The following is a 72,089-nucleotide window of genomic DNA, read 5'->3' as shown; positions in this document are numbered from 1 at the left end:
GGGGTACTGCTGAGGGGGTTAGGGGTACTGCTGGGGGGTAGGGGTGCTGGGGGGTAGGGGGGTACTGCTGGGATGGTAGGGGTACTGCTGGGATGGTAGGGATACTGCTGGGGGGTAGGGGTACTGCTGGGGTGGTAGGGGTACTGCTGGGGTGGTAGGGGTACTGCTGGGGGATAGGGGTGGTGCTGGGGAGATAGAGGTGGTGCTGAGGGGTAAGGGTACTTCTGGGGCGGCGGGGTGGTGCTGTGGGGGCTGAGGGTACTACTGGGGGGTGCTGTGGGGGCTAGGGGTGGTGCTGGGGAGATAGGGGTGGTGCTGGGGGGGTAAGGGTACTTCTGGGGGGTGGGGTGGTGCTGTGGGGGGTAAGGGTACTTCTGGGGTGGTGCTGTGGGGGCTAGGGGTGGTGCTTGGGGTGTAAGGGTACTTCTGGGGGGGTAGGGGTGCTGTGTGTCAGTATCCCCCCCTCACTCCTTCTTACCTTTAATGAAGTGGGGGGGGGGACAGCCATCCCTGGTGGTCCGGTGGCGGTACCGTCATCCCTGGTGGTCCGGTGGTGGCAGGCAGTGCTTCCGGTTCGGGAGGCAGGGGAGGGATCTGTGATGCTGATCCCCTGTCCTCCCGCGCGATGCTGTGTGGAGCGTTGCTATGGTAACGCTCGGCAACGCTCCACGCAGCATCGCGCGGGAGGACAGGGGATCAGCATCACAGATCCCTCCCCCTGCCTCCCGAACCGGAAGCAGAGTAGGCGCCTGCCGTTTCGGGCAGGCAGGTGCCTACTCTGCAGTGATGGCGGACCTGTGGACGCGTGCCCACAGAGAGGGCCCGGCGTGCCACCTGTGGCACGCGTGCCATAGGTTCGCCATCACTGCTCTAGCATAATCCCTGCTCTAAAACTATGCTATAAACTATCCTAAACTATAAAGTTTTTGTGGTGGAATCTCGGTAAAAATAAATTTAGTAGGCCGAGATTACCACGTGGCATGTGTACGTGCATATGCTGATGTATCGGTCGGTTGGTTGCACGTGGCAAGATACGATCAGTAGTGTACGGAGCATGTGCAAGAATACAGGATGTAGTATTCCCCTCCTCCATTGTGCTGGACAAGCCATGCGGTCAAGCAGGAAGTTAGTTCTTGTTCGTATTGATTGGTCAAGAGAATGTGCGGGTGGAGCTTAATATGGGAGGAGTTATGTACCTATATAAGGAGCCTGCACTATTGTCCGGGGCTCAGAACTTGTTGTATTTTGGTGACATTAGTCGCTCTGAGTCCCGATCGGTGAACCGAATAAAGAATCTCTTCCTTCCTGAAGAAACCTGTGTCCATCTCTCTGTGCTTGGCTTCCGTCAGTTTCTCCGGTATCATTTGGTGCATTGGCCGGGAAGCTCATCGTTCAACGGTAGCTGAGAAGCAGAGGCGTGAGACGGTCTATCTTTGCCCACATTCTCTACGGCTGCACCCCTGAACTTCTGCGTGGACCTCCCTTCGTCTCGGCGCCACTGGTCTGTTGTCCAGGAGATCATCGGCCTCTACGTAGTAAGTGCTGGGGTGTCCCCGTCGATGAGTGTGAACTCAGGTTCAGGAACGAGGAGGTAAGACGACCGCTGTTTTAGACGGCTGACCCACTAGGGGTATACCGATTGTGCGGTAGGCCCATAAGGGGTTAATCTGTGTATGGAATCTGCCCCCTCTGTCGGAGGGAAGGAGCAAAGGCGCACCGCTCAATCGAACGCTCTTTAGTAAGACCGTTTGATTTGGTTTGGAGTTAGGCGGGGTTCTGTGTAAATAGCCCTAGCCGGACACCGGTGTCTTGTCTAGACTAGCGTTCTAGGGTGTACAATTTGTTCGCTAGGTCGGAGGGACCGGGAGACTAAGCGGTGTCTGTGTAAATTCGGTCCGCTAGCTTTCAACCTATCTTGGCTAAGTGGGAAGGCGTGTAAATTTGGAACCCACTAGACTATTGATAGAGTAGAAAGACTAAAAGGGTTCTGTTGTAAATTCCGCCCTCTAGTTCACTGTATGTGGTGATTGGGCAGTGTGGCTAACCAAAACGGATGTAGATAGTTTTAGGTAGTCCATCAAGGTACTGGCCAATAGATTAGTTGGGAATTGTATATGTGATAAAGATTGTTTAGTAACGTGTATATCTTGTTAGATAGCGTGAGCTCTGCCGTCTAGCGAGAGTGTTAATAGTGTGTTGCTGTATTATAGTGCACGGTACCATAACCCTGTATATTTACTGACACTGTATATAAGTACTAATAATTGTCGTCTATTGCATGTTTAACACCATAACCACTAATAATTGTTTTGTGACCTTAAATTGTACTTTGACCTATGCTAACCGTACTGTAACTGCTGTTTGTAAAGACGATGTTACTGGGGTGTGTTATAGACGGGTAATTCATATATAGAGAATTATAGCGTGGGTGACGGTATAGTTTCGCCAAAGGGCATAATTTCGATTACTTAGTGACTGGTGTAACAGCTGTGTGTGTACGGGAATTCCCTGAGTGTTTTTATTGTGTTATTGTGTACGTTTCACTTGGTAACTGTACCACGTGGTGCTGTTGCTGAAGGGAACGGGTGTGACTGTTGAATAGAGTGTGTGTATAGCATTTGTTGTCAACGACGCTCCATTGATAAGTATGGGCGCGTCGGAGTCGACGATTTTGGATCCCTTAGGATGCATGGTAAAGAATTTTAAAAAGGGATTTACAGTATGTGATTTTGGGGTTAAAATGTCTCCTGCACGTTTGATCACTTTGTGCACTAGGGAATGGCCTACTTTGATTGCGGCATGGCCGCCACGTGGCAGTTTGCATCCAAATCTGGTACAGCGTGTACACGTGGCTGTATCAGGTAGGCCTGAACTTTAGGACAGTTTCCATACATTGATTGTTGGAGGCAGGCCGTAAACGACTTGCCAAGATGGGTCAGAATATGCCACGAGGAGCAATGTCGCCTCATGGTGGCCAGGACTTGTTTGTCCACTAGGACCACGGTTAAGCCCATTTTGGACACGCCCCTTGAGTCCGAGATCCCTATGCCGCCCCCTTATTTCTCTGCAAGGGGAAGTGATACAAGTACAGGAAGTTCTACACCCCCTTCCCCGTTGTCCCCATCTACTTCCTCCTCCAGTTCAGAATCCACCCCACGCCATACTAAACCTCCCCTTCCGGTATCAGCCCCCGTTAAGCCCACCTATCCCGATTTGGCGCCATTTCAAGCTTCCGGTCAGGCTTCATCTAGCCCGGCTCGGAATATTTTATTCACCGGCCTTCCCTATGATAAGGCTTCTACATCCACATGTCTTATTACCCCCCGACCGGAACCCCTAACCGACGCCCCTCCACGAAGCCCTATACTAACCCGACAACTAACCGGTACCCAAAAACCTAAACATTACCAGATGCCTCTTCGTTTGAATCCCGGGTCAGCTTACCTTAATGATGTAGGTCAAATGGTGTATGCTGACCCAGTCTTCGTATATGTCCCATTCACGACTACCGATCTCTTGAATTGGAAGACCCACAATTCCTCGTATACTGAAAAGCCACAAGCCATGACCGACCTGTTCACCTCGATAGTCCAGACGCATAATCCAACTTGGGCTGATTGCCAGCAATTATTAATGACATTATTTAACAATGAGGAGAGGACTAGGATAAACCAAGCGGCTATTAAAGCGCTGGAGGAAGAAGCCCGTACTTTAAACCAAGCAAATCCAGCAGCATGGGCCGCAACTCATTATCCTAATGCTGATCCCGACTGGGATGTTAATGGCGCAGATATGGTTCATCTAAAAGCCTATAGAGACGCTATAATTGCTGGCATGAAAGCCGGAGGGAGGAAAGCCATAAATATGTCGAAGACGGTTGAGGTGATTCAGAAAAGTGATGAAGCGCCTAGTGTCTTTTATGACCGATTATTGGAGGCATACCGTCTGTATACCCCCTTTAATCCGGAAGACACTGAGAATTCCCGAATGGTAAACTCTGCCTTTGTCAGCCAAGCTTACGGAGATATTAAGCGCAAGCTACAGAAGTTAGAAGGGTTCGCAGGAATGTCCATCACCCAACTAATGGAGGTAGCAAATAAGGTTTATATGAATAGGGAATCAGAAAGTAAGAAAGAGGAAGAGCGCAAGATGCGTAAAAAGGCGGATATGCTAGCGGTAGCGATCGCAGGCGTAGATAGACGGGGCCCAGATAGAGGCGATAGTAGGTAGAATAGGGAACCCCTGAGTAGGAATCAGTGCGCGTATTGTAGAGAAGAAGGGCATTGGAGAAGCGAGTGTCCAAAAAGAGAGCAATACGAGAGAGACCAACCCAGGGCAGTATATGGAAACTTTAGAGGCAGAGCAAGAGGTAGAGGAGGTCCCGGAGGGAGTAATAGTAATAACAGAGGAAGTGTAAGAGAAGACAGATACTATCCCGCAGCACAAAGGTCCCGCGATAGAGAAGATAGGGACTTTGTAGGATTGGCTGACACGGTCATGGAGAACTATTGATACCGACCGTGCTCCATCCCCCTTGGTCGAGCGGAGCCTATGGTCGATGTGTCAATAGGGGGAAAAAGGAGTGCATTCATGATCGACACTGGTGCTGAACATTCGGTGGTGACTGACCTAGTTGCTCCTCCATCCGGAAGAACTATTACCGTAATCGGAGCAACTGGAAGGAGTGCTGCAAAACCGGTTCTTAAAAGTCGACTCTGTACATTGGGAATTCCTTTACATGCCTGAATGTCCAGTCCAATTGCTGGGACATGATTTGCTATCCAAATTACAAGCGCAGATTACGTTCCTACCAAACGGAACAACATCCTTAAAGTTTAATGGACCTTCAGGTATTATGACATTATCCGTACCAAAGGAAGAAGAGTGGCGACTTTATACAGCGTTGACTAGCCAAAACTCTAAGAGTGATGAATCCTTATTCAACATACCAGGAGTTTGGGCAGAGAACAACCCACCAGGACTGGCCCGCAATATTCCACCCATTTGAATCGAACTAAAGCTTGGGGTTTATCCAGTGAGCCTACGGCAATATCACATCCCGCAGAAGGCTAAGAAAAATATTCAATCTTATCTGGATAAGTTCATACGGTATGGTATCCTAAAATTCTGTACTTCCCCCTGGAACACCCCATTGCTGACTGTTCAAAAGCCCGGTACAGATGAGTATCATCCTGTGCAGGACTTGAGAGCAGTCAATGATGCGGTTGTCAGTAAACATCCAGTTGTGCCCAATCCGTATAACCTGCTTGCTTTAATTCCGGGCGGGGTTACCTATTTTACAGTCTTAGACCTCAAAGATGCCTTCTTTTGCCTCCGAATTGCCGCAGAAAGCCAATGTATCTTCGCTTTCCAATGGGAAAATGCAGTAACGGGCTCGAAACGCCAGATGACTTGGACAAGACTGCCCCAAGGGTTTAAAAACTCACCGACCCTATTTGGTTCAGCTCTGAGTCAAGATCTACTGGATTTCAAGTCCATCCCAGGGGAGTGTGTATTATTACAGTATGTAGACGACTTGTTGATAGCAGCAGTTACAAGAGAAATATGTCAGCAAGCAACACACAATCTACTACACATTCTCTGGAAGGCAGGATACAAGGTGTCTAGGAAGAAGGCTCAGTTGTGTCTGCCAACTGTCAAACATCTGGGATTCCATATCTCTGAAGGTCAAAGAATAATGGGGCCAGAGAGAAAAGAAGCTGTGTGCCAAATACCAACACCCAAGAATAGAAGACAAGTGCGAGAATTCTTGGGGGCAGCAGGCTTCTGTAGGATATGGATTCCCAGTTACGCGATATTGGCGAAACCTCTGTATGCAGCTATCAAGGGTACAGAACACGACCCCTTCCTATGGACTCAAGAACAGCAAATGGCATTTGAAGATGTGAAGAGGGCTTTGATGAGTGCCCCACCATTAGGTCTACCTGATCACACACGACCATTCTACCTGTATGTACATGAGCAAAGAAGAATGGCTGTGGGAGTATTGACACAGTACTTGGGATCATGGCAAAGACCTGTTGCCTATATGTCTAAGCAACTGGACGCAGTGGCCAGTGGTCTTCCACCTTGTCTAAGAGCCGTAGCTGCAGCCGCCCTGCTGGTAGCTGAAGCCGATAAACTCACTCTGGGTCAAGAACTTTATGTACGAGTTCCACATGCAGTACAGACATTGTTGGATTACAAAGGAAATCATTGGTTTAGTAACAGCCGTATGACCAAGTAGCAAGCAATGTTGTGTGAAAACCCAAGAGTGCATTTAGAGACTGTAAATACCTTAAATCCAGCTACCCTTTTGCCGCAACCTACTGAAAGTCAACACAATTGTTTGGAGGTGATGGATGAAGTATTTTCAAGTAGACCAGATCTTCGTGATTTTCCCATCCAGAACCCTGATGTTCAGTATTATACAGACGGTAGTAGTTATGTGAAAGAAGGGATTCGCTATGCAGGATATGCAATCACGATGATAGATAAGGTGATAGAAGCTCAGCCACTGTCAAAAGGAACATCAGCACAAAATGCAGAATTGATAGCACTGACACGAGCGTTACAATTGGCTGAAGGTTTAAGAGTGAACATCTACACGGACTCCAAGTATGCGTTTTTAACCACTCATGCCCACGGAGCTTTGTATAAAGAAAGAGGACTATTGAATTCAGAGGGCAAAGAAATCAAGTACGCAGCTGAAATACTACAACTATTGGAAGCAGTATGGGAACCGAAAGAAGTCGGTATTATACATTGTCGAGCGCATCTGAGAGGAGATGGTGATGTAACCAAAGGAAATCGGCTGGCAGTGCAGCTAAGAGTGCCGCTGAATCAGGAAGACCGGAATATGTGGAACATATAGCTGATCTTATTCCAACTCCACTGTCTCAATGGACTCCAGTTTATACAGCTCAAGAAGAGGAGTGGTTAAAGACTGAACCTGGAAAGTATTTGGAGAACAAATGGTATCAGTTAGAAGATGGGAGAATAGTTATTCCAGTATCACTAGCGGTAGAAATCGTCCAAAACTATCATAATGGGACGCATTCTGGAAGAGAGAGTACAGAAGAATCTCTCAGAAAACATTTCTACATACCAAGATTGTCCAACTTAACTCAAGCCATTGTACGAAGATGTGTAACGTGTGCTAAAAATAATGCAAGGCAAGGACCAGTAAAGCCACCAGGAGTTCAGTATATGGGGGGACTCCCTATGTCCGATCTACAAATTGACTATACAGTAATGCCTAAATCTGGTGGACATCGCTACCTACTAGTAGTTGTGTGCACCTATTCAGGCTGGGTAGAAGCATGTCCTACTCGTACAGAGAAAGCAGGAGAAGTTGTGAGATTCCTGCTACGAGAAATAATACCCCGATATGGAATACCCTGCTCTATAGGATCGGACAATGGTCCAGCTTTTGTTCATCAGTGCCTACAACAACTGACTCATATGCTTGGTATAAAGTGGAGACTTCATACGGCATATAGACCTCAGAGTTCTGGTAAAGTAGAGAGAATGAATAGAACTATTAAGAACCAGTTGGCAAAGATGTGTCAGGAAACCCAACTTAAGTGGAACGTTCTTTTGCCCATAGCTCTGTTGCGAATTCGCAGTACACCTACCAGAAGGATGGGTCTCTCTCCTTTTGAGATCATGTATGGGCGTGCACCTCCCGTGCTTGGTAACTTAAGGGGGGATTTGAGTCAGTTGGGAGAAGGAATTACCCGGCAGCAGGTTGTAAGGTTGGGTAAGACTATGGAGGAGGTACAGAAATGGGTACAAGATAGATTACCTGTGAATATTTATCCCCCTGTTCATAGTTACCACCCAGGAGACCAAGTGTGGATTAAAGAGTGGAATAATGTACCGTTAGGGCCCAAGGGGAGAGGTCCTTATGTTGTTCTTTTGTCTACCCCTACAGCGATAAAAGTGGCTGAAGTGACTCCGTGGATTCATCACTCCAGGGTTAAACCAGCAGCGGTAGATTCTTGGCAAGCTACATCAGATCCAGAGAATCCCTGCAAGATCCGGTTAAAGCGCACGACTCAGTCGGAGTGACGAGGAACCTTGTGGATTACAAATTTTATTGTTTCAGAGATTGGTAAGTGAGTGTTTAGACGGCCATAAAAAAAGCCTGTCCGCTCACCAACATGTAATTAAAAAGCCAGGAAAGTCTCGAAGGGACCCCTGTGAAGACGAGCAGAACTCCATTCCCTGCAGCCCTTACACCCTGGAAGCTGAGGTGCCATCGCACGGACGAAGACTGAGGATGCAGCCGACGAAAGATGTATTTGTGATAATGTTTATTTATATGTATTTTTATATTCAGGAAGGTAGAGGTACCGACACTCCTAGCTGTAAGGTATGCATTAAGACTACAAGAACAGGTAACCATATTTCCCAGACCCTAATTTGGCATTCGCAATATGAATGTAAAGGTGATGTGTCTAGGTGTAGATACTTAAATGTAGAGTATAGTGTATGCCATTTAGGAGTAGGAGAACCTAAGTGCTTCAATTCAGAGTATCAACCCCGTACAATTTGGTTGACTCTCAGGAATGGAGATCCTCAGGGGACCCTAATAAACAAAACGGTGTTAGAATCCGTACAATCTTCGGGTGTTCTGCTATTTGATGCATGCAAAGCAATCTCAAGTGGTAGAAAGCCGTGGAATGTATGTGGGGATCTTAGATGGGAGGGAACGTATGGGTCTAATGATAAATATATATGTCCCAGTAGTAAAAATAAGTATGTGAGTCCTAGATGCCCAAATAGAGAATATAATTTCTGCTCATATTGGTCTTGTGTGGGGTAGGCAACTTGGGGACAGACAGCAGACAAGGACATGATTGTGACTAAGTTGCCTACCAATCCATACTGTAAGTCTATGGAATGCAATCCAGTCCATATTCTTATAAATAATCCTGACCAATTTTTAGATAGATATGGTAATTTATTTGGGTTTCAAATATACGGGACGGGTTTAGACCCTGGGACAGTATTGTTTATAGGGATAGAGACCAATACGGTAACCTCCCAAACTCATCAGGTATTCCATTTGTTTTATGAAGAGATGAGTATAGATAATAAGATCCCCCATAACGCTAAAAACCTGTTCATAGATTTAGCTGAAAGTATTGCCGGTAGTCTTAATGTAACCAACTGCTATGTGTGTGGAGGTACTAACATGGGAGACCAATGGCCTTGGGAAGCAAAGGAGGTAATGTCTGGTTCTGAGGCAGTTGAACAATTAATATCCTCACAAGCCGATTATCAGATGAGTGTTAGAGGTAAATCTGAGTGGAGATTAAAGACCTCCATCATAGGTTATGTTTGCATAGCAAGGAAAGGAATAATGTTTAATACTTCTGTAGGAGAGTTAACTTGTCTAGGGCAAAAAGCTTATGATGATGATACAAAGAATACAACTTGGTGGTCGGCTTCAAATGTCTCAGAACCATCTAACCCGTTTGCAAGATATGACAATTTAAAGGACGTATGGTTTGATTTATCTATCACATCTAGTTGTAAAGCCCCAGCAAATTTGTACTGGATCTGTGGTAAGAAGGCCTATTCGGAGTTGCCACAGGACTGGGAAGGGGCATGTGTGTTGGGTATGCTCAAACCATCCTTCTTCTTGTTACCTATTGAAACAGGTGAGACTTTGGGAGTTAAAGTGTATGATGTGAATCATAGGAAGAAAAGGGGACCCATAGAGATAGGCGCCTGGGAAGATGATGAATGGCCTCCCCAGCGTATTATAGATTATTACGGGCCAGCCACATGGGCAGAGGATGGTACCTTCGAATATAGAACCCCAATTTATATGCTCAACCGCATTATAAGGTTACAGGCGGTGGTTGAGATAATCACTAATGAGACCTCACAAGCGCTCAATCTTCTAGCGAAGCATAATACCAGGATGAGGGCAGCAGTGTACCAAAATAGATTAGCCTTGGATTACCTATTGGCAGTAGAGGGAGGTGTATGTGGGAAGTTTAACCTGAGCAATTGCTGTTTTCAAATAGATGACGAAGGGCAAGCAATAGCTGAGCTTACTAGCCATATGGTTAAACTAGCGCATGTGCCTACTCAGGTATGGAAAGGGTACAATCCAAGTAGTTGGTTTGGTAACTGGTATGAGCAGTTTGGAGGGCTTAAGGCATTGGTAGGCGGAGTCATACTGATTTTAACGTTGTGTCTGCTCCTGCCTTGTCTTATTCCCTTAGTGGTTAGGTCTGTGCAAAGCCTGATAGAAAATATAGCAGAAAGGAAGGCTGCAGCACAGATAATGGCTATATATAAATATAAGGCTCTAGATCAGGGAGAACCAATGCAGGAAGAGGAGTGTTGAGGGATTCACATCATAGGAAAAGTCTGGTATGGTTCATGGTAACCTGAGGTGTATGCAAACCAAGGTTAGGTGATGCCTCAAGTAATTGTGAAATATCAAGAGGCATCAAAGGGGGGAATGTAGTAGAATCTCGGTAAAAATAAATTTAGTAGGCCGAGATTACCACGTGGCATGTGTACGTGCATATGCTGACGTATCGGTCGGTTGGTTGCACGTGGCAAGATACGATCAGTAGTGTACGGAGCATGTGCAAGAATACAGGATGTAGTATTCCCTTCCTCCATTGTGCTGGACAAGCCATGCGGTCAAGCAGGAAGTTAGTTCTTGTTCGTATTGATTGGTCAAGAGAATGTGCTGGTGGAGCTTAATATGGGAGGAGTTATGTACCTATATAAGGAGCCTGCACTATTGTCCGGGGCTCAGAACTTGTTGTATTTTGGTGACATTAGTCGCTCTGAGTCCCGATCGGTGAACCGAATAAAGAATCTCTTCCTTCCTGAAGAAACCTGTGTCCATCTCTCTGTGCTTGGCTTCCGTCAGTTTCTCCGGTATCATTTTGGAAAATATATTATAGCATATTTGATATATACATATAGTATATATGGCATTCCTGTTTTATTTATCAAAGATTGCAGAGGGATATAACAGTTAAATATTGTCAAATGTTGTTAAGAATCCTGTTGGCTATCCATAAAAATCAGTGTTTAAAGGAATACTACACGGTCAGAAACACACACTATCTAGATCCACTGGCCCCCCCTTACACCTAAATATAGGAACATCTTACCTTTATTCCAGACTGCTGGTGCTGGCTCTGGCCCTGATCTGCCTCCTTGGCTGACATCATCAGACGTGATGATCTCAACCAATCACAATGTTTTTCTATAGGATTTCAGGCAAGCAGGTGAGCCAAATGCCACCCTAGCCATTCAGTATCTCCTCATAGAGATACATTGAATAAATGTATCTCTATAAGGAAAGTTCAGTGTCTCCATGCAGAGGGTGGAGACACTTTGCAGCGCTGCAGCGGGAAGCACCTCTAGTGACCATAGGTTATAATGTTAACACAGCTTTTTTCTCTGAAAATACAGTGTTTACCACCAAACACTTCCTTTTTTTTTAGAAAAAGAGAGTGTTTACAGGAAAAGGCCTGCAGGTACATGCTATACTCACCATAACAACTACATTAGGCTGTAGTTGTTCTGGTGACTATAGTGTCCCTTTAATACATAGTCCTTCACTATACTGAAAACAAGAGTGTCTAAGTTTGAAAAGAAAAAAAATAAGCTGTTATTTGGAAATCCTGCCAAATGTTTTGGACCTCCCTTGGATGTATCAATAAACAAGTTAACAAATTAAAATGGGACATGCTTACTCATTTTGGCACGTTACTACTAGCTGTACAATACAGCTACAAGTACTGCTAGGCATTAATTGGGTTTAATTATTTAAACAAGTTAAAGTAAAAATACATACTGGGTTTGAAATAGACTTGGCTTTAAAGTTGTTTTGGTTCGTACTCAATAAAGCCCACATTAATACATTAGAGTGTAGCGTACAGCTGAAGAAAGAAAACATTACCTAGTAAACAAGCCAAATAAAGGTAACAGCTGTATCACCTTGTCATGTTTTGTTTGTTTTTAGAAAAAATGGCAACAGGTGCAATTAAATTCAAAGAAATTCATTATCGGTGAGAAGTTAAGTTAATGCATCTTTTACTCTTTGAACATAGAAAAGCAAAGAATAATATTAACTTCACTTTCAATTCTAAATTCTATGCATCATTTTTAACAATAATCCTCCTTTATTATACTCCACCTGGCATAAAAGAATAAGGAAAGCAACAGAGTGATGTAAATCTGTGCATCTACAGTCCTAATGTATTGCAACATTAGCTACTTTAGCCTTAAAGTTGAAATTCACGTTGAATTATCACTTTGGTGAATAACCATGCTACTGTAATAGCGTAATACAATTACTGGCAGTATACCACTCATAAAAGTCACATAAGAAGAGCCATGAATGAGTTAAAGTTGTCACTGGAACCTTTTGTAGTATACCTTCACTATTTTCTTTTGCGGCTGAATTACAGACCGATCTCATTACCAATATTCTATATGGTATATAGATGAGAAATTGAACAGCAAACTCTAATATATGACACTCAGTTTTTTGAAAAAGAATAAAAGGCTCATCACAAATGATACCGATCACTACCAGCAACCTGAGTCAACTTTTCTCCAATGTGTTTCGTCACTTGGAGGAAGCGACTGCCTCAAGGGTCAATTACATGGTTTAAAATCAGAAAAAATCATGGCCTCACTTCTGATCTGGTTGAGAGCGTCTCCATAAAGTCCTGCTTTATATGTTCATAGTGTAACGGATCCCCTGTACTCTTACTGAGTATATCCGTTGTGATTCTCCCATTTCCCAAGCAGAGCAGTGATTAGAGATCTTGGTTACAACAGGATCTGTTTATTGAAGGCCAGATACATGGTATTTATGCACAGACCCCCACAGAGGGTCTCCATCCACAGTAATGTAAAACATAAGCCCGCCCCGACGTCGCTGTGTCTGGGAGATAATAGTATCTCCCAGACACAGGAAGCTGACACAAAACCCCCCTACAAAATACACAGAACACAGTAATGCATCCCCAAAGGCCCTCCATCCATGGATAGCTCTTGGTCCAACCTATGTTCTCTGCAAATTTCGGAGTGATCTGATGTACAGAGCCCAAGAAATCGTTATGTAAAGTCTGGGCTTGAGACTCTGTACACTATCGAAAACAGGTCCACAAGATCACTTGATTTAGGCCAGTGAAAGAGGCGGCCAATCTGGAGAAAGGGCACGAAAAAGCAGTGGTCAATCAGCGTTCAGGGAGGAAGGGTGTTTTGCTGACCAATCGGGAGAAAGGGCGCAAAACCAATTTGAATGGTAGCGCTTCTCCCATTGGTCTGCACGGTCTCTGCAGTTGTGAAGTTGCCTGCTAGTTGCATAGTGTTGGCTAGGGCTAGCTCCTCTCCCTGGTGGATGTCTCCACGTGGGTAGCACCAGGGAAAGGGCTCTTTGGGGGATACTGTTATATTAGCAAAGTTTGTTACATATGGCACACAGTTTTTTGAAAAATAATAAAAGGCTCATCACAAATGATACCGATCACTACCTGAGCAACCTGAGTCAACTCTTCTCCAATGTGTTGTGTCACTTGTTGGAAATGACTGCCTCAAGTGTCAATTACAGGGTTTAAAATCAGAAAAAATATGGCCTCAATTCTGATCTGCATGAGAGTTTCTCTATAAAGTCCTGAGTTATATGTTTATAACCCCTTCCCTCGAATTGGTCAGACTTCTAATCATAACCCAATGCCACTCAAAGTTCTTCTCATTAATATGTCTATCACTACTTGTGAAGCATTTTCATATTGGTCTAAAATTGCTTGGATCAGTTCAGCTTACTTTGGGATGTAGAAAAATTCCTAGTATTAGACTAAATAGACAAAATTCTAAGGCTTAAGGTTGTCATTGGCATCACATGACAAACAGTTATTGAGACAGGGACTAAGGCACTATGGGCTGGGATTGATGTGATTTTGTCTAGAGACACAAGGGGATATGGGTGCATAGTTAATGTGAATGTCAATGATGAAGAAATTATTTGGTGATGGTTTTATGTAGATGAGGTGTGATGTTATTGGACTGATTGTATTAAGGGAATTGGTATGGGTAGGGCTGAGGTTGTTTAAGTGCACTGAGGCATGTGATTATTACCATATTAACTGTAGACAAGATGCGCAAAATCCTATGCGTCAAATAGTTTACTCTTAATTTATTTACCTTTATGTCATGATAACTAGCTTTTGGACCTTCAAAGTGTTAAGTATGTATATATATATATAGAGCTTGGTTGCTTCATCTAAGTGTTGCTTCTAAGTGTGTGTGTGGTTGGAGATATTCTGGAGAGTTTTACAGAAGCTTCAACTGTCTAAGAGTTGTGCTAAGAGTTCTTTTTTACTGTTACAGGTAAGATTCATCTGTAGGAAAAGGTTACTGACTGCACAAGGTTTGATTTCCTGTTGGTAATTATAAGGCATTTGATTGGATTAGGTAGCTACTTGCTATTGATTGCTATTTAAATTAGCTATTGTTTGCTAATAAGCAGAGGCCTACCCAGGTGTTAAACATTCCTAGTGGGAGGTGATTTTAGGAGTATATAAGGGTAGTTGTCATTAGCTTGGCTAATAGAGCTTGGTTGCTTCATCTAAGTGTTGCTTCTAAGTGTGTGTGTGGTTGGAGATATTCTGGAGAGTGTTGCTTCTAAGTGTGTGTGTGGTTGGAGATATTCTGGAGAGTGTTGCTTCTAAGTGTGTGTGTGGTTGGAGATATTCTGGAGATAAACTGGAGGTAATCTGAGGTATCCAGGAGGATAAATAAAAAAAAAAAAGGTAAAATTTGTTTGATTTAAATTATTCGCCTCATTGGAATGGCAGACTTAGTTCAGTGTAATAGTTGCTTTGCATTTGTTTCACGTTCCACTTTTTGGAGGTTTGGTTGTTGTCTAATCTGTAGACAGTTCTCTATCTTGCGGCAGGAGATTGTATTTTTGAAGTCTGAGATTTGTAAATTATCTGGTAAACAAATTCAGGCTGGAACTGCTGCAAAGCCATTGCCGCAGAGACATACTAGGAATGGCAGATGGATTACTGTAGGATCTGGTAGACTTGGAGTTGTGGATAAAAGGCATATTGCACAGTCTGTTGTTCTACATAATTCATTTTCTGCACTTTCAGAGTGTAGTGGTGTTGTGCAGAGAGGCATGAAAAATATTATTATGTACTTTAAATGTATTTAATGTGTTGATATAAATATTATAAGTTTTATTCGGATTGCTTCAAGAACACTGAAATTGAGAAGCCATACCTTGGCCTATAGAGTATTACAGACTTTCATTGTATAAGGAATGGAGACCACATCTGGTTCACTTTAAGAGTGATGTTGAAGGGCTTGTTTATAGTAACCTTTGACCTAGCCTTGAAAGCCTGAATTCCTTTGAAGACTCACATTTCTACAGGCAATTATTCATTACATCATGTATATAGAAGTTCTTTGTCTCACATATCTTGCCGCCAAATATAACGTATGACTTTAATCATAGATTTCAAATGATGCTAAGTAACTCCCCTTTTTCTAAGATAGCCACTTATTTTAAAGTAAGGCAATCTTATGTATACTCCCCTCTGTAACTGAATTTTAAACCCATAAAACTGATTGTAGTTTAGAATTCGTGGCCAATACCTTTAACATCAAAAATGGATAACAACTGGAAAATTGCTCTCTGTATTGGACAAAGAATGTTAAAGACATTTGTTATTACCAGATGGATTGTTATGTTTGAATAAACATAAGTTAACTGCAAGATATTTGATTCGATTGTTATGAAAACTGATATGTGACAAACAAAGATTTCACGGAATGCCAATTTCCTACATTTAATGGTGGAGAATGCGGGCACCAACAACAGCAAACTTTTGAATTAAGCCTGAATTATGACTGCTACAAGCTACAAGAAGATTACTAGAAGAAGATAAGAAAATCACTGAAGAAAAGTTGAAATTGTTCCCTGAAGAAAAAAGCTTTAGTACCCGGCTTGAAACAGGAGAAACACAATTGACTGATACAGCAGGATGGCATCCCAAAAATCCTTTATTTAAACATTCAGTTTTACTATGCGAAAATAGAGTTGCGCAGGGGAAAAATCGTTCGAACGTGGAAATGCTCAGTACTGACGGAAGAATATGACGATAATATATTGATAATATATTATAATTTTGACGATAATAATTGAGATGACAATCTGGATCCTTTTATCCATACTTTATTTATGAAGAAATAAATGTTATGACGAATTGCAGATCGAAGATGGCATTTCGGAGGATTCTCAAGAAATAACTACATATTCCAAAAAGTATTCTTCCATCAGATGATGCGCACACCTGTGGAAATCAAATACTTCAAGGGTATGTGTCTTTAACATGTCTGTAGAAGTTGCTCATATGTATATTGAAACAAATTGTATTAACTGTTTAGTTAATTATGGATTGGCAGCAAAAGACTGCTGTCAAATGTAACAGGATCTGTCTGTAAAAGAGTTAATCCTGAAAACGCTATTGTGTATTGAAATGGTTAGACAGATTAACTGGTAATGAGCAAAGCAATGTGGTTAAAAGGGAAAGAAAAAGTTGCATTACTGGCAAAAGGCTTTCTGGAAACTAATGATTCTATAAAGGAATGGTGTCAACTTAAAAAGACCAGTAATTGTTATGTTTGTAATACATCGAAACAAAAAAAGAAATGTGTTGTTAAAAACAATTGAAAAATATATGTGTTGTTGCAAGGTCTAGTAATTTACCTAGCCCCTAGTTAAACTGTAAATCTCTTTAAAAGTGTTAAACGAAGGAAATCGCCCCCCATGGCTCTCTTTTGAGAGTGCATTGGATGCAACATTAGTTGAAACAAAAACTCAGACTCTCGGCAGTTGTTGAAAGGATTAAGTAATGTCAAGGAAATTAAGATTTTAATATAATGAAAGAAATGCTTAAGAATCAGACTGATCTGTTAGACAGAACCCTTAAACAATTTCTTACATGTCCAAGATTAGACTTTGTTACTAATTTTGACAATTTGCAAAAATTGTTAGTCTGGGGAATGTTACAGATATTTTGTGGAAAAATCTGAAAGATTTGGATTCTAGTTTGGAAGTAGAAGTTGTGTGAAAAGGGCAGAAGAGAAGAAAAGATATAGAAAAATTGGGAAATTGTGCAAGAAAAAGGGTCAGATGGATACTCTCAGATTAGCCAGATTGATTAAAAATGTGTCTAAATATGATGAGCAGAGAGGACCTTTTTACAATATGAGTGTTTTTGAAGGTGAAATGAATAAACAAAAATTTAGTGATGTGGTAGCCACCAGATGTCGTTTGATCTGGCTGCCAGCCTCATTAAGTGAATGGGTTAAAAATTAACTCATTGATGTGTTGGAGGATAAAGAATGTGAAAAGCCCAGAGTTTAGTTGCAGGGATTGTTTCCAAATATATTGCTAATGGTTGTACAGTGTGCAACTGGTTTGAATAGTTTTGAATTTTCTATTTTTGATTAATTTAAATGGAAAAAATTATGATATACATGTTTGTGCTAATTTAAGGAATAAGGCATGGGATTTGATTACTGACACAAAACAGTTTACTATGTCTAAAGAGTAACATAGGCAGAGTGTTAGTGAATATGTCTCTAGAATATCAGGGTAACCAAATGAGCTAGATTAAGAGATTTTGCTGCTATGAAAATTATGAAATCCTTGCAATTGTTAAAAAGGAAAAACACAGGAATAACTAAAATGTTGCACAGACACATTTTGTCTAGGGATACTTCAGCAGGACTGGCCCCTATTAAAAATGTGTCTAGTGAAGAAGGTAGAAGGAGAAATGAGGTTATTAATTGAATATGGTAATTTTAGAGTGAGGTTTAAGGAAAGACCACAAAATTAACAAAATTACCAGGGTACTAAAAACTATTCGGCCACACCCCAAGATAGATATTATAGGGTTTTATTAGAGTAATTCTATGGTATGCTATAATTGCAACCAATAAGGTCATGTTAGGAGATATTGTCCTAAATATGAAGAAAAAAACTTACCCAGTGAAAGGGAAAGAAAATTGAATTTCCCAGACCATAAGAATCTACAGAGAGTGGCAGCTGTAAAAACAGAGCATACATCTTCAACCAACCCCCCCTCACATATCAAATTCATGTGAAGAGTGTATACTGATGTTAAGTGCCATTGAAAGAAAGGTGTCACAAATCGACAAGTAAAATCTGCCTAAACTCACCAATAAATAGGGATGTGAAACCCCTAGCTATTATCAGATCTATCATGCTGATAACGAAGTGAAGATGGGCGACCATATATTTATGGAAGACTAGAGGGAAAAATAACAGAGTTTTATTAGAAACAGGAGCAGGAATGACTCTAATAAAACACGCTTGCCTTTAAAAATTTAAGTTATTAAATTTGGTTTTATGGAAAGCTTTAGGTGAGAGCAAAACAGGTTGAGTGGTTAAACCTAATAATTTAAGATAGTTTAGTCATGATATAACTGTAAAACAGAGTGAAGTGTCACCTTCTATACAACAAGATGATGAGGTTGTACCATATCTTAAAAACTAAATACCCCACAGTGTGCTCTAAGTCTAAACAAGAGTGTGGGATAGTGAATTTGCAAGTTGTAATTGTAGTTCTAGACCCCCCCTGCAGTTAAACAATATAAGATCCCAAAGAATAAGAAGAAGGTGTGAATCAGGTGATAAAAGCATTGGTATCTCAAGGAGTGTTGAGAGTGGGTAATTCCAAATGTAAGTCACCATTTGGCTAATAATCAAGCCAATGGCACTTATGGTTTAATTGTAGACACGTATGTGGTGAATAAGTAAATCTCATCAGATATCATGGCGCAAATAGATGCTAATGTTAAGTACTTTCTGTATTGGATATAGTCAATGTGTTCTTTTCTATACCATTCAATCCAGATAGCTAGTATTGCTATGCTTTTACCTTTAAAAATCATCAATATCTGTTCCAGGTGTTGCTACAGGGCTTCCACTCCTCGCCAGCTTACTTTCATAAAGCAATGGCTCAAGTATTGGAACCCCTGGGGTATGGGAATAAGATGTTGCAATATGTTAATGATCTGTTAAGTTCAAACAGTAACAAGGGAAGAGCATGAGCAGATACTGTGTGATAATTGTCAAACACTGGCACATAATGGGTTAAAACTGAACACATTCAAAGTGCAGATCTTGAAGGAAAGATTTACTTTCCTAGGAGTTAATATAGATCCAGAATGTAAAACGCCATGTACAGCAAGGGTTAAAGCATTGCAGCAATTGACAAGGCCAATGACAGTGTATCATCTACAGAAATGTATAGGCTTGATAAATGTTAGCTGAGAATTCATATATGATATGGCAGGGATAGCAAAACCCTTATGCAATATGCTAAAATATAAAAGATAAGATCATCTGGACAGGGGAAGTTGAAAAGAGTTAAATCTGTTAAAAGATGCTCTCACACAAGCGCCTGTGCTAGCTGCTCCCATTGAAACAGTACCATATATTGTTCAATGTTACGCAGGTGTCTCTTCATTAATAGCAGTTTAATGCAAAGGTAGCATGAATCTTTACGAATGCTGGGATATTTTTCTAAAATTATGTATCCAGTGGAAAGAGGAATGTTTTCCTATGTAAAACAGCTCATGGCTGTATGATGTGCTTTAGAAGCAACACAACAAATGGCAGGATTTGGACAGATACATTTACAAACCCCCCAAATATCTAAAACTGTTACAAAATTGTTCTGAGTTAGGAGTGTATAGCCAGTTACAAAATAAACCACCCAGGGTAGAAACCAGTAAAAGCTATGTTATTCCTGATTTGATGTCAGAAGGAAATGGAAATATAATCCAGATCTCCTTTTGAGAAGCAAATAATACAAGGGATTTCTAGTTTGTATGTGGAGTGACGAGATTTTATGTTGATGGATCACATCACACAGGTTATGACATATATGACGATTAAACAAAAGAATTGCAAAGATAGACTGCCAGGCCATATGGCTGCTCAGAAAACGGAGTTAGAGTCTGTAAAGGAAGTTCTAGAATAACAGTATATGACCCAGTGAATATAATCAGTGACAGCAGTTATGTAGTTAAAGCTTTAACACTTCACCTCCCAATATGGAGAAAAGAGGAATGGTAGATTCTCAGGATAAAGCTTTAAAACATGCAGGTATTCTGGCAGAACTGTTTAATTATGAAAAAGAAAAAAAAGGGTTTAACTTGTTGTTGTGAAACAGACTTGTAGATCAGGAATCAAAGGAAACTTTGTCTGAGGAGTTGTAATACTTGGAAAATCTAATGAGTGCAACTGTTAGTAAAAAGACAAATAACAAATACCCTATAAGATCAGATAGAGAATGGAAGGATGTAGCTTTCAGTATAAAAAGAATGGATCTAGATACTGAAACTGGCATGTACAGGGTTAAACACAATGAAACACAAACATTTGTACCTAGTGGCTTATTACAAGGGCTGATTGTATTCAATCATAGTACACAGGGCATTTGGGTACAGGACAACTGTTTAAGGTCCTGCAAAATAAATTGTATCATCCTAATTTATACCAAAAAGTGTATCCATATATTGCAGAAGTGTCTCATATGTGTTCAATTAATCCAAGACCTAAATACTAGAAACCAAAATTGCAGAGAGTTCCTTTGGCAAAAAGACCATGGTACTCTATATAAATTAATTTCTAAATTAAAATGAATAAAATAAAATAGAAATAAAAATGCTTTAAGATAAGAGTAATTGGTTAACATATTTACCAGGAGTATTAATGTCTATTCCTGCAAATCCAAACTCAAGTGTCACCTCATGAGTTAGTGACATGTAGAACTATGTAATCACTTTCCCTAATGAACCTTTTGTTCCAAGTTACAGCAGAACATGCTGAATAGTTAAAAGTATTACAGGAACATCTATTGTTAGAATTGAAGTTTGCTACTTCAAATGTCGTCCCTTATGGTAAACTATGTGTTAAAGTTGTACAGCGCTACGGAATCTGATGGCGCTATATAAATAAATTAAATAAATATAAAGAAGTAACACAGGGGAATAATGCAGATATGTTTAAGCAAGGTTACAAGGCAAAGGTAAAAATCATTTAAAACACCAGGTCTATGAAAAACAAGTTGGGAAGGTCCTTATGGTCCTTATGTTAGTCTAAGAATAAAAATTAGAACAAACTGTGTTACAGGTTTAAAAAGCAAACATTGGTACAAAGTGTAATAAATCAATTCTTGTGTCTAGTGATCAATGTAAAAGAAATGTACTAAGGTATAAGAAATTTACTAATGTATAAGAAATTTACTAATGTATAAGAATAGTAAACTGCCATCTGTTTTTCATTACAGAACCAATACTGTTTTACATGGACAAAAACCTGTATGATTTTAAATAAAAGGACAAATTGTTTGGACTTTCAAAGGACATTATGGACTTTCAAAGAGACTGTGCTTGTGGATTCGATTGGAGAGGACAATATTTCATGGACTAAATCAAACCGATTGTGTTTTCTGGTTAATATAAACTGTATACAATTACACAGCATAATAACTATGATACCGTTATTATTAATGTTAGGTAAAATCAATGCCCAAGGTAAATTAATGAATTAGTGAAAAATGTAAAAGTAATTGTAACAAGAAGGTTGTTCTTAGGAGTTCAGAAATGAAAGGGTTAAAATGACTTGCTTCTCCCTCTTGGAGTGTAAAAAGCAATACAGACAACTGGAAATGGCTGTGTTAAAAGGCCTTTCCTTGTAAACTGATACTTAGAGACCAATATCAGAGAACAACATTAAAATCCCATAAGTAATTGGTATAAGTTATTATGATGCAATATTTTAAAATTCATTCAAATAAAGCATCAAAGAGGGGCTTGAAAAATATTATTATGTACTTTAAATGTATTTAATGTGTTGATATAAATATTATAAGTTTTATTCGGATTGCTTCAAGAACACTGAAATTGAGAAGCCATACCTTGGCCTATAGAGTATTACAGACTTTCATTGTATAAGGAATGGAGACCACATCTGGTTCACTTTAAGAGTGATGTTGAAGGGCTTGTTTATAGTAACCTTTGACCTAGCCTTGAAAGCCTGAATTCCTTTGAAGACTCACATTTCTACAGGCAATTATTCATTACATCATGTATATAGAAGTTCTTTGTCTCACATATCTTGCCGCCAAATATAACGTATGACTTTAATCATAGATTTCAAATGATGCTAAGTAACTCCCCTTTTTCTAAGATAGCCACTTATTTTAAAGTAAGGCAATCTTATGTATACTCCCCTCTGTAACTGAATTTTAAACCCATAAAACTGATTGTAGTTTAGAATTCGTGGCCAATACCTTTAACATCAAAAATGGATAACAACTGGAAAATTGCTCTCTGTATTGGACAAAGAATGTTAAAGACATTTGTTATTACCAGATGGATTGTTATGTTTGAATAAACATAAGTTAACTGCAAGATATTTGATTCGATTGTTATGAAAACTGATATGTGACAAACAAAGATTTCACGGAATGCCAATTTCCTACAAGGCACTGAGGCTAGTGGTGTTGTGCAGAGAGGCACTGAGGCTAGTGGTGTTGTGCAGAGAGGCACTGAGGCTAGTGGTGTTGTGCAGAGAGGCACTGAGGCTAGTGGTGTTGTGCAGAGAGGCACTGAGGCTAGTGGTGTTGTGCAGAGAGGCACTGAGGCTAGTGGTGTTGTGCAGAGAGGCACTGAGGCTAGTGGTGTTGTGCAGAGAGGCACTGAGGCTAGTGGTGTTGTGCAGAGAGGCACTGAGGCTAGTGGTGTTGTGCAGAGAGGCACTGAGGCTAGTGGTGTTGTGCAGAGAGGCACTGAGGCTAGTGGTGTTGTGCAGAGAGGCACTGAGGCTAGTGGTGTTGTGCAGAGAGGCACTGAGGCTAGTGGTGTTGTGCAGAGAGGCACTGAGGCTAGTGGTGTTGTGCAGAGAGGCACTGAGGCTAGTGGTGTTGTGCAGAGAGGCACTGAGGCTAGTGGTGTTGTGCAGAGAGGCACTGAGGCTAGTGGTGTTGTGCAGCGAGGCACTGAGGCTAGTGGTGTTGTGCAGAGAGGCTTGAAGACTATGGTGAGGCCTAATAGAAAGCAGTTGTTGTTGGGGGATTCCATCATAAGAGGTGTGGAGATGGACAATGGTGGTCTTGTGAGGTGTCTTCCCGGAGCTACTGCTCACAGAGACAGGAGACGTATCTGTAATATTGTTAAGCAAGCAAAGCAGGAATGGGAATTGGATGTACTTGTCCATTTAGGGACAAATGACTTGGCTTGCAATGAGGTTTCAGAGGTTAAGGAAGTTTTTAGTGTTTTTGCCAATGATATACGGCAGGTTGCTTCCACACTGTCATTCTCTGAAGTTCTGCCTGTGCATAACACTCAGAACGACAGGCGGATGCGTATTAGGGACTTTAACTTGTGGCTTGGTGAATGGTGTCGGGAGCAAGGATTTGGCTTTATTGCTCATGGTAGCTCTGTTTGGAATGGAAATAAACTGTACAAAAAAGATGGTTTGCATCTTTCTCAAAAGGGAACAAATGTTCTCAGTGAGCAGTTCAGAGGTTTTGCTAGGATGTTTTTAAACTAGGAGGGGGGGGGGCAAAAGGGTGATAAAACATCAATCCAATTGTCCCCCAAAACAAGGACAGAAGGTGCCTGTAGCAAGTGTGTTAAAAAATGATAAGCTTAGAGTCATGTCTACAAATGCTCGCAGTTTAGGGAATAAGATCCATGAACTTGTGGCAATAATGGCAACTGATAGTGTAGATTTAGTCGCTGTTACCGAGACATGGTATAATGAGAAAAATGACTGGGACATAGCAATACCAGGGTACTCTTTATATAGAAAAGACAGGGAAGGCAAGAAAGGGGGAGGGGTGGCCCTGTATGTAAAGGATAACATAAAATCTAGCCTAATAAAGGTTAGTGAGGCGAACATAGAGTCCGTTTGGGTTACGTTAGAATTTGGTAATCACACAGTAACTCGTGTAGGTGTGATTTATAGGCCCCCAGGAAAAATTGAAGAGTTAGATAATCTACTAGTTGAAGAAATAGCTAAAATAACAATGAAGGGGGAAGTTATTATCATGGGTGACTTTAATCTTCCTGATGTGAATTGGAAAACAAAAATAGCTACTTGTGCCAGGAGCACACATATTCTAAACTCCCTACTGGGATTGTCTCTAAAACAAGTCGTTGAGGAGCCAACTCGTAAAGAGGCCATACTAGATTTAGTGTTAACAAATGGAGATTTGGTATCAGATATTACTGTAGGTGAAAGTTTAGGATCCAGTGATCATCAGTCAGTGTGGTTTAATATAAGAACAGTGACTGAGTCACACCACACAAAAACAAAAGTTTTAGACTTTAGAAAAACAGACTTTTCTAAAATTAGAATATGTGTAAAGGAGTCATTATCAGACTGGAGCAATTTATATGGAGTCCAAAAGAAATGGGATTATTCAAAAGTTGCACTACTGAAGGCAACAGAAAATTGCATTAGGCTTGTCAGTAAAAGCAAAAAATTCAAGAAACCACTGTGGTACTCCGCAGATGTGGCCAAAATAGTAAAAAACAAAAAGTTAGCATTTAGTAATTATAAAGAAAACCCAGAGTGAGGAAGACAGAATGACCTATAAGATTAGGCAGAAAGAGGCTAAGCAAGTTATAAGAGCTTCCAAATCCCACACAGAAGAGAAAATAGCACAGTCAGTAAAAAAGGGGGACAAAACTTTTTTTAGATACATAAATGAGAAAAGAAAAGTAAAACAAGGATTAGTTAGATTAAAAACAAAAGAAGGAAGGTATGTAGATGAGGATAAAGGTCTAGCTGACTGCCTCAATGAATATTTTTGTTCGGTATTTACAGATGAAAATGAAGGAAAGGGACCTCAGTTAAGAAAAAGGATAAATGAGTCATTTATTACACGTGAGTTTACAGAGGAAGAGGTTCTATTTCAACTGTCAAAAGTAAAGACAAATAAGTCAATGGGACCTGATGGAATACACCCAAAGCTATTAAAAGAGCTTAGTGGTGTACTAGCAAAACCATTAACAGATTTATTTAACTAATCATTGATAACAGGAGTAGTCCCAGAAGATTGGAAGTTAGCGAATGTTGTGCCCATTCACAAGAAAGGTAATAGGGAGGAGTCGGGCAACTATAGGCCAGTAAGCCTTACTTCAGTAGTGGGGAAAGTGATGGAAACCATGTTAAAGGATAGGATTGTTGAACATCTAAAAACACATGGATTTCAAGACCAGAGACAACATGGGTTTACTTCAGGGAGATCATGCCAAACTAATCTTATTGATTTTTTTGATTGGGTAACTAAAATTATAGATCAGGGTGGTGCAGTAGACATTGCTTACCTAGATTTCAGTAAGGCTTTTGACACTGTTGCACATAGAAGGCTTATCAATAAACTACAATCTTTGAGTTTGGATTCCAATATTGTTGAATGGGTAAGGCAGTGGCTGAGTGACAGGCAACAGAGGGTTGTAGTCAATGGAGTATATTCGAAGCTTGGGCTTGTCACCAGTGGGGTACCTCAGGGATCTGTACTTGGACCCATTCTCTTTAATATTTTTATTAGTGATATTGCAGAAGGTCTTGATGGTAAGGTGTGTCTTTTTGCGGATGATACTAAGATATGTAACAGGGTTGATGTTCCAGGAGGGATAAGCCAAATGGAAAATGATTTAGGTAAACTAGAAAAATGGTCAGAGTTGTGGCAACTGACATTTAATGTGGATAAGTGCAAGATAATGCATCTTGGACGTAAAAACCCAAGGGTAGAGTACAAAATATTTGATAGAGTCCTAACCTCAACATCTGAGGAAAGGGATTTAGGGGTGATTATTTCTGATGACTTAAAGGTAGGCAGACAATGTAATAGAGCAGCAGGAAATTCTAGCAGAATGCTTGGTTGTATAGGGAGAGGTATTAGCAGTAGAAAGAGGGAAGTGCTCATGCCATTGTACAGAACACTGGTGAGACCTCACTTGGAGTACTGTACACAGTACTGGAGACCCTATCTTCAGAAGGATATTGATACCTTAGAGAGAGTTCAAAGAAGGGCTACTAAACTGGTTCATGGATTGCAGGATAAAACTTACCAGGAAAGGTTAAAGGATCTTAACATGTATAGCTTGGAGGAAAGACGAGACAGGGGGGATATGATAGAAACATTTAAATACATAAAGGGAATCAACACAGTAAAGGAGGAGACTATATTTAAAAGAAGAAAAACTACCACAACAAGAGGACATAGTCTTAAATTAGAGGGACAAAGGTTTAAAAATAATATCAGGAAGTATTACTTTACTGAGAGGGTAGTGGATGCATGGAATAGCCTTCCAGCTGAAGTGGTAGAGGTTAACACAGTAAAGGAGTTTAAGCATGCGTGGGATAGGCATAAGGCTATCCTAACTATAAGATAAGGCCAGGGACTAATGAAAGTATTTAGAAAACTGGGCAGACTAGATGGGCCGAATGGTTCTTATCTGCCGTCACATTCTATGTTTCTATGTTTATATATATATATATATATATATATATATACAGGGCTCGAGTCCTGCAGGAACGCGTGGGAACGGCGTTCCTGCACTTTTTTTTAGTGCAGGAACGCCGTTCCCGTTTGTGGTCCTGCAGGCACTCAGGGGGCGGCAAAAAATGCCGCCCCCAAATGTCCCTGTGTTTCCCCTGTCATGGGGGGCCCAAGAGGTGGCCTAATGGCCACCTGAAGGACCCCCCCCCCCGGCCGGCTCTTGTCTTGCTGTCAGACGCGGCGAGGGAGCTGTGTTCTCTCTGCTCCCTCTCGCCGCGCGCCGTTTGCTGACGCTGGGAGCCGGAATATGACGTCATTTCCGGCTCCCGGCATCAGTAGACAGCCCGCGCGGCGAGAGGGAGCAGAGAGAACACAGCTCCCTCGCCGCGTCTGACAGCAAGACACTGAAGCCCCACTGGACCCCAGGGACAGGTCCATGCCAGCTCTCCAGGTAGGGAGGCTGGGTGGAAATTTTTGATTTTAAAAAAAAATGCAATAATTCTTGTGTATATGTGTGTGTCTGGGAGTGTATGTATGTATGTATGTGTGTGAGTGTATGTGTCTGGGAGTGTGTGTGTGTATGTGTCTGGGAGTGTATGTATGTGTGTGAGTGTATGTGTCTGGGAGTGTGTGTGTGTCTGTGAGTGTGTGTGTATGTGTCAGGGAGTGTGTGTGTCTTGGAGTGAGTGTGTGTGTGCATAGGCGTGCGCAGCCCATTGCATTAGGGTGTGCACCCTAAAGCACAAGCACACGCGGCGTGTGTATATATATATATATATATATATATATATATTAGAAAAAATGGTAGGTGGCACTCACGGATTCCGTTTAAAATATAACTTTTATTCCAGAAGGTTAAGAGAGATCGACGTTTCAGTCCATCATGATGTTGATCCTGATGAAAGTCCACATGATGGACTGAAACGTCGATCTGTCTTAACCTTCTGGAATAAAAGTTATATTTTAAACGGAATCCGTGAGTGCCACCTACCATTTTTTCCATTTTGGATATCTAAGCCCTGGTGTTGCACCCGGTTTGGCTATTGTGAAGTCTGAGTGCAAGGTATTTTTTCATTTTTTCATTTTTATATATATATATATATATATATATATATATATATATATATATATATATATATATATATATATATATATATATATATATATATGTATATATAGATATATATATATAGATATATATATACACACACACAAAGCTGTGTGTGTGCTGCGTGAGGGTGCTGTTAGTGTGATGTGTGTGTGAGGGTGCTGGTAGTGTACTATGTGGGTGAGGGTGTTTGTGTGTGCGTGCTTGTGAGGGTGCTGTGAATGTACTGTGTGTCAGGGTGCTGTTTGTGTGTGTTTGCACTTGTGAGGGTGCTGTAAATGTACTGTGTGTGAGGGTGCTGTTTGTGTGTGAGGGTACTGGTAGTGTGCTGTGTGTGTGTTTGTTAGGGTCCTGTTTGTGTTTGTGAGGGTGCTGTTTGTGTAATGAGTGTGAGAGTGCTGTGTGTTTGTGAGGGTGCTCTGTGTGTTGGTGCTGTGTATGTGTGTTGGTGCTGTGTATGTGTGTGGGTGATGTGTATGTCTGTGGGTGCTGTATGTGTGTGGGTGCTGTATGTGTGTAGGTGCTGTATGTGTGTAGGTGCTGTGTATGTGTGTGGGTGCTGTATGTGTTTTGGTGCTGTGTATGTGTATAGGTGCTGTGTATGTGTGTGGGTGCTGTATGTGTGTGGGTGCTGTATGTGTGTAGGTGCTGTATGTGTGTAGGTGCTGTGTATGTGTGTGGGTGCTGTATGTGTTTTGGTGCTGTGTATGTGTGCTGTATGTGTGTGGGTGCTGTATGTGTGTGGGTGCTGTGTATGTCTGTGGGTGCTGTGTATGTCTGTGGGTGCTGTGTATGTCTATGGGTGCTGTGTATGTCTATGGGTGCTGTGTATGTCTATGGGTGCTGTATGTGTGTGTGGGTGCTGTATGTGTGTTGGTGCTGTGTATGTGTGTGTGGGGGTGATTGTGGGGGGTGGAGGTGCCGGTACATTACTTAATATCCCCCCTCCCTTCTTACTTTATGTAGGGAGGGGGATCTTTCCTTGCTGCTTTCCCTGGTGGTCCAATGGAGGTGGGGGCAGATCAGTTATCCCCCCTCCCTTCTTACCTTATGCCTGGGAGGGGGGATCCTGCGGCTGCCATCCATCCCTGGTGGTCCAGTGGAGGTGGGGGCAGATCAGTTATCCCCCCTCCCTTCTTACCTTATGCCTGGGAGGGGGGATCCTGCGGCTGCCATCCATCCCTGGTGGTCCAGTGGAGAGTGAACTCTAGCCCCGCAGGGCTAGAGTTCACTCACGCGAGATTTGAGCGTTGCCGTGGCAATGCTCAGATCTCGCGAGAGGAACCCGGCGGAGCTGCTGGCAAGAGCTCCGCCGGTCCTCTCCTGCCTCCCTCACTGCCTGTGAGCCGGTGAGGGGAGGCTGAGAGCAGAGCCGGCGCTCGGATAGCGCCGGCTCTGCATGAGCCGGCAGGGGAGATCCTGAGATCTCCCCTGCCGGTCTCAATACATAGGCGTGCCGCGGGGATTAGGGTGTGCCCAGGCACACCCCGTGCGCACGCCTATGTGTGTGTGTGTATGTGTCTGGGAGTGTGTGTATGTGAGTGTGGGTATGTGTCTGGGAGTGTGTGTGTGTCTGTGAGTGTATGTATGTGTGTGTGTATGTGTCTGGGAGTGTGTGTGTGTATGTGTCTGGGAGTGTGTGTCTTGGAGTGAGTGTATGTATGTGTATTTGTGTGTCTGTGAGTGTGTGTGTGTATGTGTCTGGGAGTGTGTGTGTCTGGGTGTGTATGTGTGTGTCTGTGAGTGTATGCGTGTGTCTGTGTCTGTGAGTGTGTGTTTGTGTCTATCTGTGAATTTGTGTGTGTGTGTTTGTGTGTGTCTTTGTGTGTGTGTGTGTGTGTTTGTGTGTGTCTTTGTGTGTGTGTGTGTGTGTTTGTGTGTGTCTGTAAGTGTGTGTGTGTTTGTGTGTGTCTTTGTGTGTGTGTGTGTGTGTGTTTGTGTGTGTCTGTAAGTGTATGTGTGCACCTGAGTGTGTGTGTACGTGTTTATATATGCATACAAGTTTTGGGTTTTTTTTGGTGGTGGGGTGGGGGTGGAATATATATATAAACAAATGGTACACTTCTAAATAAAACCCATGCTAATTTCAGTTTACATCATTTTAAAATAAGAATATCTTAAAGAAAAGGTGCTGTATTTTGATTATAGAATATCACAAGGTAATGTATATTGTACCGTCTTCGTTTTGGCTTGAGGAACTTTGTCAAGTGCTGAATGTCACGGGTTCTTGTGGAGCTTTTCCGTGCGGCAGATCATCTTACCTATAGTGCCTCTTTAGTCAGCCTCCTCTGCAGCTGTGCTTCTTCCTTGCATTCTCACTGACACCGGCCACTTGGTCAAATGACAGAACGGGTAGTGTGAATTGCATAAGAGTGTGAAAGGGGGCAGATGGTTTGCATATGGATTAATCCCTTGATCAATCAAGGGCTCTGCAAGGTGTGAGAAGTCACACATAAGTGGCCTGGAAGTCAGGTTCCAATGTAAACTAGTTGACTTCAGCCATATGGCCTCTACCTTTTAATTGATGAGTTGATTTCTTTAACCCCTTAAGGACAGACGACGGATATATTCCGTCATGATTCCCTTTTATTCCAGAAGTTGTGTCATTAAGGGGTTAATATGTTAATGATTATTAGCTTTCAAGAAAAGAGAACAAAACAAGCCTTGTGTTCCAGTACCATATGCAAAATAAAGAAACATTAATATTTACCCACAGAATAATAATTAAGCCTAATTTTTGTTATATTTGGAATGTGACCAGCACAATCTTCTAATCAAGCCCAAACTTGATTTGCGCAACTTAACCATAGGGGAACGGATTGTGATGCCCGCTATATTGGGTTCACAAGTAAGGAGTATGACATATATATGGATTGAGAAAATTGTAACAAATTCATAGATGCAATTATTATTTCTGTGGCAAGTACATAAGAGGAGATAGAACTAAATGTTTCCATTTGGATTGATGTTGGTCTGAAACACTAGGATGTGGTCACTTATAGTTACTATAGGTACGCCTTATCTCCACCTCTGGGTGAGCCTTGGTAATCCACAGAATATATTATTATTATTGCCATTGATATGGCCAACATATTCCGTAGGGCTTTACAAAATTATGAGAAGGGGGGTTTAACTATAAATAGGACAATTACAAGAAAACTTACAGGAACGATAAGTTCAAGAGGACCCTGCTCAAATGAACTTACATTCTATAGGATGAATAGTAAGATTAGTAAGATTTATATTATTTTGCTTAAGTGTGAATGGTGTTAAGGGGGATTTTATCATTATTTCTGGTCTAGTGCAGACAAATAGTGAACTTTAACCCTTTCACCACCACCACTACATCATGCACACTCCTGAAGTAGGGTACGTTTGTGACATGATGATTTCACTGGTCAGAGCCAAACCAAAATATGATATGTAAGGGACTAGCTATGATATACTTGTTTATATGTCAGGTTTAGATTTATATACTTGTTTATATGTCAGGTTTAGAGTTGTAGTTGATCAGCTAAGCAGCAGAGGGGTTAACAACATTACCAGTATGACACATATTTTCAATCTAGTGATTCTGGTTTCTGACATTAGCTATTCAGAACACTTTTTATTTGACAAGGTCTTTGACATGATCTTTAGCTCTACTAAGTCAGTTTTATGCCCAGCTGGAAAGCTTCCAGACTTTGTTCCATTTATGAGCACAGATTATTTAGATGAATTCCTCTCATCTGTTGATGTGAAGTCATCATTGGCTTTCATATTCTCAAGCTTTTGTATTTAATACCCCTAATCAGATATGGCATCTCCTACAAATATTAGTCTTGTGGTTATCACTGAACTTTTACTTGCCCTATTAGCTCTGCCACATAGAACATTTGCTTTAAGATGCAATTACCTTGGCAGCAAACATATGTACTTTTTATTTACATTTTTTTGCTATAGCTTAACAGAAGCATAGAGTTTTTCTTGCATGTATTTACATTTGTGTCATTGATCTGTCTGTCTTGTTGAGTCTACTGATTTATTTTGAATAAGCAAAGCCTTTGAAACTAGTAAACTTTGAAAATTTCCTTTTGGTGAAACGCAGACTTTGTATTAACTGTACAATAAACATTGTGTTGCTTGTGCAAAAGAATGGCTGTAGTAAATGTTTGCAATTGCTACAAAATATCCAGAGTTTAAATCCAGTGACCCCCTTTCCTTATCATGCATTGTAGAGGTAATCATTAAAAGTCTAAAACATGAATAATAATTATATTCATCTTTTTATTATGTTAATTTTCTACTAATTTCAGTAGAAATAGCATCTGAGAGACAACATAGTGACTGAGATTTCTAAGCCTCTCATTGATTTTATTAAGATCCCAGTATCCAATGAATTCTTGTAGTGAATCAGGGTTTCTTGGATAGGTAAATCAAGAATAGACAAGACAAAACACCTGAACAAAATCTTTACTGATAGACAGATCTCACATTTTATTTTCTTCTCACTGAAAATCTAGTTTTCAGTGCACAAATTCTGATTATGAGTTAGATCTTCTGTTTAGGAAACAGGAAAGAATAGGACTAAAAACCCCAGAACTAGATGCCATGCAATGGAGTCCAGAATATGGTTCTTAGGCAGCCTTTAACAGAGTCAGGGAAGGGGATAACCCTAAAACAGAATAAACAGTAGAACACAAAAGGACGGGAGCCGCCTGAACAGGAGGTCCCTAAATGGGACTCTGAGGAACAGAGATAGACCCCTAGCTTCTGGTAGAACAAGGAAGAAAGGAGGTCTGTACAGTAACAGGAGACAGGAAAAACACAAAAGGATGGATAGGTAGGAGTCATGAAAAGGTAGAGAGAATACTGTCAGCTGAAATCTCACTCACAGCAGCGGTATACATGATATAAAAATATATATATAAAGCTCCTATACCTAACTCACAGACTCCCATTGGGAGTTTTTCCTGTTTCCTGTTTTTTCGGTCTCCTGTTACTGTATAGGCCCCATTTCTTCCGTTTTCTACCAGACGCTAGGGTTCCTCAGAGTCCCATTTAGAGATCTTCTGTATAACCTCGGAGAAGACTTTACCATATTAAAATGATTAAATGAGGACAAATTGTAGAATCTATGATCACTGTTACCATGTGTCAGCCAATGAATTGTAACATTGGCTGACACATTCCCTCTGCCACCACCCCCGGGTTAGCCCCCCCATTTTGAGAATTTGATCAAAACTTTATTCCATTTGTTAGATCTTTGTTAGATCAGGTTTGATCAACAATTTTTTTCGTTAGATCTACTCTAAAATATGCGATATTAACAATCATTGTCAGAGGGGGCTAACCCATAGCCAGCCCCCCCTCAACAAAAATTTGTACAAAATGTTGTTGATTATGATAGCTCTACATTAGATCAGGTTTGATCAGGCAAAATTTTTGTTAGATCTAGTCTAATTACTGAGATATTGCATATATAATTAGGGGGGGCTGGCCCCCCCTCAACTGAAATTGTAATTTTTTTTAATTGATTTTGGTAGATATTCGTTAGATCAGGTAAGATCAACAGTTTTTTTCGTTAGATCTATCACGCAAGAGGCGGTATTCACTACTTAACTTTGTGGGCGTGACTACGGGTTAGCCCCCCATCAAGCGAAATTTTTATTTTTTTTAATTGATTTTGGTAGATATTCTTTAGATCAGGTAAGATCAACAGTTTTTTTCGTTAGATCTATCACGCAAGAGGCGGTATTCACTACTTAACTTTGTGGGCGTGACTACGGGTTAGCCCCCCCTCAAGTGAAATTTTAATTTTTTTTAATTGATTTTAGTAGATATTCGTTAGATCAGGTAAGATCAACAGTTTTTTTTGTTAGATCTATCACGCAAGAGGCGGTATTCACTACTTAACTTTGTGGGCGTGACTACGGGTTAGCCCCCCCTCAAGTGAAATTTTAATTTTTTTTTATTGATTTTGGTAGATATGCGTTAGATCAGGTAAGATCAACAATTTTTTTTGTTAGATCTATCACGCAAGAGGCGGTATTCACTACTTAACTTTGTGGGCGTGACTACGGGTTAGCCCTCCCCTCAAGTGAAATTTTAATTTTTTTTAATTGATTTTGGTAGATATTCGTTAGATCAGGTAAGATCAACAGTTTTTTTTGTTAGATCTATCACGCAAGAGGCGGTATTCACTACTTAACTTTGTGGGCATGACTACGGGTTAGCCCCCCCTCAAGTGAAATTTTAATTTTTTTTAATTGATTTTGGTAGATATGCGTTAGATCAGGTAAGATCAACTATTTTTTTTGTTAGATCTATCACGCAAGAGGTGGTATTCACTACTTAACTTTGTGGGCGTGACTACGGGTTAGCCCCCCCTCAAGTGAAATTGATTTTGATAGATATTCGTAACAATAGAATGTACAAGCGCAATTGCAAAATCGTGATGTCTATAGCTTACAAACTGGTAACGCTTTATTACATTGTTGTGAACAGTTACATTTTATGAATGCAAGGGTAGACAGTGGATAAGGGTGTGGAGTGTGAGGAGGATGGGGTGGATTAAACCAGGTATGATCAACTGGTTTTGTCATTAGATCTATCACTCAAGTGGTGGTATTCACAATCTTATTTTGATTTTGCACATAAATACCAGTTGATTTTTCATGTCAAGCCACGTGTCATCATAAACAGGAGATACCACAGACAAATATTCTCCTAATTTAGGAATTTGCTTGGAGTTTAGTTAACACAATGTGTAGGTCATTTTCAATATTGTTTTTATTCTATACATGCACATTATTTAGGTGATAAAGTCCAGCATATGCCCAGTCTGTAGTTAATAGTGATATTGGACGATGCAAGGATAACCCTGAGTAATGCTGTGTATGACCTATTCTTTGATTGGATAATAATTTTCCCTCCAATTATAACAGTTGTCAAAGAAACACATACTGGTAGAAGTAAGCATCTGTGTGTTACGGTGGGTATTGATTTAAGGTGTATGGGATATTTATATGCAAGTAAGAAACTACTTTACTACTTTCAGTGTATAATTTCCATGGGTATATTTGTTTATCAGCATGGATATGCTTATAGACATGTGCATGTATGCATGACAATATTACATTACATATTCACATACATACACTGCCGTCATACACATACACTGCCCCATACACACACACTGTCCCCCACATACATACACTGCCCCTATACACACATTGCCCACCATACACTGCCCCCATACACACGCTGCATTCATACACACACACTGCATTCATTATACACACACTGTAAATAAATTTTCAATTAATATATTTTTTTAGGATCTAATTTTATTTAGAAATTTACCAGTAGCTGCTGCATTTCCCACCCTAGTCTTATACTCGAGTCAATACGTTTTCCCAGTTTTTTGGGGTAAAATTAGGGGCCTCGGCTTATATTCGGGTCGGCTTATACTCGAGTATATACGGTATTACCACAAACATACAACACCACGGACACAGTAATACACAGCATTACTCAGGTTATACATGCATATTCAAATATCAAATATCACTAATAACCTTAGGCTGGGCATATGCTTGACATAGGCACCGTCGTCATTCGGCAGGTGTTAGTTTAATTTACCTTCAATAAGACTCGGACACCAGTTATTCTGTTGCAGTATAACGTCCACAGCTTTTATTACATCTTAAACAAATTAACATATTTAGGGTCATTGTCATTTCTGACATTTCGTTACTATCCCCCCGTACAATACCCCTGACAATGACCCTAGCACTTAAACAATAAATAACATTTCAATAACATTTAACTTATAACACACGGCCTACCAAAGAGGCCCCAACCAAACGTTACTGTAGGGGTGTACCCAGACACCCCTACCCCCTAGGTTCGTAGCCACCGAAGAGCTTGAACCTACCAACACTCTTATCCATCTGGCCTACTCCAGCCTAGGCCTTGGCCTATCCACTTCCAATTCCAGCCAACTTCCGACATTACCATGCCCTGTTCCCGCCGCTGTGACCAAACGGGAACCTTACCAAAACCTAAAGGGAGGGTGGGAGGGACAAAGAACAGGTGAGTGAAATTCTGTTAAAATGGCTCCTCTCTAAGATGGCCGCTATTTAACTTGCTCCTAGACCACCCCCACGCTGCATTACCCTAAGCCCACCCCTAAATCTTTTCCCTGCCCACTCTCTGGCCCTGTCAAGGCCCACTCCCCTTCTGCGCTGTTCCATGGGCTTCATGACATAGGCACCGTCGTTATTCGGCAGGTGTTAGTTTAATTTACCTTCAATAAGACTCGGACACCAGTTATTCTGTTGGAGTATAACGTCCACAGCTTTTATTAAATCTTAAACAAATTAACATATTTAGGGTCATTGTCATTTCTGACATTTCATTACTATCCCCCCGCACAATACCCCTGACAATGACCCTAGCACTTAAACAATAAATAACATTTCAATAACATTTAACTTATAACACACGGCCCACCAAAGAGGCCCCAACCAAACGTTACTGTAGGGGTGTACCCAGACACCCCTACCCCCTAGGTTCGTAGCCATCGAAGAGCTTGAACCTACCAACACTCTTATCCATCTGGCCTACTCCAGCCTAGGTCTTGGCCTATCCACTTCCAATTCCAGCCAACTTCCGACTTTACCATGCCCTGTTCCGCCATAGCACATGCCTTGACCCCTTAAGGACATGTGCGACCCCCACCACACAAAAACAGGGCCCTATCAATACCCTCTTGAAAGCCTAGATTAAGTAAATCGCTCCCCACATCAGACAAATGGACACCGTCCCTCCTGAAGTAACCAGGCAACATGCCCTCTAACTCCCTGTGCCGAACCACTACACCTCCCAGACGCCGAATAAACACTGACATGGCCCTATTAACCTTGCCCCTGCAGCGTGCCACTGCAGCCGGGTCTCTAGCGTGCCTCCAAGCAAAACGGGGAACCATCTCAGACCACACCACCACCACGCCAGGGACCAGCTCCAATAGCCGATCCATGTCCCTCTTCATTCGCCTCACTAGCTCCCTCTGAGGAACAAGCCCTAGATCATTCCCCCCACCATGTATCACTACCACGTCTGGCTTCGCCCCACCGTACAATTTCCTGAACAATACACTGCTTAAACCTTGCCAACCAAAACCCCTAAAACCAAACCATGAGATCGCCACCCGCTCCCGAGGAAAGCCCAGCTGTGTTCCGCTTCTTCTAGCTGCAGCTCTCTTCTGTGCCCAATACACAAACGAATGGCCGATCAACCACACCTTCCAACCTGCAACAAAACAAATGTTAGTGCCCTGGCCTCCACCACACAGTCCCATTATCATCTCCCCAACCCCCCCCCTTTTTTTTTTGTTTGTTTACACCACCCTGTCGGGCCTCACATACGATCGGAAGCGCAAGGATTCCCATCTACCTATCCTTTTGATCCTCTCGTCCCCCAAACCCAACCTCGCCGCCTCCGTTGCGGCCCCAATACGGAACGAGTGTGTACCAAACTGCATAGGCTCCAGGCCCATTCTCAGCAGTCCCATCCGAAAGACCCTGGTAAACTGAAAACGAGACAACGCCGTCCCATCAGCGTGTATGAAAAAACAGCCCTTACCCTCAGGTTGGAGCGCAAGGTAACCCGCTCCTCGCAGCACTGGGCAAACCTCGGACCCCGGCAGCTCATACAATACCACCGTGCAGCCTTTACCAAAAACATCAGTTTTCGACCGGCACAGCTTGATACTCACCCTGTCAGCATTGATCACCACCTCCTCCCGTTGCAGCCCCCCAACCCCTGCCTTGTTCCCGCTTACCAGCTCGCCCTCACGAAAAGCCCCAAAAAAGGCCCAGACAAATGCTCCTGCGAACAACGCTACCTCATAAGGCGAGCGGCATATCGAGGGCAGCACCTTCACCAACCCCTGAAGTACCTCAAAAGACACTGGTTGTCTCGTATTGACTGTTTTCTTCCCTCTCCGGAAGCCCTTAATTGCCTGCCGAACCAAAAAATGGTTAGTGACATCTTCCCACCCATTAAACTTGAATAGAAACGCCAAGGCAGACATGTGTCTGTCGACCATGGCCGGTGAGGCCTGCTTAACAAACAACTGGCAAAGTATCCATAACAAAACATCCAGCCTCCGATCCCCGGAAAGCTCTCCCCCTACCTGTTTCACCGTGTCATCCCACACTTTCCAGACCTTAACATACGCCGACAAGGTGCTTGGTGCCAGCTTCTTCCTTAGGCACTCCCCAAGCAGGCCATCCCGAGTTTTCACATTTCGACTGGGCACGCCCGCCCTATCTTCGCTGCACCAGGAGCCGCTTCCCAAAAACGTTCCCACTGCAAACGAGACAGAGCGTCAGCCACCACATTCTTACACCCCGGAATGTGCCTAGCCTTGAACACAATGTTAGATGACATACAAAGCAGAACCAAACGCCGTAACAAGTGCACCACCGGCGGTGAGCTAGCGGACAAGCTGTTAATAGCTTGCACAACCGCCATGTTGTCCGAATGAAATGTGACCCTTTTGTTGGCAAGCTCCCCGCCCCAGAGCGACACCGCGACCACCACGGGAAAAAATTCCAGAAACGCCAGGTTTCTGATAAGCGGGGACACCTTCCACGCCTCTGGCCACCTTTCCGCACACCAATCCCCTGCCAAATAAGCTCCAAAACCAATGCTACCCGACGCATCTGTAAACAACCCTATAGCATCAGGCGACACCGCCAGCTCCCTGAAAAACACCGTCCCATTAAAGTTGCTTAAAAATTGGTCCCACACTCCTAGGTCCTCCTTCATGTCGGCTGACACCCTAATATAGTGAGACGGCCGCCGAACCCCACTTGTTGCCTGAGCTAACTGCCTGCAGAAGACCCTACCCATGGGAATAACCCGGCATGCAAAGTTAAGACTCCCTAAAACGTAACCTTCCTTGCCCCTTCCTTGCCCCTTTGACCGTGACTACCAAGTGCCGCAAATTCTGTAGCTTATCGACCGGCAGCCTGCATTGCCCGGCACACAAGTCAATTTCTAGACCTAAAAAACAAATGCACATGGTGGGTCCCACCGTCTTATCTGCAGCTAAAGGCACCCCAAACGAATGCGCCACCCACTGCAGAATCCCCAACAGCTGACCGCACCTTTCCGAATCTCGAGGGCCGACGCATAAAAAATCGTCCAGATAGTGTACCACCGAGCCTCCCGCCGACTCTTTGCGCACCACCCATTCCAAAAACGTGCTGAACTTTTCGAAATAGGCACAGGATACCGAGCAGCCCATAGGCAAACACAAATCCACAAAAAAAACGCCCTCGAAATAACATCCCAATAGGTGATGACAGTCCGGGTGTATAGGGAGCAGCCGAAATGCTGCTTCCACGTCCACCTTTGCCATTAACGCCCCTCGCCCTGCCCTCCGAACCAGCTTGACGGCTTTGTCGAATGATGTATAGGAGACAGAGCACAGGTCCGCGTCAATGTCATCATTTACCGAAGCCCCTCTTGGGTGCGACAAATGATGAATCATACGGAATTTACCCGACTCTTTCTTGGTAACCACTCCCAAAGGGGATATCCGTAGATCCGTCAGTGGCGGGGCCAAAAAAGGTCCCGCCATCCTCCCTAAGTGAACTTCCTTAAACAACTTTTCCCCCACAACCCCCGGGTGTTCCCGTACTGATTTAAGATTCGCGCTTACCCCACTCGGACCCTTGGCTTTGAAGGGGATCTTGAAGCCCTCCGTGAAACCCTTCCATAAAAGCTCCGCGTCGTGCTGGTTATCGTATTGCCTTAGCCATGGCAACATCGCGACGACCTTCACCGGGGACCGCCCCAGCGGGAGTTGCTGTGGCAGCCGCCCCTGTCGTTCCTCCTCCTGTACTACTCTTCCCTTTCTTGAAGCATCTATTGACCCCGTGGCTCCCACCGCAACCCGAACATTCGTGCCTAAACCTACACGAAGCCCCCCATTTACACTGGCCTTCGTTGTATGCCCAGCAAAACCCCTTTTTTGGACCCGCCGACACTGCGCTCCCAGTGGCCGCGCCGGCTGTCCCTGGAAAGGGCGCGGTTTTCTGCGCCATCATCAGCCGCATCCATAGCGGCAAGTCCATTTGGTCCCACCGCATGGATGCATTCGCTGCCAGACATTGTCGAAATTGCTCATCATACTTCCACCACGCCAGCCCCCCGTAAGTCCGGTACGCATCTCCTATCCCGTCGAGATAGCAAAATAGCTGAGAGCAGCAATCCGGTCGCTTTTCACCTATAACGCTCGCCAGGATACAAAATGCCCTAAGCCAGTTCCCAAAAGTTTTTGGGATTTTACGATACTTACGCCTCTTTTCCTCTTCTTCTTTCTTGGCATCTTTTTTGTCCTCCTCTTTGAGCTCCAAAGTCACCTTTCCATATCTTCTCTTTCACATCTACCTTCAAGTGACAACCCAGGGGCCCCGCGAAGGACACGTGCACGTTTTGCCGTGCTGCCTCCGAGATGTCACCGCACCCTACTGCCTGCTCTGTCACCCCTTCGGGTGCCTCTACAGGCGGCGACGCGTCTCTTGCGTCTCCACCACCAGCCCCCCCCGCGATCGATCCCATACCCGTAGCTACCTTACCTTGGTCCCCTTCTGCGACCCACACTCTACCAAATTTCAGCGACTCCCTACCTTCTTCCCAAGTGTCCAATAAGGATTTTAAATGGCCTATGAGTGTTCCTGGATGTAATGCAGAGTTGGACTCACCGTTGCTGCCCCCGGCCGCTTCAGGCTACGGGGATGCCGTCCTTCCTCCAGCCATGTCAGGCCCTGGAGCGTCCATTAACTGCCGACTCCTGATCGCCTGGTCCCGCCGTGGAACCGCAGGGGTATGACTCCGTGACCTGTAAGGAGAAGACAACCTGGGCAGTCTGTTTGGTCGGTCCCCTGCCCGCCCATCCTCCCTACGCTCTTCTCTGCTTTCCCAATCCCGGCTCCTCCTCGCTGCCCGACTATCCCTGCTGCCAGACCTCCGCCGCCGTTCCTGGCGACTCCTGTCAGATGAACCTGACGCACTACGCCGACTACTCCTCCTCCAGTTCCTGGAAACTGACCCCCGCTGCCTGACCCCGCAACTGTACCTGGAGTCGCTGCGCCTGTCCCGTGACGGGCTCCTATCACCACTCCTCTGACCCCTTTCCAAGCACCTGCCTCTGCTGTGCCTGGCGCTAACGCTGCGCCGCTCTTCACTTATTACCCTCCAAACGCCTGTACCGCTGAGCGTACCCCCCTGGGAGCTGCCTGTCGGGCCCTCCCGCTCCTCCATGCCTTGCCTTCTTCCGCCAGCCGCTGCGGTCCTCTGCACCTCCTTGCCTGGCTGGCCGTTAGACGTCATCTCCCGCCCTGCGCTGACTTCAGTCGACTGACCACTAATAAGCTCCCTGGCTGTTGCCGCGCTCCTCAGACTGTGGCTGACCCAGCTGCGCCCCCTCTCTCCACCCTCCGTCACGCTCCCCGACCTGGCCATTGGAATGGCCGCCCTCTGTGTACTGACGTCCAGATCCCCCTTAGCCTGTAGCGGGACCGCTGTATAGGAACCAGCAGCATGACTCTCCCCTTGGCTCCCCGAACCCCCCCTGGTGGCTGACTCACCGCATCCGGATACTCCGGTCTCCCTGGCCTCCTGGCCGCCTCCTGACCTGGCCACCTTCCCGGCCGCACTGGACACCAACTCCGCTCCCGCCTTCCTGCCAGCCGCGGATCCGCGGGGCGCCATCTTACCGCGTGGTCCCTTAATTGCGGCCTTCCTCGCCTGGCTGGCCGCCTTGCTTACCGGCGCCGACCGCACTGCCATCCCGCCGCCGGAACTTGTTGCCGATGGGCTCCTCCGACGCCGAGTTGCGGGTGCCAAACCCGGGCTCAGGCGCTGAGGCGGCCTTGTCCTCTGCGCAGGCCTCCGCTCCGGCTCCTGGGATGTTGCAGCAGCGCCGAGCTGCTGATGTAACCACGCCATGCCTCGGTCTCTCACGGCCGCCCGGACTCCCTCCAGGATCTCTTCCAGCGACGCCATACCTGCAGAAACGAGAGAAAAGAAGAATCCCACAGACCTGACAAAGAACAGGTGAGTGAAATTCTGTTAAAATGGCTCCTCTCTAAGATGGCCGCTATTTAACTTGCTCCTAGACCACCCCCACGCTGCATTACCCTAAGCCCACCCCTAAATCTTTTCCCTGCCCACTCTCTGGCCCTGTCAAGGCCCACTCCCCCTCTGCGCTGTTCCATGGGCTTCAGGACTTTCTCACCTCAATACTGTGCATGTAGAGAATAAAAAAGAGAAATATTGAAAATGATCTACACATTGTGTTAGCAAATCCCTAAATTATGATGTCACCTGTGGCTTGATATGAAAATTTACTGGTATTTATGTGCAAAATTAAAATAAGATTGTGAATACCGCCTTTTGCGTGATAGATCTTATGGAAAAAAAACTGTTGATCTTACCTGATCTAACGAATATCTACCAAAATCAATCAAAAAAATAAATAAACTTTACTTGAGGGGGGGCTAACCCGTAGTCACGCCCACAAAGTTAAGTAGTGAATACCACCTCTTGGGAGATAGATCTAATGAAAAAAATTGTTGATCTTACCTGATCTAACGCATATCTACCAAAATCAATTTAAAAAAAAAAAATTTCACTTGAGGGGGGGCTAACCCGTAGTCACGCCCACAAAGTTAAGTAGTGAATACCGCCTCTTGCGTGATAGATCTAACAAAAAAAACTGTTGATCTTACCTGATCTAACGAATATCTACCAAAATCAATAAAAAAAAAAAAAAATTTCACTTGAGGGGGGGCTAACCCGTAGTCACGCCCACAAAGTTAAGTAGTGAATACCGCCTCTTGCGTGATAGATCTAACGAAAAAAACTGTTGATCTTACCTGATCTAACGAATATCTACCAAAATCAATAAAAAAAAAAAAAAAATTCAGTTGGGGGGGGGGGGGCATTATATATGCAATATCTCAGTAATTAGACTAGATCTAACAAAAATTTTGCCTGATCAAACCTGATCTAACGTAGAGCTATCATAATCAACAACATTTTGTACAAATTTTTGTTGAGGGGGGGCTGGCTACGGGTTAGCCCCCCCTGAAAATGATTGTTAATATCGCATAATTTAAAGTAGATCTAACGAAAAAAATTGTTGATCAAACCTGATCTAACAAAGATCTAACAAATGGAATAATCTTTTGTTAAAATTCTCAATGTGGGGGGGCTAACCTGGGGGTGGTCCCTCTGCCACTCTCCTTCACCTCACTTTGATCCGAGGAAAGAGGAAGAGAGATCAGATACAGTAACAATTTTCAAAACTGTAAAAGTTGTTAAAAGTTCAATTTAATTTAAAATTAAATCTTTTTTTTAACCCTTTCAATCCTGATCACAGCATTAACACTGTGAGCATCCTGATTAGAGCTTTTGGTACTTATATTATTTTTATTTTTTGGGGGGAGGGGGAGGTAAAAAAAAATATTTAATTTTTTTTACCCTTTGTGTCAGCCGCAGCAACCCAAATCTCCCTTAACCCCTTCCCTGCTGCCATGATCACTGTACTGTACAGTATATCTGCTGTACAGTACTGTTTCAGTGATCACTGTGATCAGAGAGCTCTCTGATCAGGCTGACCTTTTTTTTAGGTTATTTTATTAAAAAAATAAAAAAAACTCTTCCAGTACTGATCACAGCTGCCTAAATTGTGATCAGTACATTTATTTAATTTTTTGTGCATTTGTGAGGGTGGGTAGTGGGTGTTAGGCAGCTAGGAAATAAGTAATTACCCCTTTAGTTTTTATTAGATCATTGATTTGTCCCCCTAGAATGGCACGTTGCTACTCAGCAGAGGAGGCGTATGCCATTCTGGCAGGCAGTGATAGGGACACTCTGCAAAACAGTGACACTATCACTGCCTCTAACATTGAGCCTCTGAGTGAGACTTCAAGTGATGCTGCCCCACCACCACAAGAGGATGCTCAGAGTGCCCAATGCCAGACAAAGACTAGGTGCCCCCAAACATGATGGCCCCAGAAATACCGCCATTCACTGTTACACCTGACATCACTGTAACAGTGTACGACTGCAAGCCAATTCGTTTTTTTTTTAACTCTTTATGCCGAACAACGTATTTGAGCTCATGGCTCAGCAAACAAGTTTGTTTGCCATGCAGTATCTCTCTGCACATACAGGGTCCCATTATAGTGGCAGGAGTATGTGGCAACCCACGGATGTTGCAGAGATGAAGCTTTTTGGGGCTTTACCCTAGTAATGGATTTAGTGAGGGGACATAGCCAGTTAGCTTCTGCCTCCATCTTGGCTGGCTCAGGCTTTTGGGACCCACACCCGACCCGATATCCTAGGTACTGCACCTCTGCCAGGGCCGGACTGGCCCACCGGGATACCGGGAAATTTCCCGGTGGGCCGCGGCACCTGGGGGCTGGAGAGTGAGAGGGAGCCCTGCTGTCTAATAAAATCGCGGCCGCTGGCCGCATGTCAGTGCCGCCAGGTGGCAGGTCCGGCGGCACACTCTGAGGTGATTACTCACCTTGCGGCCGGCAGCCCCATCTCCTGTGCTGACAGCTATGCTGCTGTCAGTATCAGTGAGTGTGCCGGCGGCCGCCTAAGCAATGCAGCAGCACACTCACTGATACTGACAGCAGCATAGCTGTCAGCACAGGAGGACTGAGGGAGGGGGCGGAGCTAACTACCAAGCTCCCTCGCGGTTCCCATAATTCCCAGCATCTACAGATCATAGAGTAGGGATTACTCTATGATCTGTAGATGCTGGGAATTATGGGAACCGGGAGGGAGCATGGTAGTTAGCTCCGCCCCCTCCCTCAGTCCTCCTGTAGCAGCAGCAGGTACAGAGAAAAATAGGGGAAGGGGAAGGGGACAAAAAGAGGGGAAGGGGGGGAAAAATAGAGGGGAAGGGGGGACAAATAGAGGGGAAGTGGAGGACAAAAAGAGGGGAAGTGGAGGACAAAAAGAGGGGTAATAGAAACACTGGGGAAGGGGGGACACAGAGACTGAGGGGTAATAGAGAGACAGGGGATGGGGGGACAAAGAGAGGGGTAATAGAGAGACATCAGGGAAGGGGGGGGGACAAAGAGACAGAAGGGTAATAGAGAGACAGGGGATGGGGGGACAAAGAGAGGGGTAATAGAGAGACACCAGGGAAGGGGGGGGGACAAAGAGACAGAGGGGTAATAGAGAGACATAGGGGTTGGGGGGACAAAGAGATGGGTAATAGAGAGACACAGGAGAAGGGGGGACACAGAGACAGAGGGGTAATAGAGAGACACCAGGGAAGGGGGACAAAGAGGCAGAGGGGTAATAGAGAGACACATGGGATGGGGGTACAAAGAGACAGAGGGGTAAGAGAGAGACACAGGGAGGAGATGGGGAAGAGAGACTCAGGGAGGAGAGGGGGAAGAGAGACAGGGAGGAGAGGGAAGAAAGAGACACAGAAGGTTTGTTGGCTGGGGCTAAGAACAACACAAAAGGGGCTAGGGAAAGAGAAATACAGAGGCTGGAGAAGGGTAAAAAGAAACACAGGGACTGGGATGAAGTAAAAGAAACACAAGGGTCGCTGTAAGAGAAAAAAGGAGACAATTGGAGACAAGATACACTAAACGAGGTAAAGGTAATAGACGTAAATTGATGTGATCCTGACAGTAATACACACACACATATATATATATACATATATATATGTGTGTGTGTGTGTGTGTAATGAGCACGTATTGGCCCAGTTTTGTTGCTAGTTGCATACTCATGCACCATAACATATTTAAAGTGAAGAGCGCACCCATAGAACTTCAAAATAAACAAGCTAACTTAATTTTTGTTTAGTTGTGCAATTGCAGACATTCAGCATTTCAGTCCCATTACTAAAATGTCCTTAATAGGCCAAAGTAGTTGTACTGGAACATTGATTACATGCAAATGTACGTCTACTTAAAATATAGGCACTCTTTTGTTTATTTTGAAGCCCTATATGCGTTCTTTCGTTGGAGTAAGAGTTTTCAATTTCAAGTTATTTTTTCACCCTCTATATCAGCACACTATGCTGGCGCGATGCATTATTGGGCTGGTATAGAATTTTTTTCCAGGGCTGCTTTTAGTTTCCAGTCCGGCCCTGACCTCTGCCATCCCTAGGTGGCACTTGCTGGGTTTTAGGGTCAACCCTGCCTCCCTAATCCTGTCTAGTACATCTCCCACATGTACTAGATGCTCTTCCCAAGTGTCGCTGTATATGGCGTCGTCGTCCAGGTATGCGCAGGCATACTGCTGGAGGCCATCCAGCAGCCGGTCCACCATCCTCTGTAAAGTGGTTAGGGCATTCCTCAACCCAAATGGCAACACCTTAAGTTGGTACAAGCCAAATGGGATGACGAATACCAGCCCTGAGACATCCTATCTAGCATCTCATCTATACAGGCTATGGGGTCTGCATCTGAGACCGTCTTGCCATTGACTCTCCTGTAGACCACACAGCACCTGGTAGTTTTGTCTCTTTTCGGGACCAGCATGACTGGGAAGGCCCAAGGACTCTGGGATAGTTTGATGACCCCTAGTGGAGCATCTCTTGGATCTCCTGCAGCATGTTCCCCCGCACAGCCTCTGGTGCCCTGTAGGTGTGTTACCGCAGGGGCTGTTATTCGGATGTCTCCACCCAGTGGGTGGCTAGTGAGGTATACCCGGGTAGGTTGGAGAACATCTCCTTCCTTGCCGACAGCATTTCCTGTGCCTGTCTGGGTTCTCCTTCGGTTAACCGGTCCCTTAAGTGGACCTCGTCTATGGTCTATGCCTGAGCCCCTTCCACCAGGGGAAGATTATCAAAATCCCTTCCTGATTCCCAGCCTCCTCCCACTGTTCTCGGACAAGGTCTTGAGGGCCCTTCACTCTCCGTCCGAAGATCAGCTTGAACGGGGAGAATCTTGTAGATTCCTGGGGCACCTCCTGATATGCGCTACAAAGGTACATTTTCTTCAACGTGCCGTTAAAACGCTTGCACAAGCCATTGGTCTGGGGGTAGTAAAGGGAGATCGGGATCAGTTTAATGATGCATACCTCCACAGTTGGATGGTAATTTTGGCAGTAAACTGGAAGCCCCGATCCGAAATGACCTCCTGGTGAAAATCCATCCTGGAAAACACTTGCATCAGGGCTTGGCTACAGTGTCAGCCTGAATGTTGCTCAGGGCGACTGCCTCAGGATACCACAATGGTCAGAATATATTTCTTCCCAGAGCGGCTATGCTTAGCCATGGGACCTATGATATAGACAGATACTCTGCTGAAAGGGTCTTCAATGATGGGGAGGTGCTGGATCTTGGCCTTGTGACACTCTCTCTGGTCCGTCGTTCGTCTTGTTGTAGAGGGTTTGCCCCATTCTTCTGGGCGAGGACATAGGTTTGTACCTCAGGGAGAATTCAGTTCATGGTTTCCTCTGAGGGGGTCTCCTTATAGAGCGACAGGCATCAGGTGACTTCTCTGCGCATATCATCTTCTTCGCCCTCCATCTGTTGCACAGCTGCTTCTCTGCATGTACAGTCATCTTCCATGAGGGCTGCAGTCAGGTCAGCCTTGTTACGACTTCCAGCTGATAACCCTCTGGCTTCCACCAGGTTGTGTAATGTGTGTCTCTTTAGAGTGGTGTAGTCCATGGGTCTGAACGCTGGTTCTGTGTGGCTGGGATGTGGGAACCCACCGCTTGCCATCAGTTGTAATGGCCTGCTAGCAACCTGGCTGCTTGTCCCTGCTCAGCCACATCCTTCCCTAAAAGGAAGTTGGTTAAAATACAGAAAGACCCATTTTCCACCCAGTAACCGGATGACACACAGTTCTGGCGGTACAACAACAACTTTATTGGCCACACTCTGCTTTATACTTTTCCCCATGCAAGGGGTGGATCACACACAAAGACCATGTCCCCTTCCAGAGTCCTCCCCCTCCCAGGGGTTGTATAACGGAAACGGAACTCCAGTCCCTTTGTCCCCTGTTCCCGCCACCCATCCTCAGGGTTTTTCACCTCCGGGGACCAGGGGGTCTTCATCCCATGCGCAGCGCTGGCCTTAGGGGTGTGCGAGCTGTGCGGGGGCGGAGCTTTCCATGCGACAGGGGTGGAGCTAAAAGTGCTGGATAACTGGTGCAGGGGAAGCAGGAAGGAGTCCCTGCTTCCCCAACAAACAGTCTCCAGAAACTGCACTGCCTTCACAATGAACAGAGGTAAATATGTGTGATTGTCACTATGAGTGTGACTGTCTGCCTGTGTGTGTGTGTGTCTGGGTGTGTCTGTGTGTGTGTGTGTGTGTCTGTGTGTATGACTGTCTAGCCGTGTGTGTCTGTATCTGTGTGTGTGTGTGTGTGTGTGTATGACTGTGTCTGTGTGTGTTTGTATGACTGTCTGCATGTGTGTCTGTGTGTATGTATATGACTGTCTGCCTGTGTGTGTATGACTGTCTGCCTGTGTGTCTGTCTGTGTGTATGACTGTCTGCCTGTGTGTGTGTGTGTGTGTGTATGGCTGTCTGTGTGTATGACAGCCTGTGTGTCTGTGTGTATGACTGTCTGCATGTGTGTGTGTGTGTGTGTGTGTGCATGTGTGTGTGTCTGTGTGTATGACTGTCTGCCTGCTTGTGCGTGTGTGTGTATCTGTGTGTATGACTGTCTGCCTGCCTGTGTGTGTGTGTGTATGACTGTCTGTGTGTATGACAGCCTGTGTGTCTGTGTGTATGACTGTCTGCATGTGTGTGTGTGTGCATGTGTGTGTGTCTGTGTGTATGACTGTCTGCCTGCTTGTGTGTGTGTATGACTGTCTGCCTCTGTGTGTGTGTGTGTGTGTGTGTGTGTGTGTGGCTGTCGGCCTGTGTGTGTATGTGTGTGGCTGCCTGTGTATGTGTGGCTGTCTGCCTGTAATTGTGTGTGAGTGTGTTTATCTACCTGTAACTGTGTATGTTTGTTACTGCCTGTACCTGTGTATTTCTGCCTGATCATGTGTATATGACTATCTGCCTGAGAATATGTGCATGTGGTGGATTTGACAGTGTATATGTATAACTGTGTGCATCTGACTGTGGGACTGTGTGCACATAACTCTGCAAAAATATACACCTGCATTCACACACAGGCCTAAATGCATGTTTTTATCTGAACTAAATAACCATGACACACAGGCAATAAACCTAGCACAAATGTCACATACAACCAATACGCGCATATCACACACTGTTAATACATACAACCCATTACAAATATCACACACAGCCAACACATAGCATACATATCACACACAGTCATCACACCTGCCCATGCGCCTCTGTACCTGGGAGCTTCCCGCCTCCTGGACTTAGAGCCACAGAAAACCACAGTAAGAGCAATAAGGATATGGAATTATATGCCTGAAGAGGTGGTTTTATCAGAGTCCACACAGATGTTTAAACTGCAATTGGATAAATACTTGCAAAATCATAACATACAGGGATATAATTTCTAATTAGTGTGGTAATAGCTGCTTGATATCTGACTGCTATTTTGGGGTCAAGTAGGAATTTTTTCCTAGTTTGTTGCAAAATTGGAAGCACTTCAGACTGTTTTATTTGCCTTCTTTTGGAACAGCAAAAACATATGTGAGGAAGGCTGAACTTGATGGATGCAAGTCTCTTTTCAGCTATGTAACAATGTAAACCGCAAAAGAAGTGTCCCTACCAATCTCAGGGACCCCCAGAATGGTAACCACCGTGAACAGCCTCTGTTTGTGGGATCTCTGGATGAAACCAGACATGGGAAGCGTCTCCTTTCAGGACAAGAATGCTACCGCTGGCCACGCCCGGCTATGCGAACGGCGGACACCCAGAGGAGCACTCATTAATTACTTCCCTTGCGGTTTCACACTTATGTTGCAAGTTGCCAACGTTCTAATTTATTGGTGCGAACATTCCAAGGGGCACTGTGGAGGTCCTCATTCAGGGACCCGAACGATGTAGGAAGAAATCTGTGAATGCTCCCCCTGGACAGCGTTCATATAATGAACAGGCCGCGACCAAGGCGAGGCACGCACTGAGGCTTCCCTTGCGGTTTGTGGTTTTGACACCTCGTTACAAGATGCGAGCGTTCTGAATTAACATTCTAAATGAGTTGTCAGGGTGGTTCCCGTTCCGGAGGAGAATGCATTCACTTTGTGTAGGACCTCCCGAACGGGGAGCAGGCACATTCATATGAAAATAGTGGGGAAACACACAGAATATAATACAGCAATTCCCGAACAGGCAGAGGTCCTGCCACAATGGGTATGGTTAAAGAGCCCAGTATCAGGTCCTACTGGAGCAAGCACCACATCCTGGCTACCCCTCTCTACCGGCAACTGCTGCAATTACTTTATTTTTTTTTTTTTTTTTTTTTTTTTTTTTTTTTTTTTTAAATAAAATAAAGAATTAAAAAAAAAAAAAAAAAAAAAAAAAAAGCAATTACTTTATTTTAATGACAACGCACTGTGTCCCCCTAGAAATGACCCACTGTTTGACAGGCTCTATAAAATTAGGCCCCTTTATCAAACTCCTGTCAGACAAATTTTCTGAAAATTATGTCCCAGAAAAAAACATTTCAATTGACGAATCCCTAATGAAATTCAAAGGTCGACTGCTCATTTAACAATATATACAATCTAAGCGGTCCCGATATGACGTAAAATTTTATAATTTATGCAAATCCTATACTGGTTACACATGGGCAGGCCCGGACTGGCCATCGGGCACACCGGGCAAATGCCCGGTGGGCCGCGATGGCTGTGGGGCCGAGGCCAGCAGGGGAGATCACAGGATCTCCCCTGCCAGCCCCAGCAGGGCCAGCGCTACTCGAGCGCCGGCCCTGCTGTGTGTCTCCATGGGCCGGTGGGGAGATCAAAGATCTCCCTCACCGGCCCAGAGACACTGACAGGCGGCCGCCGGCTGTGGGGTGTGAGGGAGGAAGCAGAGAGGACTGGCGGAGCTCTATGCAGCAGCTCCGCCGGGTCCTCTCGCGAGGTCTGAGCGTTGCCGCGGTTACCGCGGCAACGCTCAGATCTCGCAAGAGTGAACTCTAGCCGGCAGGTTAGAGTTCACTCTCACCACTGGACCACCAGGGAAGGAAGCATGGTCCCCCCCAGGCAGAACGGCTCCTCGCAGGCAGAACGGCAGGCAGAACTTTAGCAGGCATGCTAAAGGTAAGAAGGGAGGGGGGGATATAACTTTTTTTTTTTTAATTATTAATAAAAAAAATATTTAAATAAAAAAAAAATCACACTAACAGCCCCCTCACACACACACATCACCCTCAGACACACACAGCCCCCCCCCAGACACACACAGCCCCCCCCCCCCCCCCGACACACGCAGCCTGTCAGGGTACCTGAAGTCTTTCAAACGGCCGTCCTCTCAGGGGGGCTGATTCACCCAATCCTCACAGCTCTCATAGCCATTTACACGCCTAAAATAGGTATAAAATAGGGATGTGTGTAATGGTTCATTGCCCTGTCGTGGTTCTAGCTTGTCTGGTCACTCAGTGCTCTTATTATTATTGTCTCTTTGGTTCTGACTTGGCTTGTACTTTCGTTCCTGCTTATCTCTCGTGTCCTTTGACCTCGGCTCGTCTCTCGCTTACCTGTTCTCTCGTTCCCTCGACCTCGGCTTGTCTCTGACCATTCTTTGCTTTCTCCTTACGTTAGTCCGGCCATTCTAAGGTCCGGTATACGTACCTAGCTCCTGTTTGTATTCTGCGTGTTGGATCCCTGTCCCGATCCTGACACAGCCCCCCCCCCGACACACGCAGCCCCCCCGACACACGCAGCCCCCCTCCGACACACGCAGCCCCCCCGACACACACAGCCCCCCCAGACACACACAGCACCCCCAGACACACACAGCACCCCCAGACACACACAGCACCCCCAGACACACACAGCACCCCCAAACACACACATCACCTTCAGACACACACATAGCCTTCAGACACACACAGCACCCTCAGAGAGACAGCACCCTCAGAGAGACAGCACCCTCAGAGAGACAGCACCCTCAGAGAGACAGCACCCTCAGACAGACAGCACCCTCAGACAGACAGCACCCTCAGACAGACAGCACCCTCGCTCACACACATACACATATATAAAATAACCCTCAGTGAGTTAACAGACAAAGAAAATTAGAAACCTAGAATGTGACGGCAGATAAAAACACCCTCACACACAGCACCCCTCTTAAATACACACACACTGCGCCCCTCACACATACAATACATCCAAATATATATATTTTTATATATATATACACACACACACACATTAAAGCACCCCTCACACTGCACCACCACACACATTACGCTCCAGATATACGCTAGATCCCTTACCCTATATGCACTCTTAATCCTCTATATATATACACACACACACACACACACAATCTCCTATACACACTCTGGGTCCTTTACACACTAGATCTCCTACACACCCTCTCTACAACCCCTACACACACTACGTCACCTATACACACACACACACACACTACAGCCTGTATGCACACACTCGCTACATCCCCTATAACACTATGCCCCCTATACACACACTATCTACAGCCCCTAGCCACACATATTACACCACAAACACAAATTAAATTGACCTATTTACACAATACCACACCACACTCTACACACACGCAATTTCACAAGCAGGCTCCAAACACATGCACCATACACTTTCCTGGCCCAATTGTCCTCTGGTCTCCCACTTGTGGAGACACCAGAGACAATTTAAAAGCAAACACAGCGCAAGCCTTTTTCTAATGCCAGAGCTCTTCAGCAGGACTCTGCGCATTGAACCAACTTGCTCACTTTGAGAGGGGGTGTGCTTGTCATTAGTGATGACAAAACACACCCTCTCTGGCCCCGCCCCCTTCTTAGGGGGCCGCTCTGATTGAAAAATGCCCGGGCCTAATTTTTTTCCCTGTCCGGCCCTGCACATGGGAGTTTCGCATTCACCAGGGGAAGGATAGCCATCTTGACCCACCAGGATGCCCTGATTCTGTGAGCACAAGTGGTAAAATTGTTTGGGATCTAATCCTTCTCTTGTTAAATAAGGGATACAGGCTATGGGTTGACAACTACTATACCAGTAAAGAATTATTAAAAAATGTATATTGCTTTTAAACCCTAGACTGTGGCACAGTGCATAAGAATTGCAGGGGTTTCCCCTAAACCCAGAGAAGAGACAGAAACAGTAGAGGTTCCTCATCAGCTCTTCGCCAGGAAGAGTTGCTTGCCCTTCACTTCACAGATAGGAAGGATGTATACATGCTGTCTAACCTGCATGATGAAAGTACAGTGCCAGTGTCTGTGAGAGGTAGCACTGAGCATCTAGAAAAGCCAAAGTGCATTGTAGACTACAGCAAGTTTATGGGCGGAATAGACTTGGCTGACGAATGCATACAGCCCTATCTGGTGAACCAACAAACTAGGACCTGGTACAAGAAAATTGCAATCTACATGAGCCAGATTGCAATTTTCAATGGCAATGTCCTCTATAAAAAAGAGGTCATAGGTAAGCCCTGTCCTTTCCTTGATTCCTTGAATTCATGCTAAGCCTTTTATCCCATATGTTATTTACCCAGCCTCCACTTTGGAATCAGGAAATCTAGAAAGACTTTGTGGCAAACAATTCCCTTCTCGAATCCCCCCCCCCCACTGCCTCCCCCACTGCCCCCAAAGAAAGTGCTGTGTTTGCTACAAGAAAGGAGTCCGAAAAGACTCCCGTTATTATTGCCCAACCTTCCCATCTCTATCTGCCCTCTGCATAAGAGACTCACCATACAGAGTTGAACTTCAATTAACTCACTCTGTATGTTGTTTTGGCAGTTTTTCTGCTGGTGAGACCTCACTTGGAGTATTGTACGCAGTACTGGAGACCGTATCTTCAGAAGGATATTGATACTCTAGAGTCTAGAAAGAGTTCAGAGAAGGGCTACTAAGCTGGTTAATGGATTGCAGGGTAAAACTTACCAGGAAAGTTTAAAGGATCTAAACATGTATAGCTTGGAGGAAAGACGAGACAGTGGGAATATGATAGAAACATTTAAATACATACAGGGCATCAACACAGTAAAGGAGGAGACTATATTTAAAAGAAGAAAAACTACCACAACAAGAGGACATAGTCTTAAATTAGAGGGGAAAAGGTTGAAAAATAATATCAGGAAGTATTACTTCAGGGGTAGTGGATGAATGGAATAGCCTTCCAGCTGAAGTGGTAAAGGTTAACGCAGTAAAGGAGTTTAAGCATGCATAGGATAGGCATAAGGCTATCCTAACTATAAGATAAGGCCAGGAACTAATTATAGTATTTCGAAAATTGGGCAGAAGAGATTGACCGAATGGTTCTTATCTGCTGTCACATTCTATGTTTCTATGTTTATACAGATAAGTGACACATCACCTAAACTACATTATTTCCCTTTCTTTATTATTAATTTCTGACACTTGGCTGTCCATAGTCCTGCCGATTAAACCTCATATATTTATTAATTGTACGTACCTACCTGTAGAAGTACATAGTCTTAAATTAGAGGGGCAAAGGTTTCAAAATAATATCATGATGTATTACTTTACTGAGAGGGCAGTGGATGCATGGAATAGCCTTCCAGCTTAAGTGGTACAGGTTAACACAGTGAGGGAGTTTAAGCATGCGTGGGGTAGGCATAAGTCTATCCTAGACTTAAGATAAGGCCAGGGACAATCCTACTATAAACTCAACATTACAAAGACCCAAGCAATGGGAATAGGCATAGAGAGAGACACCATGGACAGATTACAGACAGCATTTAAGTATGACTGGAGACAGGACTATCTTACTTTTCTAGGTATCAGACTGACGAGATCCCATAATGCTCTTTTCATGATGAACCATCAAAAGTTACATACAGAAATAGAAAACACCCTAAAGAACTGGGAGGGAAAATATATGTCATGGATAGGCTGGTGTGCAGCTATTAAAATGGTGATATTACCAAAGATCTTGTACCTATTCCGCACATTACAAATCAATACCCCCCCTAAATTCCTCAAAGCCCTACAGACGACACTACTCAAGTTTGGTTGGCAAAACAAGAAGCCAAGAGTCCCTTGGAGGCTCCTATCCCACACAGTGAGGGACGGGGGCTTGGGTTTCACAGACGTAAGGGAATACCACAGGGCCGCACAACTAGCCAATGTAATCGGTTGCCACGCCATAGTTCAGGCCCCACAATGGGTGGCATTGGAGTCCTCCAGACTTGGGGGGAATCACCTGCCATACCTACTCTGGGCCCCCAGAGGGATGTGACCCCAAACACCCAAGATGCTGCCGACTACCAGGCTGATGCTCTCAATTTGGGATAAGAACAGATACAGGGTTTGCTCACCATCCAAGTGGTCCCCAGCGACCCCACTGAAAACCCTACATGTGTTAAACCCGTCATTCAACTATAAGACGTGGGCCTTACACGGAGTAACCCACCTACACCAGCTGACCCATAAAGGGGCTCTAAAGAGTTTCACAGACCTAAAAACCCAATATAATATACCACAAACGGCCCAATTCTCTTATATGCAACTGCACAACACAATCGGCAGAGACAACTCACTGACACACGGGAACCAAGAGACAGGGCTCATGTCACGATTTGAGAGCAAATGCATCTGCCCACAACAACCAAAAAAAAAAAACTCTCATTCTGCTACAACTCTATTGTAGGGGAACCACAGGCACAACTATGGGGATTCCAGAGGGAATGGCACAAAGACCTAGGAAGGGACCTGACACCCCTGGAATGGACCAGAGCATTTATAGCTCATAAGGGCTCATCCCAGTGTGCCTCACACCTTGAGATAGCGAGGAAAATACTGTACCGCTGGTACCTGACACCCAGTAAGCTGTCCAAAATGTACCAATCAACCAGCAATACCTGCTGGAGATGCCAAGAGTCACCTGGGGACATGTTCCATATATGGTGGACATGTCCACGGATCAGACCATTCTGGGGTAAAGTGGAAGAAATAATCAACAAAAGCACAGGGACACAAGTGCCGCTAGCAGCAGAGTCCTACTTACTACACATTTTGCCTCTCAACCAACTGAAACCTGTCCGCAAATTAAAGTTTTTAATAATTATAACAGCACAAACGATAATTGCCAGGAACTGGAGGTCAGATCTGCCCCCTCCCGTAGAAGAGGTACTCAGTCTGATATCCACTAATGTGGCATACGAAAGATTTGCTATACCACAGGTGTCCACAAACGTACAGACTTATGACCTGTGGCAAAAGTATAGAGCGCACCTCCCTTCCATCAGAGAAGAGCCCATGACGATCCACGCCACGCATTAGCATGCACTAATAGCACACATACGGGCAGCCCCCAATGAGCAGCCCAGACGGGGCACATCGAAAGATAGGCACACACTGCTGCAGCAACAATCCATACTACTTGCCATACACTGTAAATAAGTTCATGTTTCCATATATATATAATTTATTTAGTATTGTTTTGTTTTATTTTCTGTGTATCTGTTGGGTACATCGCAAGCAGGGTACTCTAATGGACAAGTTTAACATCATGAGGGACAACCTCAAAAGAAAAACTTAAAACGGGTAAAATGTAAAACATGTAAAACGTGTAAAATGTAAAATGTGTTAACTACAGGCAACAGTTGTTAAACAATGAAGAATGTCCACTGGGCCCTTTGGCCTCCCACCCCTTATTTCTTTATTCTGTATCCCACCCAATGCCTTACGATTGTACTGAAAATAAAAATTGTCAATTTAAAAAAAGATAAGGCCAGGGACTAATTAAAAGTATTTTGAAATATTGGGCAGACTACATGGGCCGAATGGTTCTTATCTGCCGTCACATGCTATGTTTCTATGATTTCCCTGGATTTCTGACCTCAGCTTGTCCTGACTATGCTTTGTTAGCTGCCTGTACCGACATATTGGCTTGTTTTACCGACTACTCTGACTTCTGGATTCCCCTGACCTTGACCTGTTCCTGTTTATGCTAGCCATTCTTAAGTGGCTACACCAAACAACTCAAAATACTACATTTGTAGTACTTGAAATGTGACTTCCCAAAAAAAACTCAAATCACAGGGTTAATGCTGAAAGGGTTAATAAAATCACCCTTTTTAAACTTCTCAAACTTTTCACACAGTACCTCTCTGTGTGGGATCACAGATCTCTATTTGTCTCTCTGCCTTTAGAATAGTATGTGGGTGCACTGTTCTATTCCTGTGACATAATCAAAAACCTGGAAAAATGGTACATGTGGCTACTGTTATATTCAGAAGACAGTGTTGAATTAAAATACTGAGGTTTTATTACACTAACTTATATCAAGATTATGACATTTCCAGTGAAAATGCAATTTATGTGTGTAAAAAGACAAAAATAAAAGTATAAATCGCTACATGGGCCCCTGTATTTCTGTTAAAATGGCTAGACTAAACGTTTCAAATTATGCCACGTGAAGTACTCTGGGTTGCTTTTCAAAATGGTATGCCATAATGGTGGAAATGTTATTACCCAGGCTGCCATACTCTCTCAAAGGCGAGATAGGCCCAGAAAATCACTTTGCCAAATGTCCAACTTTGAAATGGACATCTTATATTTTGGTCCCTGTGACTTCCCCCAAAAAAACTGAAAATCTGTTACATGGGGGTACTGTTATATTCAGGAGACAATGTTAAATAAAAAAAATACTGAGGCTTTGTTGCAATAACTCATATCAGGAATATGAAATGCCCTGTGAAAAGTGAGTTCATAATAAAATAAAAATAATAATAATAATGTGTGTGAAAAAGCATAAATAAAACTAACTGCTATGTGGGCCCTTCATTTCTAATAAAGTGGTTAGACCAAACCTCTCAAAATATGCCATTTGGAATACTCTGGGTTGCCTAGTTTTGAAAATGGTATGCCATAATGGTGGAAATATTATTACCCAGACTGCCATACTCTCTCAAAAGCGAGATAAGCCCAGAAAATCACTTAATCAAATTTCAATGTGTAAAAACATAAATGGACAAGCTGTATATGTGACACTGTAACTTTCCAAAACCACATAAAACCTATACATGGTGGATACCATTGTGCTTGTGAGACATCACTGAACAGAACTAGGAGTGTTTCAGAGCAGTGAATTATATAATGACAATGATATTATCAGTGAAAGTCCAGTTTTTATGTGAAAAACGCAAAAAAAAAAACTGAACACTAACTTTGTGCCCAAGTGGCTACTACAAAAGACAGGGCATACCCCATTTTGAATACCCTGGGATGTCTACTTTTTCAAAAGGTATGCCATGATGGGGGTAATTTTAATTTCTTGGCTGCCATATGGTCTCAAAGGCAGCGTAGGCACAGCAAACTAATCTGACAAATTTAAATGTGTAAAAATATAAATGGACAAGCCGTAAATCTGATCCAGTAACTTTCCAAAACCCCATAAAACCTATACATTGGGAGGTGCCATGGCGCCCGTGAGACATCACTGAACAGAACTAGGAGTGTTTCAGGGCAATAAAATATACACTGACAATAATAGTATAAGTGAAAGTACAGTATTTATGTGAAAAATGCTAACATAAAATATGAACACTAACTTTGGCTAGGGTTTGTGCACAAGTGGCAACTACAAAAGACTGGAAATATACCATTTTGAATACCCTGGGATCTCTACTTTTTTTAAATGGTATGCCATGATGGGAGTAATGTTCATGTCTTGGATGCCATACGGTCTCAAAGGCAGCGTAGGCACAGCAAACTAATCTGACAAATTTCAATGTGAAAAAGCATAAATGGATAAGCCGTATATGTGACCCTGTAACTTTCCAAAACCCCATAAAACCTATACATCAGGGGTACAGTAGTGCTTGTGAGACATCACTGAACAGAACTAGGAGTTTTTCAGGGCTGTCAAATATATACTGACAATAATATTATCAGTGAAAGTACAGTTTATATGTGAAAAATGCTAACAGAAAATCTGAACACTAATTGTGGCTAGAGTTTGTGCCCAACTGGCTACTACAAAAGACTAGACATACCCCATTTTGATTACCCTGGGATGTCTACTTTTTCAAATGGTATGCTGTGATGGGGGTAATTTTCATTTCTGGGCTGCCATACGGTCTCAAAGGCAACCTAGGCCCAGCAAACCAATTTGTCAAATTCCTATGTAGAAAACAAATTAATAGACAAGTCGTATATCTGACCCTGTAACTTTTCAAAACCCCATAAAACCTGTACATTTCTGAATACAATTATGTATGTTTTATTACAGTAAAACTGAACAGTATTCTGACAATAACAGTTAAATTGCCGTGTAGAGCTTGAAAAATAACAAAAGTGCTGTGCAGAACTTGAAAAATAAAATTTCTAAATGTTTTAAACTTTTTTAGATTTTATTCATATAAAATTGAGTTACATATAATAATATTTGATATAAAATTAAAGTTTTATTTCTCCTGCACAACATGATAAATAAGTGTGGCTGCACTTAGTATGAGAGAGGTAAATTATTGTTGAACAGACAAATAGTCAAATGCTGTGGTTTGTTTACATTTTGTTTTGATCACAACTTGTACGTTTGGCTCAGTCCTCAAGGGGTTAATGAAGCAGTTTTGCATATAAATCATGCCCTGCAGTCCCACTGCTTAATTATCTGCCATTTAGGAGTTAAATGACTTTATGCAGCCTTAGTCACACCTGCCTCCATCTGACTTTAATATATTAACCTGTAAATGTAAGCAGACTATATTTTGCTATTTTAACCTCTACTTTTGCAGTTTTTATTTCACTTTAACACAATTTACTGTGAAACACACTTTTTTTTCTGCGAATCTCAAGTTCTCTTTCTCATACTCACGAATCTCTGTGAACCCTTAGCTAACTATTTTGGTTTATCTGATGTATATTTTATGAAGACGTAAACCTCGAAGGAAAAAGGCCTTTAAAGTTGGAAATCTACAATGAATTTTGCAATACACAAAAGCTAAATACAGTATATTTTCTAAAATCCCATTAGACAGTGAACATGAATGCATTCAGTTTAAAGAAAAATAAAAAGAAGGAATTATTAGTTAAAAAAAAGTTCTTTGGAACCTTCAGTACATTTTTCAATTAAAGAATGTAGAAAAGTGACAAGCTTTCTCAAACTGGCACTAGTTACTATTCACTAAACAAGCATGCCTATAGCTAAAGTCTCTGTCAGGTGCTAATTGGATCCAATTATAAAAATACATACTGGTGCATGAAAATAAACTTGGGTTTTAACTTACTTTGGTAAAGATTTGATCAATGTCACATTATTATTCATTTTGCTTCTATAGTTTTACAATAGCATGTTTCACACTGTTAAAGAAAGCATTAAATATGTCATAACTAAAGTAATTCCATTTTACTATACCAGATTTTGGAGTTTTTTGGTTTAAAATTAAATTGCAATACATTTTTGAAAACGTTAATATGCAAAGTGTAATGCTGAGCCTATTTGGGATTGACTTAACCCCTTAAAGACACATGACGTGTGTGACACGTCATGATTCCCTTTTATTCCAGAAGTTTGGTCCTTAAGGGGTTAAAGGAACACTCTGAGCATGAACTTAACATAAGTGTGTTTGATAGAATTTGGTCTCATACTCATGGTGTGTTTTTCGTCACATTACAACACAGCAAAACAAAACAAACAAAAAAATTATACAGTTTTGAAGCTTACTGTTGCAAAATTCTAAAATTCTAAACTGTAGCAAATTGAAATCTGTATGGCAATATTTAAGTCATAGTAGTCAAGTTATGATAGAGAGACAGGAGAAATATTTAAGTGAATGGGGGGTGGAACGAGATGACTTAGCGTGGCGTGCTGCGTCCTCATGGAACGTTGCTGGGGGAGAGATCGAGGGACCTGAGGAAACGACCCAACTTACTTGGCGTGCCACTCACTTCCCAACGCGAATTATCATATCTCACTAAGGGAAGACCCCTACCATTAATCCTGCAGAAGATCTAAAGTTGGTTAAGCAAAAATAAAATCAGAAACAGCTCCAACCACTAGTCAACAAATGGGGAGGCCCCAAATTTCAGAGGGGAGAGAAAGGAAAAAAGAAAGGAAAAGTGGCACCTAACCTTGTAACAAGGGAAGACAGAAAAGAATATATAAGAAACAAGAGATAATACAGACTTTTTTGGTTGGTTGGTTGGGTGTTTTTTTCTCTTTTGCTTTTTTGTAGTCAATAGCATAAGGGGATTAAGGGGATATCAGGGAGATATAAAAAGTATAACCAAGAATCTAGGGGACACAAATAAATGAAAATAGAGAAATGTAGAATATTTAAAAAAAATTATTTAACAGTCACCTAACAAGATAAGTAATGCACAAATGAAGAAACATACCGTATCTTCCTTTTAAGTTTACACTAATTAAAATGAAAGTTTCAATGCACACAAAAAATATATATTAAACAAAAGGCACTTATAATTACACAGTAGGGCACACACCTTCACAAGGACGAAAATAAATAAAGGGATAAGGGAAAGAGTGATAGATTTAAGAGTAACAAAAGTTTTGTCAAATGAAATGTAAAATAATAATAAGTGAAAACACTTTAGAAAAATAGACTTATCAATAAGCTGAAAGTGTGTGGGATGTAGATTTACAAGGTTCTCCCCTATCCCTATCTCCTACACACATTAGGAACATTAATTTGGTCGATTTCTTCTTTTATTTTTTCTTCTTCTTGTTTTTTATTACTTATTTATTTACTCATATATATATTTTTCTATACTAGCATTATCTGTAAGTAGGCTGCCCCTAGATCGTCTACCCTCAGCGCGCTTTTCCCACAGGACATGTGGGACCTATATCTCAGTAATGTTTTGTATTACTCAAGATACTGTATGGCAGGGGTACAAATTTGTGCCCTGCAAGAAACCCACTGGATAAGATATAATCAAAATATAATTAATTCATCAAGATACCCTACTATTATAAGTGTGGCTCTAGAAAAAAAATAAAAAATAAAAAAGAGGCATAGCTTTTATGTTTGCAAAAAAATGTCTCCCTAATCATTAAATATCAAGATCTTGACCCAGAAGGACGTTACATTATTCTAATATGTGAAATAAATAGCCACTTTAAAACAATTTGGAATCACTGGATCAATATTACAAGCTATATCCACTCTCTACAGCTCCCCATCAGCTAAAGTAACAGGGTCTGGATTCACATCACAAAACTTCAGCATCAAAAAATGAGACTAGACAAAGGTGCCCTCTTTCCCCTTTAATGTACTTAATGGTGTTAGAACCCCGTAAAATTCTAATCAGACAAAATAAACAAAAATTTAAGGATTTACAGACTCAATAGGACAAAGTAAATTAAATATTTATGCAGATGACATCTTACTGACTTTAGAAGAACAAAAAACCTCAGTCCCAGAGCTTCTGAAAGAGGTAAACAAATACTCCAACATGTCAGTATATAATATGAATATGGAGAAATCTATATTTATAGCTAAAAACTTGAACAAAAGGCTAATTATTTTTTGTGTAGAAAACCTTGGGCTCTCAGAAAACAAGGACAGGCTAAAATATTTAGGTATACCATTAAACTCAGATTTAAAAGACCTAGTAGAAGCCAACGTTTTACCCTTACCAACACAAACTAGTAAAAACTTAAGGGATTGGAAAGGCATGGCATTTTCTTGGTCGGGAAAGATCAATATCCTAAATGGCTGTATCTACGGAGAATGATCCCACTTAATTTTCCAGAAAACTGGTTATCTTTACTACACTCATCATTTTTTAAATTTGCATGGGGTGGCAAGAAAGCAAGAGTTAAAATGAACGTTTTGGCTAGATCAAGGCAGGATGGAGCTTTGGGATGCCTGGAAATTTTACAATGTTATCAAGCCAGCAGACTTTTCCATATATTGCTTTCACAAAATATTGCTGCAATCCAAGAATAATCCAAGGTATAAAATGAAAAAAGCTAAAACCGGGGAAGGAAATTTAACGTCATTATTTTGGGTCCTAGGCGTGAACAAAAAATCCATCAAAGAGGCACTAACCAAATCTCAGACACTTCAAGAGTTGGTGGGACAAATTCTCAAACAACATAGGTCTCAGAAATAGAATAATAGAGGTGCTCCCTTTTTTCTAGTATCTCAGACATCTTAGACAACATAAAAATAGACACTTGGAAGACTGGTGGGAATAAGGGAATTTAAAAATATACTGGTGGAACACAAATTTAAAACCTTCAGTCAAATTATGAAGGAAGTCAACATTCCCCAGAAAGACACTTTTAACTTTCTGAGAATTAAGAGCTTTTTAGCAGAATATCTCCTTCAAAACAAGAGGAAGAAAATTACAATCCTCAAACATCTACTCAAACTAAAGAACTATTAAAAACCTAATGGCAACATGCGCTAAAGCTATATATAGATGGAGACACATAAACCGATAGAACTTATCAATAAAAGGAAAAAAGAACTACAAGTACATATAGTAGAAGAAGAGTGGATAAGCTCTCTAAATAAATTAAATAAATATGTACACTGCTTAAATATTATGGAAACCTAATTTAAACTCTCAAACAGATGGTACCTAACACCGATATGTTTAAAGAAAATTTTCCCAGAGTCATCAGATAGATGCTGGAAATGTAATATGAATTAAGGCAATTTAATCCACAGTTGGTGGCAGTGCATACCTATAAATAAATTCTGGAAAGGCGTAATCAAGGTAATATATCAAATAATGAAAATAAGATTAGTTTGTAAGCCAGAAGTAGTTCTGCTAACCTTGCACTGGCCAAAAACGACAAAAAGAAATATTGATGATAATTTTACATATAATTACAGCAGCTAAACTACTTCTGGCACAAAACTGGAAAACAGGGATAATCCCACACACTCAAGATTTAATATTACAAGTTATATGGCAAGCAAGAATGGAAAGGGGTATCCTGGTGAACTTGGGAAATAGATATACCTAAATAGAAGAATGGGATACATGGATATGCGAAATGGAAATGATAACCTAATAAAAACTATCATGATTACTTTCCTCCCCCCTGAATCATGTAATAATCAAATCAGGCATAGCTAAGGTCCAGACTAAGTTAGTCAAGGTTGAAAAAAGAGGAGGGGAAGAAAAAGGAAGAAAAAAAAAGAAGAAAAAGGGAAGGTAAAGGTCTGCCCCTAAACGGGCAGACAAAACAGAATAAGAAAATGAGAAAAACACAATAGACACAAGTGGTTCTCTCTCTCTCCAAAAGTAAAAGGGCAAAGCAAATTGATAAATAAGAATGCACAATAAAATCAAACGAGGGACTGGGGGGAGGGAGAAATCGGGTACTCGGGTGGGGGGGTCACAGGGAGTTCAATAGGATAGCACGAGATATTTATGATGACAAGAGTACCAAGGCCTGTAATATAGAAATACAAATCATACAGGAAGATACACGTCTGAAATATAATTAAAAAATTAAAAATATAAAAATGAAAAAAATAGTCAAGTTATGATTATAGATGAGATGGAGAATTTTTCACATGAATTGCTTTTGCTTTACCCCTCAAAGAGACACTATTGTCACCAAAACAACTTTAGCATAATTAAGTTTTTTTGGTGTATAGATCATGGCATTGCATTCTCAATACTCAATGCTCTGCCATTTAGGAGTTAAATCACTTTTGTTTCTGTCCATGCAGCCCTAGCCACACCTCCCGAGGCAGTGACGCACACAGCAAGTACGAAAACAAAATGGTTTCATTTTCAATCAGATATTAACCTACCATACAAGTTTTTCTTTCCTGCTCTATAAATTGAACTTTAATCACACACGAGGCTCCTGCGAGGTCTAACAAGTTATTAACAGTGCAGGAGAAAAGAGATCCTAATTTAAACTGACACTATAGTCACCAAAACAACCTTAGCTTAATGACGCAGTTATGGTGTGTAAATCATGCACCTGCAGTCTCATTGCTGAATTTACTATAGTAAATTAAGCTAAGATCTGATTGAAAATGAAACCATTTTGTTTTCATGCAGGCTTTGTCAGTCACCGCCAGGGAAAATGTGGCTAGTGCTGCATAAACAGAAACAAAAGTGATTTAACTCCTAAATGGCAGAGAATTGTTAATTGTGACTGCAACGGCATGATTTATACACCAAAACCACTTTTATGCTAAAGTTGTTTTGGTGACTATAGTGTCCCTTTGAGGGGTAAAGCAAAAGCAATTCATTTGAAAAAAATTCCATCTCATCTATAATCATAACTTGACTATTTTTTTTTCCTTTTTATCTATTTTTTAATTATTATTATTATATTCAGACGTGTACCTGCCTGTATGATTTGCTAATATTTCTATATTATGATGATCTCTACATGAAAACTGCTTTATTACGTTTTATCAAGTGTTTTGATGTCCATGCAGTGCTCATTTTGAGCACTGCATAAAGCTCATCTGTCAATCTGGAGGCCACTAAATATTGCCGCAGGCTACAGATAGGAGCCCCAGGAATCGATCCCTAGGTCTCTCTGGTGCAAGCATGGGTTTAATCTTGCTAAAAACAAAAGAAAAAGACACTCCATACCGTCCTAACAGCATTAAAGCCCACTCTTCTTAGAACGGCATACATCGTCCTAAAATCCTTAAGGGGTTAATTTTATCAACCTTCTATTGAAGGTTGTGAAAGTTTTTTTAAATAGTTTAGCACTGACAATGTATCACCAGGCACCTATCCCCAGGCACATGTCTCCTGCCTGTCCTGCCATGCTCAGGCTAATGTGAAAATATTAGCTTGAGCAACAAACAGCCACTCCTTTGAGATTAGAGAAAATTTATTGATACTTACCGTAATTTTCTTTTCCTGGCTATTATTCATGGCAGCATTTAACATATGGGTTTAGCTCCTCCCTCTAACCCTCAGGACAGGAAACACAAACAATCAAACAATTAAGCCTACCTTCCCCCAGTATATAAGGTACCCCAGTATCCTCCACACCTCAGTCCAGTAACAAGACAAATAAACCAAGATAGGGTGGGAGACCAAATGCTGCCATGAATAATAGCCAGGAAAAGAAAATTACGGTAAGTATCAATAAATTTTCTCTATTCCTGGCTAATCATGGCAGCATTTAACATATGGGATTCCCAAAGCAATAACCACTCAGGGAGGGTAAGTCATGCTACCAAAATTGTTTAATATCCACTTAAGGCTTAAAAGAGTTCAAGACCGACAGGCCAAACTCTGAATCCAAACGAGAAGAGACATCCACTCTGTAGTGACGTACAAAGGTCCTCAACGATGACCAATTGGCAGCTTTACAGATGCTCTCTGCAGGAACTCCTGACTCTGCAGCCCATGAAGTAGCAATGGACCTTGTGGAATGTGCCTTGAAGTCCTTGGGAACTGGAACCGGTTTCGCTCTGTAAGCTCTAGAAATAGCCTGAACCGTCCAGGAACGAAGGGTAGCTACAGAGGCTGCTTCACCTTTACGAGAACCCCAAGGTATCACAAACAATTGGGGAGACTTCCTCCAATTAGCTGAGCGACCAATATATGTGGAAAGACATCTCCTCAGGTCTAGCGTATGGCATCTTTCTTCTTCAGGAGAAGATGGCTCCTGAAAATACCCCGGCAGGACAATCTCCTGATTCAGGTGGAAGGATGTAACAACCTTAGGAAGGAACTCCGGTCTAGGCCGTAGCACAACTCTATCATCAAAGAAGGTAGTGAACGGTTCCTCAGATGACAGTGCTCTAATATCTGACATTCTCCTAGCAGATACCAAGGCCAGCAACAACAGGGTCTTCAGAGAAAGAACCTGCATAGGGACTTCATCAATAGGTTCGAAGGGATGTTCCGTCAAGGCCTGCAGAACCAGAGGCAGATTCCAAGGAGCCTAGAATCCCTTGATAGGAGGTCTAATCCTAATGACTGCTTTGAAGAATCGAATCACCATAGGATTTAATGCCCAACGAACACCAGAAAGAGCTGAAAGAGCCGAGCAGTGCACTTTAAGCGTGTTAAGTTGAAGGCCTCTCTCCAGGCCTGCTTGTAGGAAACCCAAAACCTGAGATACGGAAGGGGAACTTAAATCTTGAACCGTGGAATTACCCCATCGTGCAAAGGCTTCCCATACTTTATGGTACGTAGAAGAAGTAGAAGGATTCCTGGAACGTAACAGGGTTGAGATAACCTGGTCTGAAAGGCCATGTTCAACTAGAGACTTCCTCTCAATAGCCATGCATGGAGCCTGAATTTGTGAGGCTCCGGATGAAACACTGGTCCCTGAAACAGCAGGTCTTCTGAGACTGGAAGTTCCCAAGGCAGGTCCATCGATAACCTCTGTAACAAGGGAAACCAAGGGCGACGAGGCCAGAAGGGAAGGACCGCTATCACCTTGCAATGTTCCTTGGAGATCTTTCTCAGAACAGCGTGTATGAGGGGAATCGGAGGAAAGACATAAGCCAGATTGAACCCCCAATTGATGGATAGAGCATCTTGAGCAACCGCCTTCGGATGGTATCTCCTCGACACAAAGCATGGTACCTGCGCATTCCGAATGGTCGCCATGAGGTTCACTTGGGGAAGACCCCACTTCTGGACCAACTGGGTGAAGATCCTCCTGGAAAGTTGCCATTCTGAAGCGTCTATCAGGTGTCTGCTGAGGAAATTCGCTAATACATTCTCCTTCCCTGGAAGATAGGTGGCACACAGGCCCTCCACATGATTCTGAGCCCAGGTCATAATGGGAACGATTTCTCTTATCAGGGCTACACTCCTTGTTCCGCCTTGATGGTTTATGTAGGCAGCAGCTGCTTTGTTGTCCACTCTCAACTTGACCCAGCAATGCCTGATGACATGTTGAAAATGAAGAAGGGCCAGGAAAGTAGCTCTTAGTTCTCTGATGTTGGAAGGTAAGCATTGAGTTTTCGGAGGCCATTTTGCTTGAAAAAAATCGATTGCCTAAATGCGCCCCCCAACCTGTCAGACTGGCATCCGTCGTAATGACCACCCAATCTATTTCCCGCAAGGGGAACCCTCGGGAGATATTTTCCCACGACATCCACCAAAGGAGCTTCTGTTTCAGAACCAAAGGAATGCGAATCAGCATCTCCCAATCCCTTGAGCTGGTCCGGAAATTTTCCAGAAAAAATTGCTGAAGAGGGCGAAGGTTCCACTGAGCCCACCTGACAAGCTCTATTGTGGAGGAAAGAGTCCCCAGGAGCCTCATAAACTCTCTTGCCGAGGCTGAAGTCTTCAGTCTGAAGTCCCTTATCCGATCTTGCAGCACGATCTTTCTGTCGTGTGCGAGGGATACAATCGCCGTGTCTGTATTGAAATTTGCTCCCAGGAATATCAGTTCTCTTGAAGGATGCAAGTGACTCTTCTCGTAATTGATGAGCCAGCCGAAATGAGAGAGAGTGTCGAGGACTAGTCGTCTGTGTTGAAATATTAATCCTCGGTCCGGGGCCACAACCAGGATGTCGTCCAGGTAGTGGAACACCGCTACACCTTCTTTTCTGAGCAAGGCAATGATGGTGACCAGAACCTTCGAGAAGGTCCTTGGGGCCGTACTTATACCAAACGGAAGGGCCTGAAATTGAAAGTGTTCTTTCCGGACACAAAATCTGAGAAACCTTGATGGGCGATCGTGATCGGGACATGAAAATAGGCATCCCTGAGATCTATAGATATCATCCAATCTTGGTGATGAACAACAGGAATGATGGAGCGAATGGATTCCATGCGAAATCTTCTGACTCTTAGATAAAGGTTGAGCTGGTGGAGGTCTAGAATAGGTCTCCATTTTCCTTCCGGCTTCTTGACCAAAAACAGGGGAGAATAATAACCCTGGAATCTTTCTCTTATGGGTACAGGCACGATGGCTTTTTCCATAAGCAGATTGTAGACATAAAGATTCAGAATCTCTCTTTTTTGGATGTTGGCAGGAAGCCTTGTGCAAATAAACCTTGGTGGAGGCGGATATTCTTCGAATTCCAGATGATAACCTCCGCTGATAATGGATCTCACCCAAGCATCTGGAATGATTTCCCAGGCCCTCTGAAAGAATGAAAGACGTGCTCCCACTCGAGGAGCCTGGAGTAAGCCACCTTCAGAACTGCTTGTTGGGGCGAAAGGAAGAAGTCTGCGTCTTGCCCCTAGAGGATTTTACATTCTGGCCGTTCTTCCAATTGGAATGCCTCGAGAATTCTCTGCCCGGTCTGTAGGTCTTACTTTCCCTAAAGTAGCCTTGATCCCTGAAAGGTCTGCGGTCCAAATGAGGTCTCTTAGGACGTCTATCTTGTGGCAGCATAACCTGTTTAACCTCGGCCGCTTTTTTAATAGCTTCATCCAGCGGTTTTCCAAAAAGCACTTCCCCCATAAAGGGAAGTGAGCATAAATTATTCTTAGAGGAAAGGTCTGCCCCCCAGGACCTCAGCCAAAGCGCCCTTCTAGCGGTGACTGAATGAGCCATAACCTTAGAAAGAATTCTAATGAGGTCAGTGGAGGATTCCAAAAGCCAGTCACTGGCGAGTTTGATATCTCTTAAGGATTCAGCCAACTGACGTCTACTAACACCTTTATCGATGTCATCCTCCAAGTCAAGCAACCAGGAACGCATGGCTCTAGACAAAGCAGAAATGGATACAGCCGGATGGCAACCTAAACCTGCTGTCATAAAAGCTTTAGATAAATCAGCGTCAATCCTTTTATCCATGGGCTCCTTAAGGGAAGCATTGCTATCAATCGGGAGCGTAGATTTTTTAGCAACCTTAATGATAGGAGCATCAACTTTAGGAACCGTAGTCCACATTCTGGAATCCTCCTCTTTGATCGGATATAACTACGAAAGCCTTCCTTGACTAGTAATCCTCTTGCTGGGAATTTTCCACTCGTTCTTCATCAGTTCTTTAATAGAGCTGTGAACTGGGAAGGAAGGTCTTTTCTTATGCAAATCACCAAAGTGTCTGTCAGAAGCTGAACATTCTTTGGCCTCTTCCGGCAAATCCAATGTTCTTCTAACAGCCATAATCAAATGCTCCATAGTTTTGGAGTCCAAGGAGCAAGGTTGTTCCATATACTCCTCTTCACTGGAAGAGATTTGCTCTAAATCCAGGTAAGCTGAAGGCTGTCTGTATTCATCTTCAGACTGATCTGAATCAATGCCGAAGGTCTCACCTCTTGATCTCTTATTCTTGTGAGATTCAGCAATTCCCTCCACCACCGCTTGTTTAATCCAGTAAGCCATATCTTTGGCTGAGGAGGTAGAGGCTTGCGGTGACTTCTGGCGATCAGATTCTCCTGCGACCATGGCTAAGCATCTTCTGCAGAGCCTGCAGTTATCCATAGGCCTTGCTCCACATCCAGGGCAGGCTGCCGGTTTTTCCCTTCTCCTCGATGGGGATCTGGGACAGGACCGGTCACGAGGGCTGTAAGACACAGAAGTCATGAGACTGTACCCTCTATGCACTCTTTTTAGTAACGTGAAGAAAAAATAAAAATAAAAATGTTGCTCACCTATGACCTATTGCAGATCTCGTTGATTTTGCAGAAGGGGATAATGGATCCATACTGACTGTAGGGCTAAGAACATTAAAAAAAATAATGTATTCTCAGCCCAATATTATGAAGCTTTGTAAAAAAAAAAAAAAAGTAATTCACTTACCTGCAGAGCTTTAATAACAGCCTACTAGAGCACTGTATCTTTGAAGGGAAAGAAAACGAGCGTTTTTTAGTCTAAATACCGCCATTTCAAATTTCCCGCTCTGCCCCTTTAAAGGATCGCACATGCTCACTTGGTCGCGAGATCGCGAAACCGCCATTTTGGATATGGGCAAAATTCACTCTGAGTCCGGTCGGACGCATTGCGCATGCGCGAGCGTCTTACCTTCATGCTGATCGTCTGATCGAGGTCTGCATCACACACAGGACGCCAGAGGATTCCCACAGCCTGTGGAACTAACCACCCAGGCTCCCAGGGGTTCCCAACTCCGTGGAGAATGGGCTACATGTGCCTGGGCTTCCTGAGGAGGGAGGCTGACCTCCACAGGGACAAGACCATATCAAACATGGTCAGGTGAGCAAAAAAAAAAAAAATTATCCAGATAAAACTGGAAAAAAATAAATAAAAAACTGTCCTAGGGCTAGGAGGACAGGAAAAGACTGAGGTGTGGAGGATACTGGGGTACCTTATATACTGGGGGAAGGTAGGCTTAATTGTTTGATTGTTTGTGTTTCCTGTCCTGAGGGTTAGAGGGAGGAGCTAAACCCATATGTTAAATGCTGCCATGATTAGCCAGGAAAAAGTAGTTAAAGTGTCTGGCGTGTCCATTTAAGTCTAAATTTACCCAGTTTGGAATTTCTACCTATTAAGTACACTAAGAGCAGTTCTTACTGTAAACTGAGTTAATATCCTGGGATCATTTTAATGTTATACATTTCTACATTTGAAAGCACTATGTTTTTATTCTCTGTTTCAGCTATTTTTTAAGATAAAATATTTAGCTGATGCAAAAATGCCCTTTTCACTTGTGTGATTAAAACTCAATCTGGCATCTCTATGAATAATCCATCAAATGCAAACCAAAAAAACAAGACTAAAGGGATAATGTTCAGTTTTAGAAATAGAGCCTTGTATTTATACATACCTCTCATTAACTCTACATTTGAGACAGAAGGTAGTATTTAGCTACTATTTAGCTAAGAAAAAGCTAAAGTATATTCTGATAATCTTCTTTGAGCCTGTAATCGTCCAAAAATAACACTATACAATGTGCCGAAAAGAAACATAGTAAAAATGTCAAAATTATGGATATGTTTCAAAGGCCTACACGGAAAATCCTTTCTAAAAAGTACCATCTTAGTCTCTTTTTTCCTTTGAGAATATTGAAGCAATAATATGTTGATTTCGCCTCTTATTCACGGATTATGTTGACTCACAGTGCCATTTTTCTGATTGAGTGCCTGCCACAGTATTTTCAAAGAAACCTGAACAACTAAAGCTGAATACCGATATAATACTGAAGTAATGTGTTAATAATCCTCTTTCTTTCCCTTATTCTTTTTTTTTTTTTTCAGGTTTTGCTTCCTGCCAGAAAACACATTTATCGGAGAAAATGAACTCACCATGCATAATTCACACTATTTCTTTTGTATAGGGAACATCTCCTGATTTTCTGCTGTAAAAAGAATTCTAAATAAAAGCATATCCACATGTGTATAAAAGAAAATTAGGCTTA

Source organism: Pelobates fuscus, chromosome 1 (assembly GCF_036172605.1).
Source record: "Pelobates fuscus isolate aPelFus1 chromosome 1, aPelFus1.pri, whole genome shotgun sequence".
NCBI lineage: Eukaryota > Metazoa > Chordata > Amphibia > Anura > Pelobatidae > Pelobates > Pelobates fuscus.
The sequence above is the reverse complement of the archived record's forward strand: the minus strand, read 5'-3'. Positions refer to the sequence as shown.